General features: G+C 44.4%; 1 protein-coding gene across 1 annotated transcript; it reads left to right on the forward strand.

Moving 5' to 3' along the window:
• Positions 1–33,771: 33,771 nt before the first annotated feature.
• Positions 33,772–35,094, forward strand: LOC138671608 (KRAB-A domain-containing protein 2-like). The gene has a single exon (XM_069759784.1). The coding sequence runs from the start codon at positions 33,772–33,774 to the stop codon at positions 35,092–35,094; it is 1,323 nt and encodes a 440-aa protein (XP_069615885.1).
• Positions 35,095–72,089: the final 36,995 nt, after the last annotated feature.

The following is a 72,089-nucleotide window of genomic DNA, read 5'->3' on the forward strand; positions in this document are numbered from 1 at the left end:
AGTTCCATCAGCTGGTTCTTGGCATTTTCTCAGCCTTCTTGTACCTTCTGCTACATTTCCAAGTTGAAGACCCTAACGTCGACAACCCGGAAGACCACCCCGATGACGACGACCCGGAAGACCACCCCGATGACGACGACGACGACGGCGGAGACGACGACGGCGGAGACGACGACGGCTGAGACGACGACGGCGGAGATGACGACACTGGAGACGACGACCCTGGAGACGACAACATGGAAGACCGAGAAGCAGAAGAACAAGAGGCTGCAGAACAAAGAGCAGAAGAACATTAAGCATAAGACTTAATATCAGAGCAAAAGATATTATCTAAATTATATGCAGAAGAAGACTAAGCAGTGTATGGGGGTGAGTCCGTTCCTCCTCGTGGTGCCCCTGGATAAAGCCTGATGCTGCAGGCCAAACTGAACGCGGACAAATGTAACTTTTGTGACTGGCAGAACGGAAGGTGTAATCTTCCAACTTTTATAGATAACAACTACGGGAATGCCTGTCACAAATGAGAATATGATGAAGAAGTAGAATAGGAAGAATAATAACAGTGGAATAAAAAGAATATGTAGAATAGGAAGAATAATAATAGTTGAAGAAAATGAATATGAAGAATGTAATAAAAAAAAAAAAATAGGTAGAAGATGAAGAAGAAGATGAATAAGGTGAAGAAGTTGATGTCAAAGATGCTGATGATGATGAAGATGAAAGTGTGGGAAAAGAAAAAAAAAAAAGAAAAAAAAGAAGGGGAAGGGCGTGGAATAGTGAAACATCAATATCTGACAAAATAAAAAAAATTTACATAGTCAATATCTTTTTCAATCCGAACGTCTTTAAAAAAAAAAAAAAACATGCTATTCTATTTGATTGGACTAATCCTCATTGCCTTTAATGTCTCCGCCACCTCCCCCATACATCCTACATTATTCTTAGTTGTTTTCCTTCATGTAGAATGAACCTACAAGGAAAGAAAGGGTTTATTTTAATTCCGATATTTTGGTCCCATTGACTTGCATTGGGATCGGGTATCGGTATCGGCGATATCCGATATTTTTTGAATATCGGCCGATCCAAACCGATACCGATACTTTCCGATATCGGAAGGTATCGCTCAACACTAGTGGTCATGTAAGACTGTGTTCAGGGACCCGGCTGAAATAAGCCCCTAGAATGCTGGCACCTCCGGTGAGGAGACTATGTTTGTAAGTATTCAGGGACCAGGCTGAAATAAGCCCCTAGAATGCTGGCACCTCCAGCGAGGAGTTTTTGTGTGCGTGCATGACCACTGACTGCTCTCAGTTGGGTAGTTAGCCTGTGCCTCTGTGATAGTTTAACAGGGCGCAGTGCTTTGCTTTCATGGCTACTCTGTGAAGTAACAGAGCTAGTTCATACCGCCATATAGTGCTGCCGTTTGCTAGCAGCAGGTTCTCCTGCACAGTGGACCCCGGGCTGCGAACGCATCAACTACAGTAAAACATCTATATTTATTCGGTGTGTTCTGCTAGCCCTAACAGTATGTATGTAGTATGTTGTATGCATGTTGTATGTATGTATGTAGTATGTATGTAGTATGTTGTATGCATGTTGTATGTATGTATGTATGTAGTATGTATGTAGTATGTTGTATGTATGTAGTACGTATGTAGTATGCTGTATGCATGTGGTATGCATGTAGTATGTTGTATGTAGTATGTTTGTTTTTTGTTTTTTTTTACATTCAACACATTAACCGGATGATGGGACTACTACTGTCCCATCATTGGCTAATGTGTCAGTCACTGCCATTGTAGCAGTCATAGCCCGATGGGACTTGTAGTCCCATCGGACAATGCCTGCACACAAACAAAGGCCAATGCAGACCCCTGGCAGGCCGCACAGACCCCCGGCAGGCCGCACAGACCCCAGAAAGGCCCGTACAGACCCCCGGCAGGCCGCACTGACCCCAGAGAGGCCCGTACAGACCCCTGGCAGGCCACACCGACCCCCGACAGGCAGCACAGGCCCTCCAAGAGGCCCGCACAGACCCCCGGCAGGCCACACAGACCCCCAAGAGGCCCATACAGACCCCCGGCAGGCCGCACAGACCCCGGCCGGTGGCATAGACCCCCTGGGAGGCCCGCACAGACCCCTGGCAGGCCACACAGACCCCCGGCAGGCCGCACAGACCCCGGCCGGTGGCATAGACCCCCCGGGAGGCCCGTACAGATCCCCGGTAGGCTGCACAGACCCCCGAGAGGCCCGTACAGACCCCTGCAGGCCCGCCCAGACCCCACACAGTCACGCAGTCTCTGCCCACACACCGCCCACACTCTTACCCCCTCCGGAAAAGGATGTACAAGGACAGAAAGGGCTTATTTTAATTCCGATATTTGTGTCCCATTGCATTGGTATTGGGTATCGGTATCGGCGATATCCGATATTTTTTTGATATTGGCCGATACAATCCGATACCGATATTTTCAAATATCGGAAGGTATCACTCACCACTAGTCAAAAGTAAAAACAGATACCAATAAAAGTAAAATTAATCGAGACATCACTAGGTTAAGTGTTTTTGAATATCCATATTAAATCAGGAGCCCCATATAATGCTCCATAAAGTTTATGATGGTCCCTTAAGATGCTCCATATTAAAATATGCCCCATATAATCCTGCATAAAGGTTAATAATGGCCCCATAAGATGCTCCATAGACACATTTGCCCAATATAATGCTGCACAAATGTTGACTATGGCCCCATAATATGCTCCATAAAGATATTTTCCCCATATAGTACTGCACAAACGTTGATTATGGTCCCATAAGATGCTCCATACAGACACTTGCCCCATATAGTGCTGCACAAACGTTATGTCCCCATAAGATGCTCCATACAGACACTTGCCCCATATAGTGCTGCACAAACGTTGATTATGGCCCCATAAGGTGCTCCATACAGACACTTGCCCCATATAGTGCTGCACAAACTTTGATTATGGCCCCATAAGATGCTCCATACAGACACTTGCCTCATATAGTGCTGCACAAATGTTGATTATGGCCCCATACAGACACTTGCCCCATATAGTGCTGCACAAACCTTGATTATGGCCCCATACAGACACTTGCCCCATATAGGGCTGCACAAACATTGATTATGGCCCCATACAGACACTTGCCCCATATAGTGCTGCACAAATGTTGATTATGGCCCCATACAGACACTTGCCCCATTTGCTGTTGCTGCGATTAAAAAAAATCACATACTCACCTCTCCGTCGCTCAGGCCCCCAGCACTTTCAATATTCACCTCTCCTCTTCACTGACGTTCAGGCAGAGGGAGCGCACTAACCACGTCATCACGCCCTCTGACCTGAGCGTCACTGCAGAAGACGCTGAAGACGGAGCGACGCCCGGAACAGGGAGCAGGTGAATATTGCGCAGCGCTCCCCCTCCCCATTATACTCACCTGCTCCCCGGTGCTGCAGCTTCTTCCTGTACTGAGCGGTCACCGTTACTGCTCATTACAGTAATGAATTTGCGGCTCCACCCTTATGGGAGGTGGAGCAGCATATTACTGTAATGAGCGGTACCATGTGACCGCTCAGTACAGTTAGACAGCCCCTGCTCCCTTTCCCCTGCCTACCCCTGGGTACGACTCGAGTTTAAGTTGAGAGGGGGACTTTCAGCCCCCCAAAAATGGGCTGAAAATAGCGGCTTATACTCGAGTATATACGATATATGTGTAAAAAAAAAAAATCCTAAATAAAGAAAAAATATATTGTTCCAATAAATAAATTTCTTTATCTAAATAAAAAAACAATAAAAATACACATATTTAGTATCGCCACGTCTGTAACGATCCGACCTATAAAACTGTCATAGTAACATAGTTAGTAAGGCCGAAAAAAGACATTTGTCCATCCAATTCAGCCTATATTCCATCATAATAAATCCCCAGATCTACGTCCTTCTACAGAACCTAATAATTGTATGATACAATATTGTTCTGCTCCAGGAAGACATCCAGGCCTCTCTTGAACCCCTCTTATGAGTTTGCCATCACCACCTCCTCAGGCAAGCAATTCCAGATTCTCACCGCCTTAACAGTAAAGAATCCTCTTCTATGTTGGTGGAAAAACCTTCTATCCTCCAGACGCAAAGAATGCCCCCTTGTGCCCGTCACCTTCCTTGGTATAAACAGATCCTCAGCGAGATATTTGTATTGTCCCCTTATATACTTTTACATGGTTATTAGATCGCCCCTCAGTCGTCTTTTTTCTAGACTAAATAATCCTAATTTCACTAATCTATCTGGGTCCCCTAGTTAACTCCTTCAATGATCAACGTAAAAAAAAAGAGGCAAAAAACGACGCTTTATTATCATACGGCCAAACAAAAAGTGGAATAACACGTGATCAAAAAGACGATATAAATAACCATGGTACCGCTGAAAATATCATCTTGTCCTGCAATAAACGAGCCACAACACTGCGTCATCAATGAAAAAATAAAAAAGTTATAGCCCTCAGAATAAAATGATGAAAAAATAATTATTTTATATATAAAATTGTTTTTATCGTATAAAAGCGCCAAAACATAAAAAAAAATATATAAATGAGGTATCGCTGTAATCGTACTGACCCGAAGAATAAAACTGCTTTATCAATTTTACCAAACATGGAACGGTATAAGCGCTCCCCCCCAAAAAAAAGAAATTCACGAATAGCTGTTTTTTGTTCATTCTATCTCACAAAAATCGGAATAAAAAGCGTTAAAAAAATGGCATGTGCCTGAAAATGGTACCAATAAAAACGTCAACTCGTCCCGCAAAAAACAAGACATTATATGATTCTGTGGACCAAAATTTGGAAAAATTATAGCTCTAAAATATGGAGATGCAAAAACTATTTTTTGCAATAAAAAGCGTCTTTTAGTGTGTGATGGCTACCAATCATAAAAATCCGCCCAAAAAAATGCTATAAAAGAAAATGAAACCCCTCTTCATCACCCCCTTAGTTAGGGAAAAATAATAAAATTTTAAAAAATGAATTTATTTCCATTTTCCCATCAGGGTTAGGTATAGGGTTGGGGCTAAAGTTAGGGTTAGGGTTGGGGCTAAAGTTAGAGTTAGGGTTGGGGCTAAATTTAGGGTTAGGGTTGGGGTTGAGGTCATGGTTAGAGTTGGGGTTTGGGTTGGGGCTAAAGTTAGGGTTAGGGATGGGGCTAAAGTTAGGGTTAGGGTTGGGGGTAAAGTAAGGGTTAAGGCTAGGGTTAGGGTTGGGGCTAAAGTTAGGGATAGGGTTGGGGCTAAAGTTAGGTTTTGGATTACATTTACGGTTTGGATTAGGGTTAGGGGTGTGGTTAGGGGTATGGTTGGGATTAGGGTTAGAGGTGTGTTTGGGTTAGGGTTTCAGTTAGAATTGGGGGGTTTCAACTGTTTAGGCACATCAGGGGCTCTCCAAACACGACATGGCGTCCGATCTCAATTCCAGCCAATTCTGCGTTAAAAAAGTAAAACAGTGCTCCTTCCGTTCCGAGCTCTCCCGTGCACTCAAACAGGGATTTACCCCAACATATGGTGTATCAGCATTCTCAGTTCAAATTGAACAACAACTTTTGGGGTCCAATTTCTCCTGTTACCCTTGGGAAAATACAAAACTGGGGGCTAAAAAATAATTTTTGTGGAAAAAAATAATTTTTATTTTCACGGCTCTGTGTTATAAACTGTAGTGAAACACTTGGGGGTTCAAAGTTCTCACAACACATCTAGATAAGTTCCTTTGGGGTCTAGTTTCCAATATGGGGTCACTTGTGGGGGGTTTCTACCTACTGTTTAGGTACATTAGGTGCTCTGCATATGCAACGTGACGCCTGCAGACCAATCCATCTACAGTAAGGCTGCATTCCAAATGGCGCGCCGTCCCTTCCGAGCTCTGCCATGCGCCCAAACGGTGGTTTCCCCCCACATATGGGGTATCAGCGTACTCAGGACAAATTGGACAACAACGATTTTGGTCCAATTTCTCCTGTTACCCTTGGGAAAATACAAAACTGGGGGCTAAATATATTTTTTGTTGAAAGAAAAATAATTTTTTTATTTTCACGGCTCTGCGGTATAAACTGTAGTGAAACACTTGGAGGTTCAAATTTTCACAACACATCTAGATAAGTTCCTTAGGGGGTCTCCTTTCCAAAATGGTGTCACTTGTGGGGGTTTCAATGTTTAGGCACATCAGGGGCTCTCCAAACGCGACATGGCATCCCATCTCAATTCCAATCAATTTTGCATTGAAAAGTCAAATGGTGCTCCTTCCCTTCCTAGCTCTGCCATGCGCCCAAACAGTAGTTTACCCCCACATATGTGGTATCAACGTACTCAGGACAAATTGCTCATCAACTTTTGTTGTCCAGTTTCTTCTGTTACTGTTGGGAAAATTAAAAAATGGGGGCGAAAAAATCATTTTTGTGAAAAAATATGATTTTTTTATTTTTACGGCTCTGCATTATAAACTTCTGTGAAGCACTTGGGGGTCAAAGTGCTCACCACACATCTAGATATGTTCCTTAGGGGGTCTACTTTCCAAAATAGTGCCACTTGTGGGGGTTTCAATGTTTAGGCACATCAGGGGCTCTGCAAACGTGACATGGCGTCCCATCTCAATTCCAGTCAATTTTTCATTGAAAAGTCAAATGGCGCTCCTTCCCTTCCGAGCTCTGCCATGCGCCCAAACAGTGGTTTACCCCCACATATGGGATATCAGCATACTCAGGACAAATTGGACAACAACTTTTGTGGTCCAATTTCTCCTATTACCCTTGGTAAAATAAAACAAATTGGAGCTGAAGTAAATTTTATGTGAAAAAAGTGAATTTTTTTTAAAACATTCCAAAAATTCCTGTGAAACACCTGAAGGGTTAATAAACTTCTTGAATGTTGTTTTGAGCACCTTGAGGGGTGCAGTTTTTAGAATGGTGTCAAGCTTGGGTATTTTGTATCATATAGACCCCTCAAAGTGACTTCAAATGTGATGTGGTCCCTAAAAAAAAATGGTGTTGTAAAAATGAGAAATTGCTGGTCAATTTTACCCCTTATAACTCCCTAACAAAAAAATGTTGGTTCCAAAATTGTACTAATGTAAAGTAGACATGTGGGAAATGTTACTTGTTAAGTATTTTGTGTGACATATCTCTGTGATTTAAGGGCATAAAAATTCAAAGTTGGAAAATTGCAAAATTTTCCAAATTTTTGCCAAATTTCCATTTTTTTCACAAATAAACGCAGGTAATATCAATTAAATTTTACCACTATCATGAAATACAATATGTCCTGAGAAAACATTGTCAGAATCATCAGGATCCATTGAAGCGTTCCAGAGTTATAACCTCATAAAGGGACAGTGGTCAGAATTGTAAAAATTGGCCCGGTCATTAACGTGCATACCACCCTTGGGGGTAAAGGGGGTTCAACTGTATAGTTGACTTCTTTTGAGCATTATATGAGTTTTCTAAACTACCTTAATGTAACAAGAATTGTGTTAATTGTGGATGAATAATTGAATCCATAAAAATGTTTGGAAGGTTTTTATTTAGTTTTATATACCACCATAATGTAACAATAACCATGTTAAACCCTATGGATGAATAACTGAATCCATAAAAGATTTTTGATTTTTTTTCTTTTATATACCAACGTAATGTATCAATAACCGTGCTAAACTCTATGGATAAGTAATTGGATCCCAAAATTTTTTTCAACATCCTTTGGAGTGTTATGTATCACCAAAATGTACTACAGAGCACATAACGCTGTATGGTTGAGTAATTGAATTAAGGAAAATATTTCAACTTTTTTTGGAGTGTTGTATAACATATACATTTACCAAAATGCACATAATACATTATAGTCATGTCAGCCTTTTGTGGCTGATCCAATGTTCTGCAATGCGTAAAAAGTCAGAGGGCATATTTTGGGTAATTCACGTGAATTGCGTTGAATGCTGGTCAAATTCACCAGGCCTGAGTTTGCATCAAATCAATTTGCTCATCTTTACCTCAATTACAACAGAACAAGTAATTGAGAATAGATTTCATATTAAGGTTTACTGCATCCTGTCTTAATAATGGATTGGATGTCAAGTTCAGGTTTGCTATTTACCTGCTGTAAACAGCACATATATAAAACAATTTTTCATCTTTAAAACTAGGCCTCAAAGAGCTTAGTCAATGAAAAATAGATGGAACAGATGAAAAATCAAATTAAAGGAGTCTATATCACAACAATGATCATATTTTCATGCCAAGAAAGTAACACATTCTGGATAATCTTTGAGGTTTATCATACTTTGATATGTTTTCCACTACCATGACAATCCTTCATAATTTATTTATCCCCTTTCTAAAAAAAAAATAACATATATTCACTTCCCACATCCGTGTTGTCTCTGCAATGCTGGGCTGGTCTCCCGAAGCTTGTTTATGCCACACGAGCACTGCAGCCAACCAGCGACTACTTTTTGGCTGCTTAATTTTCACTCCCTTTGGATGAACCTTGGACAAGCAGAACAAGTGAAAGCACAGTGACCTAATAGCTGCTGCTGATTAGTGGCAGTGCTCAAGTGTCATAGCAATGTTACACAAGCTTTGAGAAACCCGCCTAATATTGCTGGAATGGTGCTGGGGCAAGAGATGACTGTATGCTATTTAATTTTAGAAAGGGGATAAGTTCATTTAAAAAAGGGGTTTTCCAGGTGGTGGACATCCCCTTTAGGCCTTCACCTCAAATTAAAGTCTCCAGCAATTTTTTGTACCTATAATCATTTTTTTCACTGAGGGCTAAATTCTGTGATGTTGCTTTAAATTTCCGCAAACATTTTCATAATGAACATTCTTATTCATTTACAATCCAGGCCATAAATAAAAATGCTATGTGAGTGAAGAACATTAGGGAATAATTAAAAGCTTTTAAAGTCTACAAAATAAGTAGCACACCATCTGATCTGAGAATCATTTCCATACTATCCCACCGAGAACAGAGACTCACACAACAATTAATGGCAAGTATCGGAATGGGGAAAAAGATTATGAAGAGGATTAAACAATTTGCATTAACTGGAGGCATTCTGAGAACCAGTGTAGGAAACCTTAAGGTCAGACCTACCGTATTTAATTTCAAAACATTAAATTAACATTATATGCTATTTGGATGAGAATCCAGCTGGGACTATTCTGGTTCTTTAAAGTTTCCTTAGTCTTAAAAAAATAATCGAGAAACATTAGACTCCTTCAAGTAATAGTAGCTAAAGATCCAAAATTCCAATTTGATCTGGGTACATTGTTTAAAAAATAATTATAATATCAGCAATATATAATAATAATAATAATAATAATAATAAATTAGAAAATGAATTCAATAACAATTTTTCAAAAGATTTTGAACTTGCTTTACCATTTTATTGCCATTACATTTAAGGCAAATTTATAAAACTGTCGCACGATATATGTTAAATTTGAAAAAGTGACAAGAAAAAGCAAAGCTCAGAAAACCCTGTAGAACCAACAAAAGAGGAGACAAAACATCAAGGGGCCAATGCACTAAAACTACTATGTTGTACACCAGTCTTAATGAAGTGTGCACAATTGTGATATACAGCAAATGCAGAAAGATTTCAGCTGTTGTGCATCAGCTTGAGATAAATACATTCCTGTCATAATTTATGCCACTTAACTGGTGTGAATAATAATTATATTTTTTTGTCTTTGCTTGGTCATGCCCCTTCCTTGTCAATCTACACTCAATTTCAAAAAGTTGGCTGAATTGAAGTTAAAAATGCCAAGCACTACTAATTTAATGTGCAGAAAAACTTTGCAAAATGTTAAACAGTTTTGCTACAGATTCCAGGTTTGTGAAAGCTTGTTCTATTTCAGGTAAAGGGAAACATCAATTTACAGTGAGCTTCTAACACATCTCAAAAATTGCCTATTGATAGCTAATGCATACACAGCATACCAGTGTTATGGTCTTAATCCCTTAACGACTAGAGGTAATTTTGTTTCTGCATTTCGTTTTTTGCTCCCCTTCTTCACAGAGCCATAACTTTTTTTACTTTTCGGTTAAAATTATCATGTGAAGGCTTGTTTTTTGCAGGACAAGTTGTACTTTTGAACAACACCATTTGTTTTAACATATTGTGTACTTGAAAACAGGAAATAATTCCAAGTGCTGTGAAATTGCAAAAAAATGCAATTCACAGTTGTTGTTTTAATTATCATGTTCTCCAAATGCTAAAACTGACCTGCCATTATGATTCTCCAGGTCATTACAAGGTTATAGACACCAATCATGTCTAGGTTTTTTATTTAAGTAGTGAAAAAAAATCCAAAACTTAGCTTAAAAAAAGGTGCCATTTTTAGAGACCTGTAGCATCTCCAATTTGCGTGATTTTGGACTTGGTGAATGCTTTTTTGTGTGCCGAGTAGTGTTGAGCCAACACCCTAGCGTTCAGGTTCGATCCGGTTTGTCGAACAGGGAGGTGTTCGACGAATGTTCGTCGAATGATCGACGAACACTGTCGAACCCCATTGAAACCAATGGCAGGCAAACACAAACACATACAAACACATGGAAAACACATAGAAAACACCTTAAAAGGTGTTCACAAGCTGACAAACTGCTCAGAAGACACAACAAACACATGGAAAAGTCACAACTACATATAGTCATGCGAAAAAGAAAAGAGGTGGAGGAGTAAAAGGAGGAGGAGACACAGATATAGGCATGTCATGCCCTTCTAAAATCAGGAAAGGCTGGAGTAAAAATCTAAAATCACTCTACCAACACCCAGACGTCTTGACAAAAAAAAATAAAAAAATAAATATCTTTAGGTAGAATGGCGGCGGGTCCATTCAGAACACTTTCCTTAGAAGACATAGTGGTACCCCCGTTGGGAGTTGTGCCAAAAAATGAACCCAATATATTCAGCCTAATCCACCATTTGCCATATTCAAGGGGCAGGTCAACGTCAAAATCGACGTGGAACCAAGTACAGTACTATGTACTGTACCTCCTTTGACGAGGCAATCAGTCGGGTCAAGAAGTTGGTAAGGGGCACCCTAATGGCCAAAACAGACATTGAGGGGGTGTTCCGGTTACTACCTGTGCCTCCAAATAGTGTCCTCCATTGGGCTGCTTCTGTGAAGGAGCATACTACATAGATCGCTGTTTGCCCATGGGGTGCTCCATATCCTGCTCACTATTTGAGGCGTTTAGTTGCTTCCTCGAATGTGCCATCATGGACGTTTGTAAGGCGGCACATATTATCCATTACCTCGACGACTTATGCCTGGGCCAAAAAGATTTGCCACAGTGTGAAATCATGCGGTAGTCCACCTGTGAGAAGGAGAGAGCTGGAGGGAGAGTGGACACCCCAGAGCCGAGGGGTTCGATTGAGAAAGAAAGAAGGCGGTGTTGCTTGCTTCATGGGTGGAGTACTCTGCTGAGTAGCAGAAATTGCTACTAGGCCCAAAAGGATTTCTTGGGCCAGATGCCGTTAAAAAATAGTACTTAGGTAAACAGGCGGTGTAGCTTGCTTCATGGGTGGGGTACGCTGCTGAGTAGAACTAAATTCTACTAGGCCCAAAAGGATTTCCTGGGCTAGATGCCGTTAGAAAATAGTAGTGAGGTAAACAGGCGGTGTAGCTTGCTTCATGGGTGAAGTATGCTGCTGAGTAGCACCAAATTCTACTAGGCCCAAAAGGATTTCCTGGGCTAGATGCCGTTACAAAATAGTAGTGAGGTAAACAGGCGGTGTAGCTTGCTTCATGGGTGAAGTATGCTGCTGAGTAGCACCAAATTCTACTAGGCCCAAAAGGATTTCCTGGGCTAGATGCCGTTACAAAATAGTAGTTAGTAAAACAGGTGGTGTAGCTTGCTTTATGGGTGAAGTACGCTGCTGAGTAGCGCCAAATTCTACTAGGCCCAAAAGGATTTCCAGGGCTAGATGCCGTTACAAAATAGTAGTTAGGTAAACAGGCGGTGTAGCTTGCTTCATGGGTGAAGTACGCTGCTGAATAGCACCAAATTCTACTAGGCCCAAAAGGATTTCCTGGGGTAGATGCCATTAGAAAATAGTAGTTAGTAGGGTTGAGCGACTTTTACTTTTTTAGGGTCGAGTCGGGTTTCGCGAAACCCAACTATCTCAATAGTCGAGTCGAGTGAAATCTGCCGATTATGATGAAAAGTCGGGGATTGACCGAAACACGAAACCCAATGCAAGTCAATGGGGAAGCATAGTCGGAAGTGAGTGGAGGCCAGGAAAACACCTACAGTGCCCATTTTAATGGCAAAAACATCCATTCTTGTTAATGAAGCTTGACAATCTTAATTTACCTTATAATAATAGTTAGGCATTGGAAATTGGGGTTCATTTGGCTAAAGTTGTGGGGGGTAGGGTTGGTTCAAGTATTTAGTGGGCCCAGGAAACGTGGACCACGTCACGACAGTGGAGCAGGGAGAGGTAAGTATTTCAACTTTGCAAGTGCTGTGATCCTGAGCAAGCAGGGGGGGCCCACTCGTTCGCATTGGCACTGGCACAGGGCCCCTCAAAGTACAGCGGTGTGTTTGCATGGCGGGGGTGCCTCCCACCGGCAGTGACACTTTTGCGTACTATGATGGGCCCTGTGCCAGTGACGTCGCCAACGAGTATTCTCCCCCCCACCTGATGAAGGAACCTGCACTTTCATCTGCACTTTCCTCTTTGTCCCCGTGTAAGGTGGTATATTATGCGGGAAGGGGAACCTGACTTTCAGCTGGGTCACATTTTGGCTGTGTAGCGTGCACGGGGAATGTAGCGGTCTGGGTCAATGTACCAGCAGACTCATCTAGCACTGGGTGGGCAATGGGCAGGATGAGAAGGAAACACAGATATAGACCCAAATAATAAAGTGGGCTAAATTCAAATCAGAATTGGTAACAGGACTAACCAGGCGGCATTGCTTTGTTCAGTGGAGGGCAACTGTAATGAGAGGCTGACACAGAGAGCAGGCCCTAATCAGTAAGTAGGCTAAATGCAGTTCAAAATTGGTAACAGTAGTAAACAGGCGGCACTGCTTTGTTCAGTGGAGAACAGCAAGGAGCGGCAGACACCGTTAGTAGGACCAACAAAACAAGTAGGCCAAATGCAGTGTTATATTAAAAACAATTTAACAAGAGCCTGAAGATTGAAGCTCAGGAAAGGCAACCAGGAGAACACCTTGGAGCGGCAGACACTGTTAGTAGGCCCCAACCAAACTAGTAGCCCCCCTGCAGTTGTTCCATTAAAAAACTATTTAATGAGAGCCTGAAGATCGAAGCTCAGGAAAGGCAACCAGGAGAACACCTTGGAGAGTCAGATATTGTTAGTAGGCCCCAAACAAACTAGTAGCCCCACTGCAGTTGTTCCATTAAAAAACTATTTAACGAGAGCCTGAAGATCGAAGCTCAGGAAAGGCAACCAGGAGAACACCTTGGAGTGGCAAACACTGTTAGTAGGCCCCAAACAAACTAGTAGCCTCACTGCAGTTGTTCCATTAAAAAACTATTTAACGAGAGCCTGAAGATCGAAGCTCAGGAAAGGCAACCAGGAGGACACCTTGGAGCGGCAGACACTGTTAGTAGGCCCCAACCAAACTAATAGCCCCCCTGCAGTTGTTCCATTAAAAAACTATTTAATGAGAGCCTGAAGATCGAAGCTCAGGAAAGGCAACCAGGAGAACACCTTGGAGAGTCAGACATTGTTAGTAGGCCCCAACCAAACTAGTAGCCCCACTGCAGTTGTTCCATTAAAAAATTGTTTAACGAGAGCCTGAAGATCGAAGCTCAGGAAAGGCAACCAGGAGAACACCTTGGAGCGGCAAACACTGTTAGTAGGCCCCAACCAAACTAGTAGCCCCACTGCAGTTGTTCCATTAAAAAACTATTTAACGAGAGCTTGAAGATCAAAGCTCAGGAATGGCAACCTGGAGAACACCTTGGAGTGGCAGACACTGTTAGTAGGCCCCAAACAAACAAGTAGCCCCATTGCAGTTATTCGATTAAAAAACTATTTAATGCGAGCCTGAAGATAGAAGCTCAGGAAAGGCAACCTGGAGAACACCTTGGAGAGTCAGACACTGTTAGTAGGGCCCAACCAAACTAGTAGCCCCACTGCAGTTGTTCCATTAATAAACTATTTAACGAGAGCCTGAAGATCGATGCTCAGGAAAGGCAACCTGGAGAACACCTTGGAGCGGCAGACACTGATAGTATGCCCCAAACAAACTAGTAGCCCCACTGCAGTTGTTCGATTAAAAAACTATTTAACGAGAGCCTGAAGATCGAAGCTCAGGAAAGGCAACCTGGAGAACACCTTGGAGCAGCAGACACTGTTAGTATGCCCCAAACAAACTAGTAGCAGCAATGCATTTGTTCCATTAAAAAACTATTTAACGAGAGCCTGAAAATCGAAGCTCAGGAATGGCAACCTGGAGAACACCTTGGAGCGGCAGACACTGTTAGTAGGCCCCAACCAAACTAGTAGCCCCACTGCAGTTGTTCCATTAAAAAACTATTTAACGAGAGCCTGAAGATCGAAGCTCAGGAAAGGCAACCTGGAGAACACCTTGGAGCGGCAGACACTGTTAGTAGGCCCCAAACAAACTAGTAGCCCCACTGCAGTTGTTCGATTAAAAAACTATTTAACGAGAGCCTGAAGATTGAAGCTCAGGAAAGTCAACCAGGAGAACACCTTGGAGCGACAGACAATGTTAGTAGGCCCCAAATAAACTCTTAGCCCCACTGCAGTTGCTCCATTAAAAAACTATTTAACAAGAGCCTGAAGATCGATGCTCAGGAAAGGCAACCTAGAGAACACCTTGGAGCGGCAGACACTGTTAGTAGGCCCCAACCAAACAAGTAGCCCCTATGCAGTTGTTCCATTAAAAAATTATTTAACGAGAGCCTGAAGATCGAAGCTCAGGAAAGGCAAACTGGAGAACACCTTGGAGCGGCAGACACTGTTAGTAGGCCCCAACCAAACTAGTAGCCCCACTGCAGTTGTTCCATTAAAAAACTATTTAACGAGAGCTTGAAGTTCAAAGCTCAGGAATGGCAACCTGGAGAACACCTTGGAGTGGCAGACACTGTTAGTAGGCCCCAAACAAAGAAGTAGCCCCACTGCAGTTGTTCGATTAAAAAACTATTTAATGAGAGCCTGAAGATAGAAGCTCAGGAAAGGCAACCAGGAGAACACCTTGGAGAGTCAGACACTGTTAGTAGGCCCCAATTAAACTAGTAGCCCCACTGCAGTTGTTCCATTAAAAAACTATTTAACGAGAGCCTGAAGATCAAAGCTCAGGAAAGTCAACCTCGAGAACACCTTGGAGCGGCAGACAATGTTAGTAGGCCCCAAACAAACTCTTAGCCCCACTGCAGTTGTTCCATTAAAAAACTATTTAACGAGAGCCTGAAGATCGATGCTCAGGAAAGGCAACCTAGAGAACACCTTGGAGCGGCAGACACTGTTAGTAGGCCCCAACCAAACAAGTAGCCCCAATGCAGTTGTTCCATTAAAAAATTATTTAACGAGAGCCTGAAGACTGAAGCTCAGGAAAGGCAACCTGGAGAACACCTTGGAGCGGCAGACACTGTTAGTAGGCCCCAACCAAACTAGTAGCCCCACTGCAGTTGTTCCATTAAAAAACTATTTAACGAGAGCTTGAAGATCAAAGCTCAGGAATGGCAACCTGGAGAACACCTTGGAGTGGCAGACACTGTTAGTAGGCCCCAAACAAAGAAGTAGCCCCACTGCAGTTGTTCGATTAAAAAACTATTTAATGAGAGCCTGAAGATAGAAGCTCAGGAAAGGCAACCAGGAGAACACCTTGGAGAGTCAGACACTGTTAGTAGGCCCCAATTAAACTAGTAGCCCCACTGCAGTTGTTCTATTAAAAAACTATTTAACGAGAGCCTGAAGATCAAAGCTCAGGAAAGTCAACCTCGAGAACACCTTGGAGCGGCAGACAATGTTAGTAGGCCCCAAACAAACTCTTAGCCCCACTGCAGTTGTTCCATTAAAAAACTATTTAACGAGAGCCTGAAGATCGATGCTCAGGAAAGGCAACCTAGAGAACACCTTGGAGCGGCAGACACTGTTAGTAGGCCCCAACCAAACAAGTAGCCCCAATGCAGTTGTTCCATTAAAAAATTATTTAACGAGAGCCTGAAGACTGAAGCTCAGGAAAGGCAACCTGGAGAACACCTTGGAGCGGCAGACACTGTTAGTAGGCCCCAACCAAACTAGTAGCCCCACTGCAGTTGTTCCATTAAAAAACTATTTAACGAGAGCTTGAAGATCAAAGCTCAGGAATGGCAACCTGGAGAACACCTTGGAGTGGCAGACACTGTTAGTAGGCCCCAAACAAAGAAGTAGCCCCACTGCAGTTGTTCGATTAAAAAACTATTTAATGAGAGCCTGAAGATAGAAGCTCAGGAAAGGCAACCAGGAGAACACCTTGGAGAGTCAGACACTGTTAGTAGGCCCCAATTAAACTAGTAGCCCCACTGCAGTTGTTCCATTAAAAAACTATTTAACGAGAGCCTGAAGATCAAAGCTCAGGAAAGTCAACCTCGAGAACACCTTGGAGCGGCAGACAATGTTAGTAGGCCCCAAACAAACTCTTAGCCCCACTGCAGTTGTTCCATTAAAAAACTATTTAACGAGAGCCTGAAGATCGATGCTCAGGAAAGGCAACCTAGAGAACACCTTGGAGCGGCAGACACTGTTAGTAGGCCCCAACCAAACAAGTAGCCCCAATGCAGTTGTTCCATTAAAAAATTATTTAACGAGAGCCTGAAGACTGAAGCTCAGGAAAGGCAACCTGGAGAACACCTTGGAGCGGCAGACACTGTTAGTAGGCCCCAACCAAACTAGTAGCCCCACTGCAGTTGTTCCATTAAAAAACTATTTAACGAGAGCTTGAAGATCAAAGCTCAGGAATGGCAACCTGGAGAACACCTTGGAGTGGCAGACACTGTTAGTAGGCCCCAAACAAAGAAGTAGCCCCACTGCAGTTGTTCGATTAAAAAACTATTTAATGAGAGCCTGAAGATAGAAGCTCAGGAAAGGCAACCAGGAGAACACCTTGGAGAGTCAGACACTGTTAGTAGGCCCCAATTAAACTAGTAGCCCCACTGCAGTTGTTCCATTAAAAAACTATTTAACGAGAGCCTGAAGATTGAAGCTCAGGAAAGGCAACCTGGAGAACACCTTGGAGCGGCAGACACTGTTAGTAGGCCCCAACCAAACTAGTAGCCCCACTGCAGTTGTTCCATTAAAAAACTATTTAACGAGAGCTTGAAGATCAAAGCTCAGGAATGGCAACCTGGAGAACACCTTGGAGTGGCAGACACTGTTAGTAGGCCCCAAACAAACAAGTAGCCCCACGGCAGTTATTCGATTAAAAAACTATTTAATGAGAGCCTGAAGATAGAAGCTCAGGAAAGGCAACCTGGAGAACACCTTGGAGAGTCAGACATTGTTAGTAGGGCCCAACCAAACTAGTAGCCCCACTGCAGTTGTTCCATTAATAAACTATTTAACGAGAGCCTGAAAATCGATGCTCAGGAAAGGCAACCTGGAGAACACCTTGGAGCGGCAGACACTGTTAGTATGCCTCAAACAAACTAGTAGCCCCACTGCAGTTGTTCCATTAAAAAACTATTTAATGAGAGCCTGAAGATCGAAGCTCAGGAAAGGCAACCTGGAGAACACCTTGGAGCAGCAGACACTGTTAGTATGCCCCAACCAAACTAGTAGCCCCACTGCATTTGTTCCATTAAAAAACTATTTAACGAGAGCCTGAAGATCGAAGCTCAGGAATGGCAACCTGGAGAACACCCTGGAGCGGCAGACACTGTTAGTAGGCCCCAACCAAACTAGTAGCCCCACTGCAGTTGTTCCATTAAAAAACTATTTATCGAGAGCATTAAGATAGAAGCTCAGGAAAGGCAGCCTGGAGAACACCTTGGAGTGAAAGACACTGTTAGTAGGCCCCAAACAAAGAAGTAGCCCCACTGCAGTTGTTCGATTAAAAAACTATTTAATGAGAGCCTGAAGATAGAAGCTCAGGAAAGGCAACCAGGAGAACACCTTGGAGCGGCAGACACTGTTAGTAGGCCCCAATTAAACTAGTAGCCCCACTGCAGTTGTTCCATTAAAAAACTATTTAACGAGAGCCTGAAGATTGAAGCTCAGGAAAGGCAACCTGGAGAACACCTTGGAGCAGCAGACACTGTTAGTAGGCCCCAACCAAACTAGTAGCCCCACTGCAGTTATTCCATTAAAAAACTATTTAACGAGAGCTTGAAGATCAAATCTCAGGAATGGCAACCTGGAGAACACCTTGGAGTGGCAGACACTGTTAGTAGGCCCCAAACAAACAAATAGCCCCACGGCAGTTAATCGATTAAAAAACTATTTAATGAGAGCCTGAAGATAGAAGCTCAGGAAAGGCAACCTGGAGAACACCTTGGAGAGTCAGACACTGTTAGTAGGGCCCAACCAAACTAGTAGCCCCACTGCAGTTGTTCCATTAATAAACTATTTAACGAGAGCCTGAAGATCGATGCTCAGGAAAGGCAACCTGGAGAACACCTTGGAGCGGCAGACACTGTTAGTATGCCCCAAACAAACTAGTAGCCCCACTGCAGTTGTTCGATTAAAAAACTATTTAATGAGAGCCTGAAGATCGAAGCTCAGGAAAGGCAACCTGGAGAAAACCTTGGAGCAGCAGACACTGTTAGTATGCCCCAAACAAACTAGTAGCAGCAATGCATTTGTTTCATTAAAAAACTATTTAACGAAAGTCTGAAGATCGAAGCTCAGGAATGGCAACCTGGAGAACACCTTCGAGCGGCAGACACTGTTAGTAGGCCCCAACCAAACTAGTAGCCCCACTGCAGTTGTTCCATTAAAAAACTATTTAACGAGAGCCTGAAGATCGAAGCTCAGGAAAGGCAAACTGGAGAACACCTTGGAGCGGCAGGCACTGTTAGTAGGCCCCAAACAAACTAGTAGCCCCACTGCAGTTGTTCCATTAAAAAACTATTTAACGAGAGCCTGAAGATAGAAGCTCAGGAAAGGCAGCCTGGAGAACACCTTGGAGTGGCAGACACTGTTAGTAGGCCCCAACCAAACAAGTAGCCCCACTGCAGTTGTTCGATTAAAAAACTATTTAACGAGAGCCTGAAGATCGAAGCTCAGGAAAGGCAACCTGGAGAACACCTTGGAGCAGCAGACACTGTTAGTATGCCCCAAACAAACTTGTAGCAGCAATGCATTTGTTCCATTAAAACACTATTTAACGAGAGCCTGAAAATCGAAGCTCAGGAAAGGCAACCTGGAGAACACCTTGGAGCGGCAGACACTGTTAGTAGGCCCCAACCAAACTAGTAGCCCCACTGCAGTTGTTCCATTAAAAAACTATTTAACGAGAGCCTGAAGATCGAAGCTCAGGAAAGGCAACCTGGAGAACACCTTGGAGCGGCAGACACTGTTAGTAGGCCCCAAACAAACTAGTAGCCCCACTGCAGTTGTTCCATTAAAAAACTATTTAACGAGAGCCTGAAGATAGAAGCTCAGGAAAGGCAGCCTGGAGAACACCTTGGAGTGGCAGACACTGTTAGTAGGCCCCAACCAAACAAGTAGCCCCACTGCAGTTGTTCGATTAAAAAACTATTTAACGAGAGCCTGAAGATCGAAGCTCAGGAAAGTCAACCAGGAGAACACCTTGGAGCGACAGACAATGTTAGTAGGCCCCAAATAAACTCTTAGCCCCACTGCAGTTGCTCCATTAAAAAACTATTTAACGAGAGCCTGAAGATCGAAGCTCAGGAAAGGCAAACTGGAGAACACCTTGGAGCGGCAGACACTGTTAGTAGGCCCCAACCAAACTAGTAGCCCCACTGCAGTTGTTCCATTAAAAAACTATTTAACGAGAGCTTGAAGTTCAAAGCTCAGGAATGGCAACCTGGAGAACACCTTGGAGTGGCAGACACTGTTAGTAGGCCCCAAACAAAGAAGTAGCCCCACTGCAGTTGTTCGATTAAAAAACTATTTAATGAGAGCCTGAAGATAGAAGCTCAGGAAAGGCAACCAGGAGAACACCTTGGAGAGTCAGACACTGTTAGTAGGCCCCAATTAAACTAGTAGCCCCACTGCAGTTGTTCCATTAAAAAACTATTTAACGAGAGCCTGAAGATCAAAGCTCAGGAAAGTCAACCTCGAGAACACCTTGGAACGGCAGACAATGTTAGTATGCCCCAAACAAACTCTTAGCCCCACTGCAGTTGTTCCATTAAAAAACTATTTAACGAGAGCCTGAAGATCGATGCTCAGGAAAGGCAACCTAGAGAACACCTTGGAGCGGCAGACACTGTTAGTAGGCCCCAACCAAACAAGTAGCCCCAATGCAGTTGTTCCATTAAAAAATTATTTAACGAGAGCCTGAAGATTGAAGCTCAGGAAAGGCAACCTGGAGAACACCTTGGAGCGGCAGACACTGTTAGTAGGCCCCAACCAAACTAGTAGCCCCACTGCAGTTGTTCCATTAAAAAACTATTTAACGAGAGCTTGAAGATCAAAGCTCAGGAATGGCAACCTGGAGAACACCTTGGAGTGGCAGACACTGTTAGTAGGCCCCAAACAAAGAAGTAGCCCCACTGCAGTTGTTCGATTAAAAAACTATTTAATGAGAGCCTGAAGATAGAAGCTCAGGAAAGGCAACCAGGAGAACACCTTGGAGAGTCAGACACTGTTAGTAGGCCCCAATTAAACTAGTAGCCCCACTGCAGTTGTTCCATTAAAAAACTATTTAACGAGAGCCTGAAGATTGAAGCTCAGGAAAGGCAACCTGGAGAACACCTTGGAGCGGCAGACACTGTTAGTAGGCCCCAACCAAACTAGTAGCCCCACTGCAGTTGTTCCATTAAAAAACTATTTAACGAGAGCTTGAAGATCAAAGCTCAGGAGTGGCAACCTGGAGAACACCTTGGAGTGGCAGACACTGTTAGTAGGCCCCAAACAAACAAGTATCCCCACGGCAGTTATTCGATTAAAAAACTATTTAATGAGAGCCTGAAGATAGAAGCTCAGGAAAGGCAACCTGGAAAACACCTTGGAGAGTCAGACATTGTCAGTAGGGCCCAACCAAACTAGTAGCCCCACTGCAGTTGTTCCATTAATAAACTATTTAACGAGAGCCTGAAAATCGATGCTCAGGAAAGGCAACCTGGAGAACACTTTGGAGCGGCAGACACTGTTAGTATGCCTCAAACAAACTAGTAGCCCCACTGCAGTTGTTCCATTAAAAAACTATTTAATGAGAGCCTGAAGATCGAAGCTCAGGAAAGGCAACCTGGAGAACACCTTGGAGCAGCAGACACTGTTAGTATGCCCCAACCAAACTAGTAGCCCCACTGCATTTGTTCCATTAAAAACTATTTAACGAGAGCCTGAAGATCGAAGCTCAGGAATGGCAACCTGGAGAACACCTTGGAGCGGCAGACACTGTTAGTAGGCCCCAACCAAACTAGTAGCCCCACTGCAGTTGTTCCATTAAAAAAACTATTTAACGAGAGCTCGAAGATCGAAGCTCAGGAAAGGCAACCTGGAGAACACCTTGGAGCGGCAGACACTGTTAGTAGGCCCCAAACAAACTAGTAGCCCCACTGCAGTTGTTCCATTAAAAAACTATTTAACGAGAGCATTAAGATAGAAGCTCATGAAAGGCAGCCTGGAGAACACCTTGGAGTGGCAGACACTGTTAGTAGGCCCCAAACAAAGAAGTAGCCCCACTGCAGTTGTTCGATTAAAAAACTATTTAATGAGAGCCTGAAGATAGAAGCTCAGGAAAGGCAACCAGGAGAACACCTTGGAGTGTCAGACACTGTTAGTAGGCCCCAATTAAACTAGTAGCCCCACTGCAGTTGTTCCATTAAAAAACTATTTAACGAGAGCCTGAAGATTGAAGCTCAGGAAAGGCAACCTGAAGAACACCTTGGAGCAGCAGACACTGTTAGTAGGCCCCAACCAAACTAGTAGCCCCACTGCAGTTATTCCATTAAAAAACTATTTAACGAGAGCTTGAAGATCAAAGCTCAGGAATGGCAACCTGGAGAACACCTTGGAGTGGCAGACACTGTTAGTAGGCCCCAAACAAACAAGTATCCCCACGGCAGTTATTCGATTAAAAAACTATTTAATGAGAGCCTGAAGATAGAAGCTCAGGAAAGGCAACCTGGAGAAAACCTTGGAGAGTCAGACACTGTTAGTAGGGCCCAACCAAACTAGTAGCCCCACTGCAGTTGTTCCATTAATAAACTATTTAACGAGAGCCTGAAGATCGATGCTCAGGAAAGGCAACCTGGAGAACACCTTGGAGCGGCAGACACTGTTAGTATGCCCCAAACAAACTAGTAGCCCCACTGCAGTTGTTCGATTAAAAACCTATTTAATGAGAGCCTGAAGATCGAAGCTCAGGAAAGGCAACCTGGAGAAAACCTTGGAGCAGCAGACACTGTTAGTATGCCCCAAACAAACTAGTAGCAGCAATGCATTTGTTCCATTAAAAAACTATTTAACGAGAGTCTGAAGATCGAAGCTCAGGAATGGCAACCTGGAGAACACCTTCGAGCGGCAGACACTGTTAGTAGGCCCCAACCAAACTAGTAGCCCCACTGCAGTTGTTCCATTAAAAAACTATTTAACGAGAGCCTGAAGATCGAAGCTCAGGAAAGGCAACCTGGAGAACACCTTGGAGCGGCAGGCACTGTTAGTAGGCCCCAAACAAACTAGTAGCCCCACTGCAGTTGTTCCATTAAAAAACTATTTAACGAGAGCCTGAAGATAGAAGCTCAGGAAAGGCAGCCTGGAGAACACCTTGGAGTGGCAGACACTGTTAGTAGGCCCCAACCAAACAAGTAGCCCCACTGCAGTTGTTCGATTAAAAAACTATTTAACGAGAGCCTGAAGATCGAAGCTCAGGAAAGTCAACCAGGAGAACACCTTGGAGCGACAGACATTGTTAGTAGGCCCCAAATACACTAGTAGCCCCACTGCAGTTGTTCCATTAAAACTATTTAACGAGAGCCTGAAGATCAAAGCTCAGGAAACCCAACCTCGAGAACACCTTGGAGCGGCAGACACTGTTAGTAGGCCCCAAGCAAACTCTTAGCCCCACTGCAGTTGTTCCATTAAAAAGCTATTTAACGAGAGCCTGAAGATCGAAGCTCAGGAAAGGCAACCTAGAGAACACCTTGGAGCGGCAGACACTGTTAGTAGGCCCCAAACAAACTCTTAGCCCCACTGCAGTTGTTCCATTAAAAAATTATTTAACGAGAGTCTGAAGATTGATGCTCAGGAAAGGCAACCTAGAGAACACCTAGGAGCGGCAGACACTGTTAGTAGGCCCCAACCAAACTAGTAGCCCCACTGCAGTTGTTCCATTAAAAAACTATTTAACGAGAGCTTGAAGATCAAAGCTCAGGAATGGCAACCTGGAGAACACCTTGGAGTGGCAGACACTGTTAGTAGGCCCCAAACAAAGAAGTAGCCCCACTGCAGTTGTTCGATTAAAAAACTATTTAATGAGAGCCTGAAGATAGAAGCTCAGGAAAGGCAACCAGGAGAACACCTTGGAGAGTCAGACACTGTTAGTAGGCCCCAATTAAACTAGTAGCCCCACTGCAGTTGTTCCATTAAAAAACTATTTAACGAGAGCCTGAAGATCGAAGCTCAGGAAAGGCAACCTGGAGAACACCTTGGAGCGGCAGGCACTGTTAGTAGGCCCCAAACAAACTAGTAGCCCCACTGCAGTTGTTCCATTAAAAAACTATTTAACGAGAGCCTGAAGATAGAAGCTCAGGAAAGGCAGCCTGGAGAACACCTAGGAGCGGCAGACACTGTTAGTAGGCCCCAACCAAACTAGTAGCCCCACTGCATTTGTTCCATTAAAAAACTATTTAACGAGAGCTTGAAGATCAAAGCTCAGGAATGGCAACCTGGAGAACACCTTGGAGTGGCAGACACTGTTAGTAGGCCCCAAACAAAGAAGTAGCCCCACTGCAGTTGTTCGATTAAAAAACTATTTAATGAGAGCCTGAAGATAGAAGCTCAGGAAAGGCAACCTGGAGAACACCTTGGAGAGTCAGACACTGTTAGTAGGCCCCAATTAAACTAGTAGCCCCACTGCAGTTGTTCCATTAAAAAACTATTTAACGAGAGCCTGAAGATCGAAGCTCAGGAAAGGCAACCTGGAGAACACCTTGGAGCAGCACTGTTAGTATGCCCCAAACAAACTAGTAGCAGCAATGCATTTGTTCCATTAAAAAACTATTTAACGAGAGCCTGAAGATCAAAGCTCAGGAAAGGCAACCTGTAGAACACCTTGGAGCAGCAGACACTGTTAGTAGGCCCCAAACAAACTAGTAGCCCCACTGCAGTTGTTCCATTAAAAAACTGTTTAACGAGAGCCTGAAGATCGAAGTTCAGGAAAGGCAACCTGGAGAACACCTTGGAGCGGCAGACACTGTAAGTAGGCCCCAACCAAACTAGTAGCCCCACTGCAGTTGTTCCATTAAAAAACTATTTAACGAGAGCCTGAAGATCGAAGCTCAGGAAAGGCAACCTAGAGAACACCTTGGAGCGGCAGACACTGTTAGTAGGCCCCAACCAAACAAGTAGCCCCAATGCAGTTTTAATTATCTTGCAGGGGTACACAGGCAGCATTGGTGTGGTCAGCGGAGGACAATTGGAAGGAGTGTCTGATAAAGTTAGTACTCCAAAATAATACACAGATGTTAATGTCTCGCAAAAAAACAAAACAAAAAAAAAGGTGGCATACTTAGGTACAGGGGTGGGCTCCTCTGCTGATTTTCAGACATTGTTATTTGGTGCAAAGTATTTACTGGTGTAAATGTCGGACAGGGCCCCTGAATATTTTAACTAGCATCATACATGTCAACAAATTGGTATTGTCAGTGCCAGGCATTAAAGTATTTCACAGCATTGACTAAACAGTGGTGGAGCAGTGAGAGATAGTTTTGCAAGTGGTAGAGCACTGTTTGAGCTAAGGTGGGGGGGTGGGGACACTCTCTCGTGGCCGGCAGTACTGGCCCAGTGCTCCTCATGTTACAATGGTGTGTCTGACGTTGGGTCTGCGCCACCACCGCCAGAGACAAATCATTGTACTATGAGGGATCCAGTGCCAGTGCCGTCGACCAAAAGTGGGCACACCCACCTCTTCAGACAAACGGCACTCTCACGGGTGCTTGCGCCAAGTGGCGAGACCACGGCCCCTTGGGGGGAGTCAGCCCATTTAGGGAGGTGTAAACATGTCGTATGCTGGACATACAGCAGCTGCAAATTAAGAGATTGGAACAGTCACAGTCCAAAAGCAAGACCTTCTTACATGAAAGCTAGGTGTCAGCCGGGAAAGGTGGGGCAAAATAATTCGAAATCCATGAGTGGTTCATTTTAATGAAGGTTAGATCATCAACATTTTGGGTAGCCAGACGAGTACTTTTTTCGGTCAGTATTGAACCAGCAGCACTGAATACTCTTTCTGATAGCTCACTAGCTGCTGGGCAAGCAAGCTCCTGCAATGCATATTCGGCCAATTCAGGCTAGGTGTCTATTTTGGATGCCCAGTAATCAAATGAGAATGACGGTTGAGGGAGAACATCGATAAGGGAGGAAAAATAGTTAGTAACCATACTGGACAAATGTCTCCTGTCACTTTGAATTGATGCTGCAGTACCTGTCCTGTCTGCGGTCATTGCAAAATCACTCCACAACCTGGTCAGAAAACCCCTCTGTCCAATGCCACTTCTGATTTGTACACCTCTAACACCTCTGCCCTGTTGCCCCCTGCAGCTCGTGTGAGAACCGTCACCGGCGCTGTTTGCTGGGAATGCCTGAATCAAACAGTCTACAAGAGTTGCTTGTTTGGTTGCCAATATTTGTTCAAGGTTCTCATGTGGCATGATATTTTGCAGTTTTCCCTTATAGCGTGGATCCAGGAGGCAGGCCAACCAGTAATTGTCATCGGTCATCATTTTTATAATGCCGGGGTCCCTTTTTAGGATACGCAAGGCATAATCCGCCACGTGGGCCAATGTTCCAGTTGTCAATTCAATGCTTGTGCTGGGTTGAGGAGCACTTTCGGGCAAATCAACGTCACTTGTCTCCCTCAAAAACCCTGATCCTGGCCTTGCAACGCCACCAGTTTCTATTGCCCCCTGAGAAGCTTCCTTATCCAAAAAATACTCATCCCCATCATCCTCCTCATCCTGCTTCTCTTCGCCCGCCACCTCGTCCAGTTGACTTCCCTGACCAGACAATGGCTGACTGTCATCAAGGCATCCCTCGTCCTCAGCTGCAGACGCCTGCTCCTTTATGTGCGTCAAACTTTGCATCAGCAGACGCATTACGGGGATGCTCATGCTTATTATGGCATTGTCTACACTAACCAGCCATGTTCATTCCTCAAAACACTGAAGGACTTGACACAGGTCTTGTAGCTTCGACCACTGCACACCTGACAACTCCATGTCTGCCATCCAACTGCCTGCCCGTGTATGTGTATCCTCCCACAAATACATAACAGCACGCCTCTGTTCGCACAGTCTCTGAAGCATGTGCAGTGTGGAGTTCCACCTTGTTGCAACGTCGATGATTAGGCGATGCTGGGGAAGGTTCAAAGATCACTGATGGTTCTGCATACGGCTGGAGTGTACGGGCGAACGGCGGATGTGCGAGCAAAGTCTGCGCACCTTCAGGAGCAGGTCGGGTAACCCCGGATAACTTTTCAGGAAGCACTGCACCACCAGGTTTAAGGTGTGAGCCATGCAAGGAATGTGTTTCAGTTGTGTAGTTCACTCACTACCTTGCCTGCCTCAAGATGTACACTGCCTAGCCATGACTGAGTTTCTTGCTGCAAGAACTCGGACAGAACTTCCGCGGTGTGTCTGTTGTCACCCAAACACTTCATTGCCAATACAGCCTGCTGACGCTTGCCACTAGCTGTTCCATAATGGGACACCTCGTGTGCAACAGTGGCAGCTGCGGATGGAGTGGTCTTGTGACTGCAGTCTGTGGATGAGCTCTCGCTTCTGCTGGAGGATGAGGAGGAGAAGGAGGGGGGGCGAACGCCTTCAGCCAACTGTTTCCTAGACCGTGGGCTAGGCAGAACTGTCCCAATATTGCTGTCCCCTGTGGACCCTGCATCCACCACATTAACCCAGTGTGCCGTGATGGACACTTAACGCCCCTGGCCATGCATACTGGTCCATGCATCTGTTATCAGGTGCACCTTTCTACTCACAGATTGAGTGCATGGACAATGTGGTCTTTTACATGCTGGTGGAGGGCTGGGATGGCTTTTCTCGAAAAGAAGTGTTGACTGGGTAGCTCGTAGCATGGTACAGCGTAGTCCATCAGGGCTTTGAAAGCTTTGCTGTTAACTAACCGGTAGGGCATCATCTCTAACGAGATAAGTCTAGCAATGTGGGCGTTCAAACCCTGTGTACGTGGATGAGAGGATGAGAACTTCCTTTTCCTAAGTAAAGTCTCTTGTAGGGTGAGCTGGACTGGAGAGCTGCATATGGTGGAACTAGCGGGGGTGCCAGTGGACATGACAGACTGAGAGAGGGTTTGTGATGGTAATCTTGCTGTTGGCCTACATACAGGGTTTCCTACCAAGAACCTGGTGATTTCCTGACTGCTTTGGCCTTGCGACGAAACCTCCACATTTGCTGCAGGTGGTGTGGTAAACGGTGAGCTTTGTTATGATGCGGTGGTCTAGGAGCAACATGGAACGAGCTCTGAAGGAAGTGGTAACTGTACTGACCGCAGTCCCTAAGCTCAACACAACACTAGAAGTAGCCGTGGAATGCTCCTAAGTCTCCCTAGGCATCTCGTCACAGCCTAAGAGCTAACTACCCCTAAAGACAGAAGCAGGAAAACTATCTTGCCTCAGAGAAAATCCCCAAAGGATTGATTAGCCCCCCACAAATAATGACTGTGAGTGGAGAGGAAAAAGACATACACAGAATGAAACCAGGATGAGCACAGGAGTCCAGTCTAGCTTGATAGATAGGACAGGATGGAATACTGTGCGGTCAGTATAAAACACTACAAAAATCCACGCAGAGTTTACAAAAAAATTTCCACACCTGACTAAAGGTGTGGAGGGTAAATCTGCTTCCCAGAGCTTCCAGCAAGACAGAATTAATTCATACTGATAACGCTGGACAAACATAGAAAGCATTGAACGGATAAGTCCACAATCTGTGAACAGAAAAGCGCAAGCAAAAACTTAGCTTTGCTGAACTGGTCACGATAACAGGGAAACCCAAAGAGATGTGAATCCAACCAGGAACCATTTACAAGTGGCACTGGCTGAAGGAACAGCCAGGCCTAAATAGCCGAGCAGAAGAGACGATAAGTGGAGGCAGCTGAAGACAGCTAACTCCAAGGAGCAGCCATACCACTTGAAACCACAAGAGGGAGCCCAAGAGCAGAACTCACAAAAGTGCCACTTACAACCCCCGGATGAAGCCCAAGAGTGAAATTCACAACAGAGCTTACAGTGAGGGAAGGGATGTAGCATTGCTGACTAGCTTCATTGTGAGAGGGTGCAGCAACGTTAAGGGACGTTTGGTAGTTAGTCCAGGCTTGCAAGTGCATGGTGGTTAAATGTCTACTCATGCAACTTGTATTTAGATTTTTAACATTCTGACCTCTGCTGAAGGTCCTTGAGCATTTCTTACAGATAACTTTGCCCTGATCCTTTGGATCTTGGTTAAAAAAATGCCAGACTGCATTCTTCCTACTATCGGATACCTTTTCAGGCATTGCACACTGAGCTACTTTAACCGGATGGCCACGCTGTCCTACAACTGGTTTTGGTTTTGCCAAACGTTTTTGGCCAGATAAGAGCCTGCCAGATGGAACCTGATGCGATGTTGATGCCTGCTGCGGCTCCTCCTCCGCTTCAGAGCTACTGCCGGCTGCACCCTGTTCCCCCAATGGCTGCCAATCGGGGTCAACAACTGGGTCATCTATGACCTCCTCTTCTATGTCCTGTGCACCTTCCTCTGTGTCACCGTGTAAGCCGGTGCTATAGCGTTCGTGACGGGGCACCATAGTCTCATCTGGGTCAGATTCTGGATCAGTATACTGCGAGGGCAATGTTGTGATCTGGGTCAAAGGAACAGCAAAATAATCTGGCTGTGGCTGTTCATCTGTGCACTCCATGCCCGATTCATCTTGTAATGGGCATGGCCTGTTAACAATTTCCCTTTCTATCCCAGGAACGGTATGTGTAAAGAGCTCCATGGAGTAACCCGTTGTGTCGCCTGACGCATTCTTCTCTGTTGTTCTGGGTGAAGAACGCAAGGAAGCGACTTGTCCCTGACTGGGAACATCCACTGACGAAGCGCTGCTTTTACATTTTGCACTTTCTGAAGAGGAGGCAAAAGAGCTAGAGGCAGAGTCAGCAAGGAAAGCCAAAACTTGTTCCTGCTGCACCGGCTTTAAAAGCGGATTTCCTACTCCCCGAAAAGGGAGTGTTCGAGGCCTTGTGTAGCCAGATGATGATGGTGGCTGAACAACTCGAGACTTAGGTGCTATATTGCTTTTCCCACGACCACCTGATGCTCCAACACCACTACCATCATTACCAGCTGGCAATGACCGCCCACGGCCACGACCTCTTCCACCAGACTTCCTCATTCTTGGAAAAATGTAACCAAACTAGCAAACGGTATTTGGTACTGTAAAACCAGTTACAAGGTGGACGCAAAATTGTTGTGAATTTAAATCTACCTTTATAGGTGTGTGAGACTGCAGGGAAAATCAGGCCCACTGTATTACAGTACACAGTTTCAGTGGCAGACAGTGGCTGACAGATATGCCACTAACAGGACTGACACAGAAAATGACAGACAGATATCACAGACTGGACTGGCACAGATGCACAGATTTGCCAATATTAATCTCCCCTTTTTGTTTTTATATGGAAGACTAATGAATAAATCTGGCCCACTGTTTTACAGTATTGTTTCTGTGGCAGAAAATGACAGACAGATACCACAGACTTGACTAGCACAGATTTGCCAATATTAATCTCCCCTTCTTTTTTTTTTTTGATGGGAGACTAGTGAATAAATCTGGCCCACTGTTTTACAGTATTGTTTCTGTGGCAGAAAATGACAGACAGATACCACAGACTGGACTGGCACAGATGCACAGATTTGCCAATATTAATTTCCCCTTCTTTTTTTTTTTTGATGGGAGACTAGTGAATAAATCTGGCCCACTGTTTTACAGTATTGTTTCTGTGGCAGAAAGTGACAGACAGATACCACAGACTGGACTGGCACAGATGCACAAATTTACCAATATTAATCTCCCCTTTTTGTTTTTATATGGAAGAATAGTGAATAAATCTGGCCCACTGTTTTACAGTATTGTTTCTGTGGCAGAAAATGATTGACAGACAGATACCACAGACTTGACTAGCACAGATTTGCCAATATTAATCTCCCCTTCTTTTTTTTTTTGATGGGAGACTAGTGAATAAATCTGGCCCACTGTTTTACAGTATTGTTTCTGTGGCAGAAAATGACAGACAGATACCACAGACTGGACTGGCACAGATGCACAGATTTGCCAATATTAATTTCCCCTTCTTTTTTTTGATGGGAGACTAGTGAATAAATCTGGCCCACTGTTTTACAGTATTGTTTCTGTGGCAGAAAGTGACAGACAGATACCACAGACTGGACTGGCACAGATGCACAAATTTACCAATATTAATCTCCCCTTTTTGTTTTTATATGGAAGACTAGTGAATAAATCTGGCCCACTGTTTTACAGTATTGTTTCTGTGGCAGAAAATGACAGACAGATACCACAGACTAGACTGGCACAGATGCAGAAATTTGCCAATATTAATCTCCCCTTTTTGTTTTTATATGGAAGACTAGTGAATAAATCTGGCCCACTGTTTTACAGTATTGTTTCTGTGGCAGAAAATGACAGACAGATACAACAGACTGGACTGGCACAGATGCACAAATTTGCCAATATTAATCTCCCCTTTTTGTTTTCATATGGAAGACTAGTGAATAAATCTGGCCCACTGTTTTACAGTATTGTTTATGTGGCAGAAAATGACAGACAGATACCACAGACTGTACTGGCACAGATGCACAAATTTCCCAATATTAATCTCCCCTTTTTGTTTTTATATGGAAGACTAGTGAATAAATCTGGCCCACTGTTTTACAGTATTGTTTCTGTGGCAGAAAATGACAGACAGATACCACAGACTGGACTGGCACAGATGTACAGATTTGCCAATATTAATCTCCCCTTTGTGTTTTTTGATGGGAGACTAGTGAATAAATCTGGCCCACTGTTTTACAGTATTGTTTCTGTGGCAGAAAATGACAGACAGATACCACAGACTGGACTGCGACAGATGCACTGATTGGCAATATAAATCTCCCTTTTTAGGTGTGGGACAGTGCAGAAAAATACAGGCCCACTGTTTCACACTACACAGTTTCAGGTGCAGAAAGTGGCTTGAAGATGTATATATATAAAAAAGGGACTGTACTACAATTACTATCTCCCTATAGTAACCTCAGAAAAGTATGGCAGGCAGCAATAAAAAGGACTGCTACACACAAAAGTTTGGATAAACAAACAAGACAGCTGTGCAGAAAGGAAGGAGCAACAGGATTTGTGCTTTGAAAAAAGCAGTTGGTTTGCACAGCGGCGTACAAACAGCAATGCAGCTATCAGGGAGCCTTATAAGGCAGCCTTATAAGCTACAGAGCTGATGTACAGTAATCTAGCCTCCACTGTCCCTGCAAGGAAAAGGTGGTGTTGGACAGTGGAAATCGCTACAGCACAAGTGGTTTGGGGATTTATATTCCCTGCCTAACGCTATCCTTGCTTCTGACAAAGTGGCAGCAACCTCTTCCTATGCTCAGATCAGCAGCAGTAAGATGGCGGTCGGCGTGCATCCCCCTTTATAGCCCCTGTGACGCCGCAGAAAGCAAGCCAATCACTGCCATGCCCTTCTCTAAGATGTTGGGGACCGAGAACTATGTCATCACGCTGCCCACACTCTGCGTCCTCCTTCATTGGCTGAGAAATGGCGCTGAACGCGTAATATGAAACGCGACTTTGGCGTGAAGGTCGCCGACCACGTGGCCTATCCCACACAGGGATCGGGTCAGGTTTCATGAAACCCAACTTTGCCAAAAGTCGGTGACTTATGAAAATGAGCGATCTGTTTCGCTCAACCCTAGTGATAAGCGAGCACTAAAATGCTCGGGTGCTCATTGCTCGGGTACTCGGACAGAATAACGAACCCAACGTAAGTCTATGGGAGACACAAGCATTTTTACCGAGCAGTGGAAATGTTACTGTAAAAGTCAGAAGGACGGTAAAACCTAGGATTTACCGGTCAATCTGGACATTCACCGAGGCCTTTGGTAAAAGCTCAAAATGAAAAGTAAAATTGGACTTTTACCGGTGAAGTTTTGGTAAATATTAACATTTCTCAACAGCGTTGTTAAAAGTCAGAAATATCTGTTGTGAAGATGGAACATCTGACTTTAACCAAGCGCTGTTGGTAAATGTGCACATTTACCACGGCTTCTTGGTAAATGTAGCTGAGAAGGGTGTAATAAAAAGTGTAAGCCACCGCGGGCATGGAGGACACAGTGTTCAAAGTTTTTATAAATGTAATAAGAGTAAATGGGAAAAATATGGTAATAACAATGAACAAAATCTGCTACCCTGAAAGGTATCTACTACCCTGTAACGTATGTACGTTCTATATATACAGATGTCAGTCCTGACTATCCTATGATTATTTTTCCGATCATACAAAAAGTGCCCACTTCCCACTAACATACAACCACTAACCCCACACTAAAATATGCAAAAGAGAACGTCCTATGAATCTTAGGGTATCAGTGTTCCGCAGCACCCTCTCACAAAAAGTTACAAGAAGTACACACGCTGCCTGTGTAGTAGTGTATAAATTGCCCTGTACTTAGCTTCCTGTAGAGCGCAGAGTCCAAAGTCTTTCCAAGGGCCCCTTGCAAGGTGGACGCTAACACCGCTCACACGATTTACCGTTGCCGCGCCAATGTGGTAGAACCAGAAGATATGCAGATAAGCTCTGAGCCGGAGTTGCTGGGTGCCATGAACGGTCTGTTCCACCTGAGCACCATAGTCTCTGATCAGGGGAATCGGAAGACAGCGCATTCCGAGATAAGGATGGAAGGTAACAGCGCAGCAGCCCTGTCTGGGCTCAGTCTAGTCAGCACAGCACCAGTCCTCTCACTCTCCCTAAAATAGCTCCTGCCTTAAGTCCTAGTTTCCTGGGGTTCTCTTCTTAGATTGCTGCCCAATCACTGCCTGAAGAAAATCACTAACTCATCAATGGCAGTGTTAGACCAGTAGATGGTGCTGTTGTACAGTCTTTCACACAATGCTGAGTAACCCTATTACAAAAGAACATGGGATTCTTGCCAAGCAGTGTGGGTAAATGGGCGTACTTCCTGTTTGTGTCCTCATGCTGGATGACTGCCTGAGTGTTTTGCAGGCTGTACATACTACTCAAAGCTGCATAGCTGACTGCCTGTCAAAGCTGCACAGGCACTAGCTAATTGTCAGATCATGAGTGAGGAAATGAAAGATCGTTTTTCAGAGCTCTTGAATGAAGTGGTGGAGAAAAAGCGAGATAATAATTTTTATCTCACTGACGATAAATACGAGAATATATTGAAAGAAGTGAAGGAGGCTAAGGTGGTGGTACTTAAACAGAGTATTCACTACAGGCGTTTGAAGAGGTACGACATCATGACCATCGGAAATGTTGAAAAGTTAATTGAACCAATTTCATGTGAAAAAGAGAACTTGTTGCATTACGTTTGGTGTGCAGAACTCTTTAGTGTCATTCATAATGCGCACATCAGCACCGGCCATGGAGGGCGGACCAGGATCCTAAAGGAGATGAACCGTAAGTTCAAATATGTCACAACCGAGTCAATAGTTATTTATCTGCGACTCTGCCAGCCATGTCAGAAAAAACAGAAGATTACCAAAAAAGGCCTTGTTGTGAAACCCATCCTACACAGTGAAATGAATTCTCGTGCTCAAGTCGATCTCATTGACATGCAATCCAATTGTGATAATGATTTCAAGTTCATATTTGTCTATCAAGACCACGTCACTAAATTTGTTCTTCTACATGCTTTATGCACTAAAACAGCAGAAGAGGTTGCGTACCACCTCCTTGACATTTTTTCCACTTTTGGTGCCCCGTGTATTCTGCATTCTGATAATGGGAGGGAATTTTGTAACAAGGTCATACAGAATTTGTGTGCGATGTGGCCTGATATGAAAATAGTGCATGGTAAACCAAGACACAGCCAGTCCCAAGGCTCCGTGGAAAGAGCAAATCAAGACATTGAAAACATGTTGTCAATGTGGATGGAAACAAATAAGTCACCCAAGTGGTCTGAGTGCCTTCACTTTGTACAAACAATGAAAAATAGAGCATACCATGAGGGAATAAAATGCTCGCCCTTTGAAGCTATGTTCGAAGTACCAATGCAGATGGGTGTAGCTACCTCCAAAATTCCTAGTGATGGGATCACAAATCTGTCTTCAGAAGAAGATCTTGAAAAAATGTTTGTTGGTTTGCAAGAGGAACCTAGTGATCCGACATCACCAACAGAAGCCAAAGGGTCAGATGATTCTAACTTTCATCACACGTCAGCACCGACAGCAGTAGAAGCTTCGGATGAATCCAACTGTCATCAGCTGTTCACAATGGAAGGAGAAGGTTTGGACTTATCCAACTGTCCGCACACCTTAACAGCATATGAAACTCCACCAATTTTGCCATCCAAGAATAATGAAGCCCTAAAAGAAAAAAGTGTCGAGTCAAAGCCTTCTAAGAAAGATGGAGAACTTCATGATGATCCAGCAACCTGACGGTTTGATTTCGCATACAATTAATAGAAGAATTGGTGCGGTCAGAAGAGTTCAAAAAGCTGCAAGAGAAGGTCTTGAAACACAGGCCAAGAAAATGTTGAAATATTCCAGTCAAAAATTACCCGAACCTAACATTGGACAGCATATCAGAATTTCAGACGTTGACCGTTCAAAAATGGACCCCAAGTCGATCATTGCGAATATTATAAAAAAAAAAGATGACTTCTACCAAGTGGGGACTACCGCTGGGATCCTAAATGCATTATATTATCGCAATCAGTTCACCATCTGTCAGGAAAATTTCATAGGATTGCAGGATGTGAAAAAAGTTCAGATCAGCCTTCGCACGGCGGTTTCCCAGCAATCGTTGGTGGGAGGTCAGGGATTGAAAAAATGCAACTGTTTAAAGAAGTGCCTAAACAAGAAATGTGTTTGTAGGCTGGCAAAAATGAAGTGCCATTCAAAGTGTCACAATTCCCAACCGTGTTGCAACAAATAGTTCCTCTTTTGTGTTTGTTGTATGTCTTTTTCATTGAGACGAAAAATTAAGTGCAATTTAACGGGTCACAATTAGCGTTGAGTAGATAGCTGGATATCTGTCTATCCGTACGGATAAGACCGAGATCTGAGTGGATGCAGATTCTATCCGTGTCCCATATAAGTCTATGGGACAACTATCCATGTGCAGGGACATCCCTCCTGCATCACCAGTGATGCAGGGGAGACTCCCTGCATGCCGGTGGGCATCCCTGCCGTCACCTGTGATGCTGGGGACTCGGCCGGGGCATACCTGAGCGAGGAGATCCTCGCTGCATCACGGCAGTAGGAACTCCCCGCCCACTAGGGTCATCCTGCACTCTGGCCGGACCCCCCTTCTCCGCCACTTAAAGAGCACTACTTACCGGAGGCTACCAGAGGCTTCCCAGGTCTCGTCGGCCGGCCGCATCCTCCTTCCTCTGGGTCACATGACTGCATACGTCACCACGAAAGTGACAGGTACATAAGTCATGTGACATGAGTTGTGTCACATGAGTTAGGCATGCGTCACTTGCGTTGTGACGTATGCAGTCATGTGACCCGGAAGGAGAACGTGGACGACGCAACCTGGGAAACCTCCAGTAAGTTGCAATTTAGCTTTATACCTGTCTGCCCTGCACACTTGCAACATCCATGCCTTCCGATGATGCATGAAACATGCATTATCGGAAGGCATGGATATATCCGACAGATATCGGGATTATCCGTATCTGTACAGCCTGTTATCCGCTTGGATAACGGGTCTGGACGGATCTATCCGCTTATTCCTAGTCACAATTACAGAATTACATAGTTTTGAAGTTGTGTTATTCTTGTATTTGCGTTAATTTGTCATTTTTGAGAAGTATTTTCCTACAATTACAGAATTACATAGTTTTGAAGTTGCGTTATTCTTGTATTTGCGTTAATTTAGCATTTTTGAGAAGTATTTTGCAACATAAATGTTTTCTATTTGCATTTTCCTATTTGTCTTTGTTCATTTGCATTTTGAAGAATAAAAATATTTCTAACGATTAAGGCCTTTATCAGAGTTGGAAATTGCGTTTAGTTAACTTTTACCACCATCATCTGCTGGTCAGAGTCAGAATTCTGTGACTCAAAGTTACTTTTACCAACACATGCTGGAAAATGTAAAGATTTACCAATTTGCCCAGGTAAAAGTCCAAAATCGTTCGTTTATATGGAATACATCTGACTTTTACCAACGCTGTTGAGAAATGTTAACATTTACCAAGACTTCACCGGTAAAAGTCCAATTTTACTTTTCATTTTGAGCTTTTACCGACGGCCTCGGTGAATGTCCAGATTGACCGGTAAATCCTAGGTTTAACCGTCCTTCTGACTTTTATAGTAACACATATATATATCTTTGGTGTCATGTCCAAGCATTCCTACATGAACAGTTTCCTGGAAAGTGGATTGGTCATCGTGGGCCAGTTGAATGGCCAACAATGTCTCCTGATCTGACCTCTTTAGACTTTTATCTTTGGGATCATTTGTCTATGCTGTGAAGATATGAGATGTGCAGCACCTGAAACAATGGATACTGGAAGCCTTTGCTAGCATTTCTTCTGCGGTGTTGGTATCAGTGTGTCAAGAATGGGAGAAGAGGGTTGCATTGACAATCTAACACAATGTGCAGCAATTTGAACACATTTTATAAGTGGTCATAAACTCGTAAATAACTCATGAAAGAATAAAGTTACGTTAAAACCAGGCCCACCATTGTTTTTCTTGTGAAGTTCTCAATAAGTTTGATATGTTACATGACTCTCTTCCCTTTGGAAAAAATAAAGTTGGATCCAAAATGGCCAACTTCAAAATGGTCGCCATGATCATCACCCATCTTGAAAAGTTTTCCCCTTTTCATATACTAATGTGTCACAAACATGAAGTTGATATCACCAACCATTCCCATTTTATTTAAGTGTATCCATATAAATGGCCCACCCTGTATATACAGTGGGGCAAAAAAGTATTTAGTCAGTCAGCAATAGTGCAAGTTCCACCACTTAAAAAGATGAGAGGCGTCTGTAATTTACATCATAGGTAGACCTCAACTATGGGAGACAAACTGAGAAAAAAAAATCCAGAAAATCACATTGTCTGTTTTTTTACCATTTTATTTGCATATTATGGTGGAAAATAAGTATTTGGTCAGAAACAAAATTTCATCTCAATACTTTGTAATATATCCTTTGTTGGCAATGACAGAGGTCAAACGTTTTCTGTAAGTCTTCACAAGGTTGCCACACACTGTTGTTGGTATGTTGGCCCATTCCTCCATGCAGATCTCCTCTAGAGCAGTGATGTTTTTGGCTTTTCGCTTGGCAACACGGACTTTCAACTCCCTCCAAAGGTTTTCTATAGGGTTGAGATCTGGAGACTGGCTAGGCCACTCCAGGACCTTGAAATGCTTCTTACGAAGCCACTCCTTCGTTGCCCTGGCGGTGTGCTTTGGATCATTGTCATGTTGAAAGACCCAGCCACGTTTCATCTTCAATGCCCTTGCTGATGGAAAGAGGTTTGCACTCAAAATCTCACGATACATGGTCCCATTCATTCTTTCATGTACCCGGATCAGTCGTCCTGGCCCCTTTGCAGAGAAACAGCCTCAAAGCATGATGTTTCAACCACCATGCTTTACAGTAGGTATGGTGTTTGATGGATGCAACTCAGTATTCTTTTTCCTCCAAACATGACAAGTTGTGTTTCTACCAAACAGTTCCAGTTTGGTTTCATCAGACCATAGGACATTCTCCCAAAACTCCTCTGGATCATCCAAATGCTCTCCAGCAAACTTCAGACGGGCCCGGACATGTACTGGCTTAAGCAGTGGGACACGTCTGGCACTGCAGGATCTGAGTCCATAGTGGCGTAGTGTGTTACTTATGGTAGGCCTTGTTACATTGGTCCCAGTTCTCTGCAGTTCATTCACTAGGTCCCCCCGCGTGGTTCTGGGATTTTTGCTCACCGTTCCTGTGATCATTCTGACCCCACGGGGTGGGATTTTGCGTGGAGCCCCAGATCGAGGGAGATTATCAGTGGTCTTGTATGTCTTCCATTTTCTAATTATTGCTCCCACTGTTGATTTCTTCACTCCAAGCTGGTTGGCTATTGCAGATTCAGTCTTCCCAGCCTGGTGCAGGGCTACAATTTTGTTTCTGGTGTCCTTTGACAGCTCTTTTGTCTTCACCATAGTGGAGTTTGGGATCAGACTGTTTGAGGGTGTGCACAGGTGTCTTTTTATACTGATAACAAGTTTAAACAGGTGCCATTACTACAGGTAATGAGTGGAGGAAAGAGGAGACTCTTAAAGAAGAAGTTACAAATCTGTGAGAGCCAGAAATCTTGATTGTTTGTTTCTGACCAAATACTTATTTTCCACCATAATATGCAAATAAAATGTTAAAAAAAACAGACAATGTGATTTTCTGGATTTTTTTTTCTCAGTTTGTCTCCCATAGTTGAGGTCTACCTATGATGTAAATTACAGACGCCTCTCATCTTTTTAAGTGGTGGAACTTGCACTATTGCTGACTGACTAAATACTTTTTTGCCCCACTGTATATATATATATATATATATATATATATATACACACATATATATACATACATATATATATATATATATATATATATATATTACAGTACAGACCAAAAGTTTGGACACACCTTCTCATTTAAAGAGCGGCAAAAGATTGTCAAGAGTGTGCAAAGCAGTCATCAAAGCAAAAGGTGGCTACTTTGAAGAACCTAGAGTATAAGACATATTTTCAGTTGTTTCACTCTTTTTTGATAAGTACTGTATATAATTCCACATGTGTTAATTCATAGTTTTGATGCCTTCAGTGTGAACTTACTATTTTCATAGTCATGGAAATACAGAAAAATCTTTAAATGGATGTTGTGTCCAAACTTTTGGTCTGTACGGTGTATATATATATATATATATATATATATATATATATATATATATATAGTGCCTTGCGAAAATATTCAGATCCCTGGAACTTTTCAATCTTTTCCTACATATCATGCTTCAAACAGAAAGATACCAAATGTAAATTTTTGCTGAAGAATCAACAACGAGTGGACCACAATTGTGGAGTTGAATGAAATTTACTGGTTATTTTAAATTTTTGTGGAAATTCAAAAACTGAAAAGTTGGGCGTGCAATATTATTCGGCCCCTTTACTTTCAGTGCAGCAAACTCACTCCAGAAGTTCATTGTGGATCTCTGAATGATCCAATGTTGTCCTAAATGCCTAATGATAATAAATATAATCCACCTGTGTGTAATCAAGTATCCGTATAAATGCACCTGCTCTGTGATAGTCTCAGGGTTCTGTTTAAAGCACAGAGTGCATCATGAAGACCAAGGAACACAACGGGCAGGTCCGTGATACTGCTGTGGAGAAGTTTAAAGGTGGATTTGGATGCAAAATGATTTCCAAAACTTTAAATATCCCATGGAACACTGTGCCAGCGATCATATTGAAATGGAAGGAGTATCATACCACTGCAAATCTAAGAAGACCCGGCAGTCCCTCTAAACTTTTATTTCAAACAAGGAGAAGACTGATCAGAGATGCAGCCAAGAGGCCCATGATCAATCTGGAAGAACAGCAGAGATCTACAGCTGAGGTGGGACAGTCTGTCCATAGGACAACAATCAGTTGTACACTGCACAAATCTGGCCCCTATGGAAGAGTGGCAAGAAGAAAGCCATTTCACAAAGATATCCATAAAAGTGTTGTTTAAAGTTTGCAACAAGCCACCTGGAAGACACACCAAACATGTGGAAGAAAGTGCTCTGGTCAGATGAAACCAAAATTGAACTTTTTGGCAACTTTCCAAACGATATATTTGGCGTAAAGGCAACACAGCTCAATCACCCTGAACACACCATCCCCATTGTCAAACATGGTGGAGGCAGCATCATGGTTTGGGCCTGCTTTTCTTCAGCAGAGACAGTGAAGATGATTAAAATTGATGGGAAGATGGATGGAGCCAAATACAGAACCATTCTTGAAGAAAAGCTGTTGAAGTCTGCAAAAGACCTGAGACTGGGATGGAGATTTGTCTTCCAACAAGACAATGATCCCAAACATAAAGCAAAATCTACAATGGAATAGTTCACAAATAAACGTATCCAGGTGTTAGAATGTCCAAGTCAAAGTCCAGACCTCAATCCAATCGAGAATTTGTGGAAAGAGCTGAAAACTGCTGTTCACACACTATCTCCATCAAACCTCACTGAGCTCGAGCTGTTTGCCAAGGAAGAATGGGCAAGAATTTCAGTCTCTCGATGTACAAAACTGATAGAGACATACCCCAAGCGTCTTGCAAAAGGTGGTGCAACAAAGTATTAAGTTAAAGGGGCCGAATATTATTGCACACCCCACTTTTCAGTTTTTGAATTTCCACAAAAATTTAAAATAGCCAATAAATTTCGTTCAACTTCACAATTGTGTTCCACTTGCTGATGATTCTTCACCATAAAGTTACATTTGGCATCATTATCTTTGAAGCATGATATGTGGGAAAAGGTTGAAAAGTTCCAGGGAGCCGAATACTTTCGCAAGGCACTGTATATACTGTATATATAATATTAGAAATGAAGGCAGCACTTCAAATTCCTTGCGGTGAACAAAGTGGTAGACTTTAAGATGTAGATGTAATATATATCCTGTAATAATTTGTGTAGGCCTGAAAGAACAATACTTTGGACAATATGATTGTTGTTAATTATGGCTTCTCCTATGTAAACACATTGTGATTCCTTTCCAAAAGCGATGGAAATTTAGAACGGTCACATCGACTTGTTCATCTATCACTGTTTACAGACTAATTAAACCATTGAAATGTTTCTCCACCTTTCATTGTTCTAATGATTACAAGCTGACCCCCATTGATTGCTCAACACAATTTTTCCTCCCAATAGATGCATAACTTAGGAGGCAGGAGCGCGGAACTTATGCAATAAAACCTATGCTTTCTATTGACTCTGCCATGCCATAAGTGCATGTTCAGCATGGAACTGTGTACTTCTGCGTTGCTGTCAACTGAACTGCACACCTCTTGGGTTTTTCTTTTTTGTATTATTGGTTTGGATCCCAATACCTGTTCCCCAACCTATCTTCTTGTAGTCAATGGGACAATGAAATGTGATAAAAAAACAAACATTTTAAAGGTTTATTTAGCTCTAAAATTCCCATAAAGATTCCTATTTTTTCCCAAAAAAAGTTGAGCACCATATTTTCCGGCGTATAAGACGACTGGGCGTATAAGATGACCCCCCAACTTTTCCAGTTAAAATATAAAATCTTCTTAAAAGTTGGGGGTCTTCTCATACGCCGTATGTCGTATTAGAGGGCCGGTGACTAATGTGCCTTTTGGGGGGGGAGTGGTCCCGATGACAAAAAGGGGGCATCTCACAGTAAAGTGTGAGTGAAGTATCCCCCATTACCTCATTGCCGCTGCAGCGTGGGGTCTCTGTGCTGAAGAGCGGCGGCGGCTGCTCCTCTTTGTGCCACGTGGGTGCTGTGCTGTGGGGCGGTGTCTCCTCTTCGTGCTGCATCGGGGCACGAAGAGGAGACGAGATCTCGGGATGAGATCTGAATCTCAGCTTGCGCTGCCCCCAGCGGCCATTTTCCCAGAGGCCACCGCATTGCAGCAATGGAGCTGCCGGGGCCGCCGGGCTTTGACGAAATGACGGAGGAGCCCCGACTAACTCTGCACTAAGATACGCCGCCGCCGCCCCACAGCCCAAAGCCCTGACGCTGCACGAAGAGGAACCACTGCCCCACAGCACCCACGCAGCAAAAAGAGGAGCAGCCGCCTCCGCTCCCCAGCACAGAGACCCCACAATGCAGCTACAATGAGGTAATGGGGGATACTCCACTCACACTTTCCTGTGAGACGCCCCCTCTTCGTCATCGGGACCACTCCCCCCCACCCACCATATACACATTGGTGTCTGCACCCGGCATACAAGACGACACCCGGCGTATAAGACGACCCCAGACTTTTAACCCCTTAGTGACAGAGCCAATTTGGTACTTAATGACCGAGCCAATTTTTGCAATTCTGACCACTGTCACTTTATGAGGTTATAACTCTGGAATGCTTCAACGGATCCCGCTGATTCTGAGACTGTTTTTTCATGACATATTGTACTTCATGTTAGGCCGGCTTCACACTCAGCGTATGAAAATACGGTCCGTATATTACGGCCGTAATACGCTGAAATGTCCCGAAAATAGTGGTCCGTAGCTCCTCCGTAGGCAGGGTGTGTCAGCGTTTTTTGCGCATGGCATCCTCCGTATGTAATCCGTATGGCATCCGTACTGCGTGGTTTTCTCGCAGGCTTGCAAAACCAACATACCGCTATAGAAATGATCCATGTGTCCCAAAAAGAAAAAAATATATATATATACTGTCTATATATATATATATATATATATATGTATATATATATATATATATATATATGTCATTAGACACATATATGTATATATATTAATATTTATTCCAGCGCTATACAGCTTGAAAGCTGGTAATTCAATTACCGGCTTTTTCTTTCTCCTTCTTAAAACCCGACATGATTTGAGACATGGTTTACATACAGTAAACCATGTCTTCTCTCCATTTTTTTTGCAGATTCCACACTACTAATGTCAGTAGTGTGTATCTGCAAAATTTGGCCGTTCTAGCTCTTAAAATAAAGGGTTAAATGGCGGAAAAAATTGGCTTGGGCTCCCGCGCAATTTTCTCCGCCAGAGTAGTAAAGCCAGTGACTGAGCGCAGATATTAATAGCCTGGAGAGGGTCCACGGTTATTGGCCCCCCCCTGGCTAAAAATATCTGCACCCAGCCACCCCAGAAAAGGCACATCTGGAAGATGCGCCTATTCTGGCACTTGGCCACTCTCTTCCCATTCCCGTGTAGCGGTGGGATATGGGGTAATGAAGGGTTAATGCCACCTTGCTATTGTAAGGTGACATTAAGCCTAATTAATAATGGAGAGGCGTCAATTATGACACCTATCCATTATTAATCCAATTGAATGAAAGGGTTAAATAAAACACAAACACATTATTTAAAATAATTTTAATGAAATAAAAACAATGGTTGTTGGAGTATTTTATTCTACGCCCAATCCAATCACTGAAGACCCTCGTTCTGTGAAAGAAAAAACATAATAAACCAACAATATACTTACCCTCCGCAGATCTGTAACGTCCAACGATGTAAATCCTTCTGAAGGGGTTAAAACATTTTGCAGCAAGGAGCTTTGCTAATGCAGGCTGCTCCTCGCTGCAAAACCCCGGGGAATGAGTCTAAATATAGATCAATGAGCTATATTTAGCTTCATTTGCGGTGAGGCGCCCTCTGCTGGCTGTTTATAGATCGTGGGAACTTGCCTAGAAAGCCTGGGAGCCTCTCCATTATTAATTAGGCTTAATGTCACCTTACAATAGCAAGGTGGCATTAACCCTTCATTACCCCATATCCCACCGCTACACGGGAATGGGAAGAGAGTGGCCAAGTGCCAGAATAGGCGCATCTTCCAGATGTGCCTTTTCTGGGGTGGCTGGGGGCAGATATTTTTAGCCAGGGGGGGCCAATAACCATGGACCCTCTCCAGGCTATTAATATCTGCCCTCAGTCACTGGCTTTACTACTCTGGCGGAGAAAATTGCGCGGGAGCCCACGCCAATTTTTTCCGCCATTTAACCCTTTATTTTAAGAGCTAGAACGGCCAAATTTTGCAGATACACTCTACTGACATTAGTAGTATGGAATATGCAAAAAAAATGGAGAGAAGACATGGTTTACTGTATGTAAACCATGTCTCAAATCATGTCGGGTTTTAGGAAGGAGAAAGAAAAAGCCGGTAATTGAATTACCGGCTTTCAAGCTGTATAGCGCTGGAATAAATATTAATATATATACATATATGTGTCTCACTGACATATATATATATATATATACCTATTCTATGTGTACACTAGGGTTGAGCGAAACGGGTCGAACATTTTCAAAAGTCGCCGACTTTTGGCGAAGTCGAGTTTCATGAAACCCGATCCGACCCCTGTGCGTGGTCGGCCATGCGGTACGCGACTTTCGCGCCAAAGTCGCGTTTCAATGACGCGAAAAGCGCCATTTCTCAGCCAATGAAGGTAAACGCAGAGTGTGGGCAGCGTGATGACATAGGTCCTGGTCCCCACCATCTTAGAGAAGGGCATTGCAGTGATTGGCTTGCTGTCTGCGGCGTCACAGGGGCTATAAAGGGGAGTTCCCGCCGACCGCCATGTTACTGCTGCTGATCTGAGCTTAGGGAGAGGTTGCTGCCGCTTCGTCAGAAGCAGGGATAGCGTTAGGCAGGGTCCATTAACCACAAAACCGCTTGTGCTGTAGCGATTTCCACTGCCCAACACCACCTTCGGTGTGCAGGGACAGTGGAAGCTCCTTTTTTTTTTTTTTTCCTCAGCGCTGTAGCTCATTGGGCTGCCCTAGAAGGCTCCCTGATAGCTGCATTGCTGTGTGTACGCCGCTGTGCAAACCAACTGCTTTTTTCAAAGCACAAATCCTCTTGTTCCTTCCTTTCTGCACAGCTATCTTGTTTGTTTGTCCACACTTTTTATTTAATTTGTGCATCAGTCCACTCCTTATTGCTACCTGCCATACCTGGCTGAGATTACTGCAGGGAGATAGTAATTGAAGGACAGTTCCTTTTTTTTTTTTTTTTTTTTTTTTGTGGGAGATTAAGATTGACATTTCTGCTCGAGTGCCATCTCTGTCTGTGTCATCTCTCACTCAGTGGGCCATAGAAAGCCTATTTATTTTTTTTGCTTGATTTGGGTTCCAAAATCTACCAGAAAAAATCACAACATCAATCAGTGGGAGAAAAATATTGGCCTCAGGGCTTGTGTGCCACTCCTTACTCCTGTGTGTGCCATCTCTCACTCAGTGGGCCATAGAAAGCCTATTAATTTTTTTGCTTGATTTGGGTTCTAAATTCTACCTGAAAAAATCAATAAATCAATCAGTGGGAGATTAACCCCTTCCCGACCTTTGACGCCACGTAGGCGTCATGAAAGTCGGTGCCATTCCGACCCATGACGCCTATGCGGCGTCATGGAAAGATCGCATCCCTGCAGATCGGGTGAAAGGGTTAACTCCCATTTCACCCGATCTGCAGGGACAGGAGGAGTGGTAGTTTAGCCCAGGGGGGTGGCTTCACCACCTCGTGGCTACGATCGCTCTGATTGGCTGTTGAAAGTGAAACTGCCAATCAGAGCGATTTGTAATATTTCACCCATTATAACGGGTGAAATATTACAATCCAGCCATGGCCGATGCTGAAATATCATCGGCCATGGCTGGAAATACTAATGTGCCCCCACCCCACCCCTCCGATCGCCCCCCCACCCCCCCGATCTGGCCGGTACACTGCTCCGGCTCCCCTCCGTCCTGTGCTCCGCTCCCCCCCGTGCTCGTGTCCGCTCCCCCCGTGCTCCAATCACCCCCCCGTGCTCCAATCACCCCCCCTGCACTCCGATCCACCCCCCCGTGCTCCGTTCCACCCCCCCGTGCTCCATTCCAGCCCCCCCGTGCTCCGTTCCACGCCCCCCGCGCTCCGTTCCACCCCTCCCGCGCTCCGATTCCCCCCCCCCGTGCTCCGATCCCCCCCCCGTGGTCCCCCCCACCCTATCATACTTACCGATCCAGCCGTGGTCCCGTCCGTCTTCTCCCGGGCGCCGCCATCTTCCAAAATGGCGGGCGCATGCGCAGTGCGCCCGCCGAATCTGCCGGCCGGCAGATTCGTTCCAAAGTGCATTTTGATCACTGAGATATAATCTATCTCAGTGATCAAAATAAAAAAATAATAAATGACCCCCCCCCCCCCTTTGTCACCCACATAGGTAGGGACAATAAAAAAATAAAGAAATTTTTTTTTTCCACTAATGTTAGAATAGGGTTAGGGTTAGGGGTAGGGTTAGGGCTAGGGTTAGGGTTAGGGTTAGGGGTAGGGGTAGGGTTAGGGCTAGGGGTAGGGGTAGGGTTAGGGGTAGGGGTAGGGTTAGGGTTAGGGTTAGGGGTAGGGGTAGGGTTAGGGCTAGGGTTAGGGTTTCGGTATGTGCACACGTATTCTGGTCCTCTGCAGATTTTTCTGCTGCGGATTTGATAAATCCGCAGTGCTAAACCGCTGCGGATTTATGGCGGATTTACCGCGGTTTTTCTGCGCATTTCACTGCGGTTTTACAACTGCGATTTTCTATTTGAGCAGTTGTAAAACCGCTGCGGAATCCGCACAAAGAAGTGACATGCTGCGGAATGTAAACCGCTGCGTTTCCGTGCAGTTTTTCCGCAGCATGGGCACAGCGATTTTTGTTTCCCGTAGGTTTACATTGAACTGTAAACTCATGGGAAACTGCTGCGGATCCGCAGCGTTTTCCGCAGCGTGTGCACATACCTTTAGAATTAGGCTATGTGCACACGGTGCGGATTTGGCTGCGGATTCGCAGCAGTGTTCCATCAGGTTTACAGTACCATGTAAACATATGGAAAACCAAATCCGCTGTGCCCATGGTGCGGAAAATACCACGCGGAAACGCTGCGTTGTATTTTCCGCAGCATGTCAATTCTTTGTGCGGATTCCGCAGCGTTTTACACCTGTTCCTCAATAGGAATCCGCAGGTGAAATCCGCACAAAAAACACTGGAAATCCGCGGAAAATCCGCAGGTAAAACGCAGTGCCTTTTACCCGCGGATTTTTCAAAAATGGTGCGAAAATATCTCACACGAATCCGCAACGTGGGCACATAGCCTTAGGGTTAGGGTTGGAATTAGGGTTGTGGTTATGGTTAGGGGTGTGTTGGGGTTAGGGTTGTGGTTAGGGGTGTGTTGCGGTTAGGGTTGTGTTTAGGGTTATGGCTACAGTTGGGATTAGGGTTAGGGGCGTGTTGGGGTTAGTGTTGGAGGTAGAATTGAGGGGTTACCACTGTTTAGGCACATCAGGGGTCTCCAAACGCAACATGGCGCCACCATTGATTCCAGCCAATCTCGTATTCAAAAAGTCAAATGGTGCTCCCTCACTTCCGAGCCCTGACGTGTGCCCAAACAGTGGTTTACCCCCACATATGGGGTACCAGCATACTCAGGACAAACTGCGCAACAATTACTGGGGTCCAATTTCTCCTGTTACCCTTGTGAATCAAAAAAAATGCTTGCTAAAACATAATTTTTGAGGAAAGAAAAATGATTTTTTATTTTCACGGCTCTGCGTTGTAAACGTCTGTGAAGCACTAGGGGGTTCAAAGTGCTCACCACACATCTAGATAAGTTCCTTTGGGGGTCTAGTTTCCAAAATGGGGTCACTTGTGGGGGGTTTCTACTGTTAAGCCACATCAGGGGCTCTGCAAACGCAACGTGACGCCCACAGAGCATTCCATCAAAGTCTGCATTTCAAAAGTCACTACTTCCCTTCTGAGCCCCGACGTGTGCCCAAACAGTGGTTTACCCCCACTCATGGGGTATCAGCGTACTCAGGAGAAACTGGACAACAACTTTTGGGGTCCAATTTCTCCTGTAACCCTTGGGAAAATAAAAAATTCTGGGCTAAATAATTATTTTTGAGGAAAGAAAACTTATTTATTATTTTCACGGCTCTGCATTATAAACTTCTATGAAGCACTTGGGGGTTCAAAGTGCTCACCACACATCTAGATAAGTTCCTTTCGGGGTCTAGTTTCCAAAATGGGGTCACTTGTTGGGGGTTTCTACTGTTTAGGCACATCAGGGGCTCTGCAAACGCAACGTGACGCCCGCAGAGCATTCCATCAAAGTCTGCATTTCAAAACGTCACTACTTCAATTCCAAGCCCCGGCATGTGCCCAAACAGTAGTTTACCCCCACATATGGGGTATCACCATACTCAGGAGAAACTGGACAACAAATATTGGGGTCAAATTTCTCCTGTTACCCTTGGGAAAATAAAAAATTCTGGGCTAAATAATTATTTTTGAGGAAAGAAAACGTATTTATTATTTTCACGGCTCTGCATTATAAACTTCTATGAAGCGCTTGGGGGTTCAAAGTGCTCACCACACATCTAGATAAGTTCCTTTCGGGGTCTAGTTTCCAAAATGCGGTCACTTGTGGGGGGTTTCTACTGGTAAGCCACATCAGGGGCTCTGCAAACGCAACGTGACGCCCACAGAGCATTCCATCAAAGTCTGCATTTCAAAACGTCACTACTTCACTTCCGAGCCTCGGCATGTGCCCAAACAGTGGTTTACCCCCACATATGGGGTATCAGCGTACTCAGGAGAAACTGGACAACAACTTTTGGGGTCCAGTTTCTTCTGTAACCCTTGGGAAAATAAAAAATTCTGGGCTAAATAATTATTTTTGAGGAAAGAAAATGTATTTATTATTTTCACGGCTCTGCATTATAAACTTCTATGAAGCACTTGGGGGTTCAAAGTGCTCACCACACATCTAGATAAGTTCCTTTGGGGGTCTAGTTTCCAAAATGGGGTCACTTGTGGGGGGTTTCTACTGTTAAGCCACATCAGGGGCTCTGCAAACGCAACGTGACGCCCACAGAGCATTCCATCAAAGTCTGCATTTCAAAACGTCACTACTTCACTTCCGAGCCCCGGCATGTGCCCAAACAGTGATTTACCCCCACATATGGGGTATCAGCGTACTCAGGAGAAACTGGACAACAACTTTTGGGGTCAAATTTCTCCTGTTACCCTTGGGAAAATAAAAAATTGCAGGCTAAAAGATCATTTTTGAGAAAATAATTTTTTTTTTTTTTTCATGGCTCTGCGTTATAAACTTCTGTGAAGCACTTGGGGGTTCAAAGTCCTCACCACACATCTAGATTAGTTCCTTTGGGGGTCTAGTTTCCAAAATGGTGTCATTTCTGGGGGATCTCCAATGTTTAGGCACACAGGGGCTCTCCAAACGTGACATGGTGTCCGCTAATGATTGGAGCTAATTTTCCATTTAAAAAGCCAAATGGCGTGCCATCCCTTCCGAGCCCTGCCGTGCGCCCAAACAGTGGTTTACCCCCACATATTGGGTATCTGCGTACTCAGGACAAACAGGACAACAATATTTGGGGTCCAATTTCTCCTATTATCCTTGGCAAAATAGGAAATTCCAGGCTAAAAAATCATTTTTGAGGAAAGAAAAATTATTTTTTATTTTCATGGCTCTGCGTTATAAACTTCTGTGAAGCACCTGGGGGTTTAAAGTGCTCAATATGCATCTAGATAAGTTCCTTGGGGGGTCTAGTTTCCAAAATGGGGTCACTTGTGGGGGAGCTCCAATGTTTAGGCACACAGGGGCTCTCCAAACGCGACATGGTGTCCGCTAACGATGGAAATAATTTTTCATTCAAAAAGTCAAATGGCGCTCCTTCTCTTCCGAGCCTTACCATGTGCCCAAACAGTGGTTTACCCCCACATGTGAGGTATTGGTGTACTCAGGAGAAATTGCCCAACACATTTTAGGATCCATTTTATCCTGTTGCCCATGTGAAAATGAAAAAATTGAGGCTAAAAGAATTTTTTTGTGAAAAAAAAGTACTTTTTCATTTTTACGGATTAATTTGTGAAGCACCTGGGGGTTCAAAGTGCTCACTATGCATCTAGATAAGTTCCTTGGGGCGTCTAGTTTCCAAAATGGGGTCAATTGTGGGGGAGCTCCAATTTTTAGGCACACGGGGGCTCTCCAAACGTGACATGGTGTCCGCTAAAGAGTGGAGCCAATTTTTGATTCAAAAAGTCAAATGGCGCTCCTTCCCTTCCAAGCCCTGCCGTGCGCCCAAACAGTGGTTTACCCCCACATATGAGGTATCAGCGTACTCAGGACAAATTGGACAACAACTTTCGTGGTTCATTTTCTCCTTTTACCATTGGGAAAATAAAAAAATTGTTGCTAAAAGATAATTTTTGTGACTAAAAAGTTAAATGTTCATTTTTTCCTTCCATGTTTCTTCTGCTGCTGTGAAGCACCTGAAGGGTTAATAAACTTCTTGAATGTGGTTTTGAGTACCTTGAGGGGTGCAGTTTTTAGAATGGTGTCACTTTTGGGTATTTTCAGCCATATAGACCCCTCAAACTGACTTCAAATGTGAGGTGGTCCCTAAAAAAAATGGTTTTGTAAATTTCGTTGTAAAAATGACAAATCGCTGGTCAAATTTTAACCCTTATAACTTCCTAACAAAAAAAAATTTTGTTTCCAAAATTGTGCTGATGTAAAGTAAACATGTGGGAAATGTTATTTATTAACTATTTTGTGTCACATATCTCTCTGGTTTAACAGAATAAAAATTCAAAATGTGAAAATTGCGAAATTTTCAAAATTTTCGCCAAATTTCCGTTTTTATCACAAATAAACGCAGAGTTTATTGACCTAAATTTACCACTAACATGAAGCCCAATATGTCACGAAAAAACAATCTCAGAACCGCTAGGATCCGTTGAAGCGTTCCTGAGTTATTACCTCATAAAGGGACACTGGTCAGAATTGCAAAAAACGGCAAGGTCTTTAAGGTCAAAATAGGCTGGGTCATGAAGGGGTTAATATTGGCCTTTGGGCTTGTGTGCCAGTCCTAAGCGTGCCATCTCTCTCTCTCTCAGATAGTGGGCCATAGAAAGCCTATTTTTTTATTATTTTATTGGGTTTATAAATTTTCCCTGGAAAAAAAAAAAAAGTGGGAGATTAATATTGGCCTCTGGGCTTGTGTGCCAGTCCTGAGCGTGCCATCTCTCTCACAAATAGTGGGCCATAGAAAGCCTATTTATTTTTTTGGTTGATTTGGGTTCATAATTCTACCTGAAAAAATCAATCAATCAATCAGTGGGAGATTAATATTGGCCTTTGGGCTTGTGTGCCAGTCCTAAGCGTGCCATCTCTCTCTCTCAGATAGTGGGCCATAGAAAGCCTATTTATTATTATTTTTTTTTATGGGTTTATAAATTTTCCCTGGAAAAAAAAAAAAATGGGAGATTAATATTGGCCTCTGGGCTTGTGTGCCAGTCCTGAGCGTGCCATCTCTCTCACAAATAGTGGGCCATAGAAAGCCTATTTATTTTTTTGGTTGATTTGGGTTCCTAATTCTACCTGAAAAAATCAATCAATCAATCAGTGGGAGAAAAATATTGGCCTCAGGGCTTGTGTGCCACTCCTTACTCCTGTGTGTGCCATCTCTCACTCAGTGGGCCATAGAAAGCCTATTAATTTTTTTGCTTGATTTGGGTTCTAAATTCTACCTGAAAAAATCATTAAATCAATCAGTGGGAGATTAATATTGGCCTATGGGCTTGTGTGCCAGTCCTAAGCGTGCCATCTCTCTCTCTCTCAGATAGTGGGCCATAGAAAGCCAATTTTTTTATTATTTTATTGGGTTTATAAATTTTCCCTGGAAAAAAAAAAAAGTGGGAGATTAATATTGGCCTCTGGGCTTGTGTGCCAGTCCTGAGCGTGCCATCTCTCTCACAAATAGTAAATACCACAACCTCAGTGACATAATAACTATGCCACACCTATACGGCTCAATTGAGCCAGGCTCACAAAACAGAAACCCTGCTCAGATAAACATATTGTACATCAGGAGGAAAAAGAGCAATCAGGTACCAATTAAAACTCAACAAAATTTATTAATACCATTAAAATACAACATCAAGTAATACACAAAATAGCAGGAGGAAGCACCATAAGGGAACACAGGGCTCCACACTAAATGCCTAGCCGAAAAATGCAACGCAGGTTACATATATAGCGTTAAGGTGCAAGTGCAATGTCCATGCTGCATATAGGCAGCATCCCCATACACCCCAAGAGTAATCACAATATTAATGTATCAAAAAGAAGCCATTGGGGGTGGAATGCTTACCAAGGGCCAGGGTGTGGAGGTACTGGACCGGGTGTGCGTGCCCCGACGCGCGTTTCGCGGGTAGAACAACCCGCTTTATCAAGGGGAACAAATAGTGGGCCATAGAAAGCCTATTTATTTTTTTGGTTGATTTGGGTTCATAATTCTACCTGAAAAAATCAATCAATCAATCAGTGGGAGATTAATATTGGGCTTTGGGCTTGTGTGCCAGTCCTAAGCGTGCCATCTCTCTCTCTCAGATAGTGGGCCATAGAAAGCCTATTTATTATTATTTTTTTTATTGGGTTTATAAATTTTCCCTGGAAAAAAAAAAAAATGGGAGATTAATATTGGCCTCTGGGCTTGTGTGCCAGTCCTGAGCGTGCCATCTCTCTCACAAATAGTGGGCCATAGAAAGCCTATTTATTTTTTTGCTTGATTTGGGTTCCAAAATCTACCAAAAAAAATCACTAAATCAATCAGTGGGAGATTAATATTGGCCTCTGAACTTGTGTGCCACTCCTGACTCCTGTGTGCGTCATCTGTCACTCAGTGGGCCCTAGAAAGCCTATTTTTTGTTTTATTTGTTTTCTAAATTCTCCCCGAAACAATCTTTTTATTTTCTTTGGTTTCTAAATTATTCCTGAAAAAAATCATTTTTTTTTTATTTTTTTTTCTCTCAAGTCTCCCTGAAAAAAAAAAAAAAAAAAAAATCTGTGGGAGATTCACATTGCCCCTTGCTTGTGTGCCAGTCTTGACTCCTGGGTGTGCCATCTCTCTCTCTCTCCCCAATTGTGGGCCATAGAAAGCCTATTAATTTTTTTGCTTGATTTGGGTTCCAAAATCTACCCAAAAAAATCACTAAATCAATCAGTGGGAGATTAATATTGGCCTCTGGGCTTGTGTGCCACTCCTGACTCCTGTGTGCGTCATCTGTCACTCAGTGGGCCCTAGAAAGCCTATTTTTTGTTTTATTTGTTTTCTAAATTCTCCCTGAAACAATCATTTTATTTTCTTTGGTTTCTAAATTATTCCTGAAAAAAATCATTTTTTTTGTATTTTTTTTTCTCTCAAGTCTCCCTGAAAAAAAAAAAAAAAAAAAAAATCTGTGGGAGATTCATATTGCCCCTTCTGCTTGTGTGCCAGTCTTGACTCCTGGGTGTGCCATCTCTCTCTCTCTCCCCAATTGTGGGCCATAGAAAGCCTATTAATTTTTTTGCTTGATTTGGGTTCCAAAATCTACCAAAAAAAATCACTAAATCAATCAGTGGGAGATTAATATTGGCCTCTGGGCTTGTGTGCCACTCCTGACTCCTGTGTGCGTCATCTGTCACTCAGTGGGCCCTAGAAAGCCTATTTTTTGTTTTATTTGTTTTCTAAATTCTCCCTGAAACAATCTTTTTATTTTCTTTGGTTTCTAAATTATTCCTGAAAAAAATCATTTTTTTTGTATTTTTTTTCTCTCTCAAGTCTCCCTGAAAAAAAAAAAAAAAAATATCTGTGGGAGATTCATATTGCCCCTTCTGCTTGTGTGCCAGTCTTGACTCCTGGGTGTGCCATCTCTCTCTCCCCAATTGTGGGCCATAGAAAGCCTATTAATTTTTTTGCTTGATTTGGGTTCCAAAATCTACCAAAAAAAATCACTAAATCAATCAGTGGGAGATTAATATTGGCCTCTGGGCTTGTGTGCCACTCCTGACTCCTGTGTGCGTCATCTGTCACTCAGTGGGCCCTAGAAAGCCTATTTTTTGTTTTATTTGTTTTCTAAATTCTCCCTGAAACAATCATTTTATTTTCTTTGGTTTCTAAATTATTCCTGAAAAAAATCATTTTTTTTGTATTTTTTTTTCTCTCAAGTCTCCCTGAAAAAAACAAAAAAACAAAAAATCTGTGGGAGATTCATATTGCCCCTTCTGCTTGTGTGCCAGTCTTGACTCCTGGGTGTGCCATCTCTCTCTCCCCAATTGTGGGCCATAGAAAGCCTATTAATTTTTTTGCTTGATTTGGGTTCCAAAATCTACCAAAAAAAATAACTAAATCAATCGGTGGGAGATTAATATTGGCCTCTGGGCTTGTGTGCCACTCCTGACTCCTGTGTGCGTCCTCTCTCACTCAGTGGGCCCTACAAAGCCTTTTTTTTTTTTTTTTTCCTAAATTCTCCCTGAAACAATCATTTCATTTTATTTGTTTTATAAATTCTTCTGTAAAAAATAATTTTTTTTTAATTTTTTTTTTTTCTGAAGTCTCCCTTTTAAAAAAAAAAACACAAATCAGTGGGAGATAAATATTTACATTTGCGCTTCAGTGACAGTCCTGCGTGTGTGCCATCTCATTTGTTGCCAACAACAACAGAGTGTGTAACATTGTGGCTGATTTTCGTTGTGGTATCACCCACCTGTAAAGGGGTAGCTAAATCATACTGAAGTTATAGCTCACCGTGTAAGTTGTGTGACAGCAACAAATACCGTTCGTTTGGTAACGTTTTTAAAACAATAAGGAAGTCTGGTGGAAGAGGTCGTGGCCGGGGGCGTTCATTGTCAGCTGGTAATGAGGGTAGTGGTAGTGGTGGAGCATCAGCTGGTCATGGGAAAAAAAATATTGCACCTAAGTCTGGAGCTGTGGAGCCAGGTTCGTCGTCTGGCTACACAAGGCCTCGAACGCTCCCTTTTCTGGGAGTAGGAAAACCGCTTTTAAAGCCGAGGCAGCAAGAGCAAGTTTTGGCTTATCTTGCTGACTCAGCCTCTAGCTCTTTTGCCTCCTCTCGTGAAACTGGTAAATGTCAAAGCAGCGCGTCGTTAGTGGATGTTCACGGTCAGGGACAAGTCGCTTCCTTGTCCTCTTCAGCAAAAACAACAACAGAGAAGAATGCAGCAGGCGACACAACGGGTTACTCCATGGAGCTCTTTACACATACCGTCCCTGGCTTAGAAAGTGAAGCCGTTAACAGTCCATGCCCATTACAAGTTGAATCTGACATGGAGTGCACTGATGCACAGCCACAGCCAGACTACTATCCTGGTCCTTTGACTCAGACCACAACATTGCCCTCGCAGGGTGCTGATCAAGAATCAGACCCTGATGAGACTATGTTGCCCCATCACGAACGCTATACCACCGACCGACACGGTGACACAGACGAAGTTGCACACGAGCTACAAGAAGAGGTAATAGATGACCCAGTTCTTGACCCCGATTGGCAGCCATTGGGGGAACAGGGTGCAGGCGGCAGCAGTTCTGAAGCGGAGGAGGAGGGGCCGCAGCAGACATCAACATCACAACAGGTTCCATCTGCCGGGCCCGTATCTTGCCCAAAACGCGTGGCAAAGCTAAAACCTGTTGGAGAACAGCGTGGCCATCCGGTTAAAGCTCAGTCTGCAATGCCTGAAAAGGTATCCGATGCTAGAAAGAGTGCAGTCTGGCATTTTTTTAAACAACATCCAATTGATCAGCGCAAAGTCATCTGTCAAAAATGTTCAACTACCTTAAGCAGAGGACAGAATCTGAAAAGTCTCAATACAAGTTGCATGCATAGACATTTAACCACCATGCATTTGCAAGCCTGGACTAACTACCAAACGTCCCTTAAGGTTGTAGCACCCTCGGCCAATGAAGCTAGTCAGCAACGCAACATCCCTTCCGGCAGTGTAGGGCCACCATTTTCCGCACCACCTGCAGTATCTGTGCAGGTTTCTTTGCCAGGCCAAAGCCGTCAGAGTCAGGGAATCACCAGTTTCGTAGTAGGAAACACTGCATCTAGGGCACCGGTGGCAACAATACCATCTCCCACCGTCTCTCAGTCTGCCATGTCCACCGGCACCCCCGCTAGTTCCACGATCTCCAGCTCTCCAGTCCAGCTCACCCTACATGAGACTATGGTTAGAAAAAGGAAGTACTTAGCCTCGCATCCGCGTACACAGGGTTTGAACGCACACATAGCTAGACTAATCTCGTTAGATGATGCCCTACCGGTTAGTTGAAAGCGAAGCTTTCAAAGCCCTGATGGACTACACTGTACCACGCTACGAGCTACCCAGTTGACACTTTTTTTCCAGAAAAGCCATCCCAGCCCTCCACCAGCATGTTAAAGAGCGCATCGTCCATGCACTCAGGCAATCTGTGAGCACAAAGGTGCACCTGACAACAGATGCATGGACCAGTAGGCATGGCCAGGGACGTTACGTGTCCATCACGGCACACTGGGTAAATGTGGTGGATGCAGGGTCCACAGGGGACAGCAAGTTTGGGACAGTTCTGCCTAGCCCACGGTCTAGGAAACAATTGACTGTAGCCGTTCGCACCCCCTCCTCCTCCTCTTCGTCCTCCTGCAGAAGCGAGAGCTCGTCCACAGACCGCAGTCGCACAACCACTCCATCCGCAGCTGCCACTGTTGCACACCAGGTCTCCCATTATGGGGCAGCTACTGGCAAACGTCAGCAGGCTGTATTGGCTATGAAGTGTTTGGGCGACAACAGACACACCGCGGACGTTCTGTCCGAGTTCTTGCAGAAAGAAACGCAGTCGTGGCTGGGCACTGTAGATCTTGAGGCAGGCAAGGTAGTGAGTGATAACGGAAGGAATTTCGTGGCTGCCATCTCCCTTTCCCAACTGAAACACATTCCTTGCCTGGCTCACACCTTAAACCTGGTGGTGCAGTGCTTCCTGAAAAGTTATCCGGGGTTATCCGACCTGCTCCTCAAAGTGCGTGGACTTTGCTCACATATCCGCCGTTCGCCCGTACACTCCAGCCGTATGCAGACCTATCAGCGTTCTTTGAACCTTCCCCAGCATCGCCTAATCATAGACGTTGCAACAAGGTGGAACTCAACACTGCACATGCTTCAGAGACTGTGTGAACAGAGGCGGGCTGTTATGTTTTTGTGGGAGGATACACATACACGGGCAGGCAGTAGGATGGCAGACATGGAGTTGTCAGGTGTGCAGTGGTCGAAGATTCAAGACATGTGTCAAGTCCTTCAGTGTTTTGAGGAATGCACACGGCTGGTTAGTGCAGACAACGCCATAATAAGCATGAGCATCCCCCTAATGCGTCTGCTGATGCAAAGTTTGACGCACATAAAGGATCAGGCGTCTGCAGCTGAGGAAGAGGAAGCCTTGATGACAGTCAGCCATTGTCTGGCCAGGGCAGTGTACAGGACGAGGTAGCGGGCGAAGAGGAGGAGGAGGACGAGGAGGATGATGGGGATGATTATATTTTTAATGAGGAAGCTTTTCCGGGGCCACTGGAAATTGGTGGCGCGGCAAGGCCGGGTTCTGGTTTTTTAAGGGACACAAGTGACGTTGATTTGCCTGAAACTGCCCCTCCACCAAGCACAACCGCAGATTTGAGAACTGGAACTTTGGCCCACATGGCGGATTATGCCTTACGTATCCTCAAAAGGGACACACGCATAACTAAAATGATGAATGATGACGATTACTGGTTGGCCTGCCTCCTTGATCCTCGCTATAAAGGCAAATTGCAAAATATAATGCCACATGAGAACTTGGAACTAATATTAGCAACCAAACAATCAACTCTTGTTGACCGTTTGCTTCTGGCATTCCCTGCACACAGCGCCCGTGATCGTTCTCACACGAGCTGCAGGGGCCAGCAGACCAGAGGAGTTAGAGGGGCAGAAATCAGAAGTGGCGTTGGCCAGAGGGGTTTTCTGACCAGGTTGTGGAGTGATTTTGCTATGACCGCAGACAGGACAGGTACTGCAGCATCAATTCAAAGTGACAGGAGACAACATTTGTCCAGTATGGTTACAAACTATTTTTCATCCCTTATCGATGTTCTCCCTCAACCGTCATTCCCATTTGATTACTGGGCATCAAAATTAGACACCTGGCCAGAATTGGCAGAATATGCATTGCAGGAGCTTGCTTGCCCGGCAGCTAGTGTCCTATCAGAAAGAGTATTCAGTGCTGCAGGTTCAATACTAACAGAAAAAAGGACTCGTCTGGCTACCCAAAATGTAGATGATCTAACCTTCATTAAAATGAACCACAACTGGATTTTGAAATCTTTTGCCCCACCTTGCCCGGCTGACACCTAGCTTTCCTATGAAAAGGTCTTGCCTGTGGACTATTCTGAATGCCTTTTCCAATCTCGTAATTTTCTGCACCTGATTGTCCATGTTTACACCTCACTAAATGGCCAAACTCCCCACACGGGGCCGTGGTATCGACACTTGGCGACAGCACCCGTGAGAGTGCAGTTTGTCTGAAGAGGTGGGTGAGCCCGCTTTTGGTCGACGGCACTGCCACTGGGTCCCTCCTAGTACAATAAAGTGTCTCTGGCGGTGGTGGTGCGCACCCAACGTCAGACACACCGTTGTAATATGAGGGGCCCTGGGCCTGTACCGCCGGCCACAAGACAGTTTCCCCCCACCCCAGCTCAAACAGTGCTCTACCACTTGCAAAATTATCTCACAGCTCCACCAATGTTTAGTCTATGCGCTGACATCCTTCAATGCCTGCCACTAACAATACCATTGTATTGACATTTTTGTTATGTTAGGCCTTCGATGCCTGTCTGTGGTCACTCCTTCCACTAGGCCTCCACTGACCACACCACTGCTGCCCGTGTACCCCTGGAACCAATTTAAAATTGCCTACAGCCATGTGTTATTATTTTAGGCCTTCGATGCCTGTCTGCGGTCACTCCTTCCACTAGGCCTCTACTGACCACACCACTGCTGCCAGTGTACCCCTGGAACCAATTTAAAATTGCCTACAGCCAGCCCAATTTTTTTATTTTAGGCCTTCGATGCCTGTCTGCGGTCCATTCTTTCAACTACTACTACACTGACCAGGGCACTGCTGCCCGTGTACCCCTGGAACCAATTTAAAATTGCCTACAGCCATGTCTTATTATTTTAGGCCTTCGATGCCTGTCTGCGGTCACTCCTTCCACTAGGCCTCCACTGACCACACCACTGCTGCCCGTGTACCCCTGGAACCAATTTAAAATTGCCTACAGCCATGTGTTATTATTTTAGGCCTTCGATGCCTGTCTGCGGTCACTCCTTCCACTAGGCCTCCACTGACCACACCACTGCTGCCCGTGTACCCCTGGAACCAACATCAGAAAATATAAAAATAAGTATTTTGCTTATAAAAAAGAAAATACTGGAGAGATATCAAATGCAGACATTTTAACATTAAAAACAAACACATACAACAAAAATCTGGTACAGTACTAAAAATGGCCACCAGCTACAATTACTTTCTCCTGCAAGTAGTTAACTGAAAGGTTTTTCAAATTGAAAACACAGATATGGCATCCACCGAGTGTTGTCCTGTCGCGTCTTCTTTATATTATTGCCGAGAAGATGCAAAACAATGAAAATAATAAAATCATTAATTACCAAAATAATAGAGAAAGTCAACACCACATTGCAAATAAACATTCATTCCAAATAAAGAAGCAGGGCGCGTCCGAGGGTGAGTATATACCTAATAAGAATATAATCACCCTCGGACGCGCAATGCTTATTTCCAACAGCCTTCCTTCCTAAGAATCAGCCCTTCCGTGGTGTAGAGAGACGTTGTGTTACACTCCAAGGTGTTCCCCAGGTTGCCTTTCCTGAGCTTCGATCTTCCGGCTCTCGTTTAGTAGTTGTTGGAAACTACGCTGCATTAGGCCTTCAAATTGGGTATGGGGTGTAGAGAGATGGTGTGTTCCACTCCAAGGTGTTCCCCAGGTTGCCTTTCCTGAGCTTCGATCTTCCGGCTCTCGTTTAGTAGTTCTTGGAAACTACACTGCATTAGGCCTTCAAATTGGGTATGGGGTGTAGAGTGTCATGATCCCAATGGCAGGGGATCACTAAAGGACAAGCACAGATACAAACAAGCTCTAGGGCGATGGAACCTGAGCTGACCGCGACCCTGAACCTAACACACAAATAAAAGTAGCCGGGGAACGTGCCTACGATGATCCTAGACGTCTCGCTCCAGCCGAAGATCTAACTTCCCCTATCAGAAGAAACACAGACCTCTCTTGCCTCCAGAGAAATCCCCCACAGAAATAGCAGCCCCCCACATATAATGACGGTGAAATGAGAGGAAAGCACATACGCAGTATGAAAACAGTTTCAGCAAAATGAGGCCCGCTAAAGCTAGATAGCAGAGGATACAAAAGTGAACTGCGCGGTCAGCGAAAAACCCTTCAAAAAACCATCCTGAAATTACTTGAACTCATGTGCCAACTCATGGTACATGAGGAGCAATTTCAGCCCACTAGAGCAACCAGCAGCAAGAATCACATATCTGCAGGCTGGACTAAAAACCAAATAAAGCAAAACACCAAAACAGGAAAATCCAAACTTAGCTTGACCAGAAGGTTCTAGGAGCAGGGAGCAGAGGTAACAAGACACACTGGATACATTGATAACCGGCGAGGAAATGCCAGCAAAGCCAGGTTAAATAGGAAACTCCCATATCCTGATGGAACAGGTGGAACCCAGAGACCCAGGAAAGACAAGTAACCCAGTACCATCAGTAACCACCAGAGGGAGCCCAAAAACAGAACTCACAACAGTACCCCCCCCTTGAGGAGGGGTCACCGAACCCTCACGAGAACCACCAGGGCGACCAGGATGAGCCCTATGAAAAGCGCGAACCAAATCATCAGCATGAACATCCGAGGCAACCACCCAAGAATTATCCTCCTGACCATAACCCTTCCACTTGACCAAATACTGGAGTTTCCGTCTGGAAACACGAGAATCCAAGATCTTCTCCACAACATACTCCAATTCTCCCTCCACCAGCACTGGAGCAGGAGGCTCAAGCGAAGGAACAACAGGTACCTCATACTTCCGCAACAACGACCGATGGAACACATTATGAATAGCAAACGATGCCGGGAGATCCAAACGAAACGACACAGGGTTAAGAATTTCCAAGATCCTATAGGGACCGATGAACCGAGGCTTGAACTTAGGAGAAGAGACCTTCATAGGAACAAAACGAGAAGACAACCACACCAAGTCCCCAACAAGAAGTCGAGGACCCACGCGGCGACGGCGATTAGCAAACTGCTGAGCCTTCTCCTGGGACAACTTCAAATTGTCCACCACATGACTCCAAATCCGATGCAACCTATCCACCACCATGTCCACTCCAGGACAATCAGAAGGTTCCACCTGACCAGAGGAAAAACGAGGATGAAACCCCGAATTACAAAAGAAAGGAGAAACCAAGGTAGCAGAACTAGCCCGATTATTAAGGGCAAACTCGGCCAGCGGCAAAAAGGTAACCCAGTCATCCTGATCAGCAGAAACAAAACACCTTAAATAAGTTTCCAAGGTCTGATTAGTTCGTTCAGTCTGGCCATTCGTCTGAGGATGGAATGCAGACGAAAAGGACAAATCAATGCCCATCTTAGCACAGAACGTCCGCCAAAATCTAGACACAAACTGGGATCCCCTGTCAGAAACGATGTTCTCAGGAATCCCATGCAAACGAACCACATTCTGAAAAAACAGAGGGACCAACTCAGAGGAGGAAGGCAACTTAGGCAAGGGTACCAGATGAACCATTTTAGAAAAGCGATCACACACAACCCAGATGACGGACATTTTTTGAGAGACAGGGAGATCCGAAATAAAGTCCATGGAAATGTGCGTCCAAGGCCTCTTCGGGATAGGCAAAGGTGACAACAATCCACTGGCCCGAGAACAGCAAGGCTTAGCCCGAGCACAAACCTCACAAGACTGCACAAAAGAACGCACATCCCTCGACAAGGAAGGCCACCAAAAAGACCTGGCCACCAAGTTTCTAGTACCAAATATTCCAGGATGACCTGCCAACGCAGAAGAATGGACCTCGGAGATGACTCTACTGGTCCAATTATCCGGAACAAACAGTCTCTCAGGCGGACAACGATCAGGTTTACCCGCCTGAAACTCCTGCAAAGCACGTCGCAAGTCTGGGGAGACAGCAGACAAAATCACCCCATCCCTAAGGATACCAGAGGGCTCAGAATTTCCAAGGGAGTCAGGCACAAAACTCCTAGAAAGAGCATCCGCCTTCACATTCTTTGAACCTGGCAGGTATGAAACCACAAAATTGAAACGAGAGAAAAACAGTGACCAACGAGCCTGTCTAGGATTCAGACACCTGGCAGACTCAAGGTAAATCAAATTTTTGTGATCAGTCAAGACCACCACACGATGTCTAGCACCCTCTAGCCAATGACGCCACTCCTCAAATGCCCACTTCATGGCCAAAAGTTCCCGATTACCAACATCATAATTCCGCTCAGCCGGCGAAAACTTTCTAGAAAAAAACGCGCATGGCTTCATCACTGAGCCATCGGAGCTTCTCTGTGACAAAACCACCCCCGCTCCAATCTCGGAAGCATCAACCTCAACCTGAAAAGGGAGCGAAACATCTGGCTGACGCAACACAGGAGCAGAAGAAAACCGGCGCTTAAGTTCCTGAAAGGCCTCCACAGCCGCAGGAGACCAATTAGCAACATCAGCACCCTTCTTAGTCAAATCCGTCAAAGGCTTAACAACACTAGAAAAATTAGTTATAAAACGACGATAGAAATTAGCAAAGCCCAAGAACTTCTGTAGACTCTTAAGAGATGTAGGCTGCGTCCAGTCACAAATAGCCTGAACCTTGACGGGATCCATCTCAATAGTAGAAGGGGAAAAAATATACCCCAAAAAAGAAATCTTCTGGACTCCAAAGAGACACTTTGAGCCTTTTACAAACAAGGAATTGGCCCGCAGGACCTGAAACACCTTCCTGACCTGCTGAACATGAGACTCCCAGTCATAAGAAAAAAACAAAATATCATCCAAATGCACAATCATAAATTTATCCAGATATTCACGGAAAATATCGTGCATAAAGGACTGGAAGACTGAAGGAGCATTAGAAAGTCCAAAAGGCATTACCAAATACTCAAAATGGCCCTCAGGCGTATTAAATGCGGTTTTCCACTCATCACCTTGCTTTATTCGTATAAGATTATACGCACCCCGAAGATCAATCTTAGTGAACCATTTAGCCCCCTTAATGCGAGCAAACAAATCAGTCAACAATGGCAAAGGATACTGATATTTTACGGTAATCTTATTCAAAAGACGATAATCTATACAAGGCCTCAAGGAACCATCTTTTTTGGCCACGAAAAAAAAACCTGCTCCCAAAGGGGACAAAGATGGACGGATATGTCCCTTTTCCAAAGACTCCTTAACATAATCCCGCATAGCAGTATGCTCTGGCACTGACAGATTGAACAAACGACCTTTAGGAAATTTACTGCCTGGAATTAAATGTATAGCACAATCGCAATCCCTGTGAGGAGGAAGCGAACTGAGCTTAGGCTCCTCAAAAACATCCCGATAGTCAGACAAAAACACAGGAATCTCAGAAGGAGTAGATGAAGCGATAGAAATCGGAGGTGCATCATCATGAACCCCCTGACAACCCCAGCTTAACACAGACATTGATTTCCAGTCAAGGACTGGATTATGAGTTTGTAACCATGGCAGACCAAGTACTAGAACATCATGCAAATTATACAGTACCAGGAAGCGAATCACCTCCTGATGAACGGGAGTCATACGCATGGTCACTTGTGTCCAGTACTGAGGTTTATTCATAGCCAAAGGTGTAGAGTCAATTCCCTTCAAAGGAATAGGGACTTCCAGAGGCTCCAGACTAAACCCACAGCGATTGGCAAATGACCAATCCAGAAGACTCAGGGCAGCGCCTGAATCCACATAGGCATCGACGGAAATGGATGATAATGAACAAATCAGAGTCACAGACAGAATGAACTTAGACTGTAAAGTACTAATGGCAACAGACTTATCAACCTTTTTTGTGCGTTTAGAGCATGCTGATATAACATGAGCTGAATCACCACAATAAAAGCACAACCCTTTTTTCCGCCTATACTCTTGCCGTTCACTTCTGGACTGAATTCTATCACATTGCATTATCTCAGGTGACGGTTCAGACGACACCGCCAAATGATGCACAGGTTTGCGCTCCCGTAAACGCCGATCAATCTGAACAGCCATAGTCATAGACTCATTCAGACCAGCAGGCGCAGGGAACCCCACCATAACATCTTTAATGGCCTCAGAAAGGCCATCTCTGAACTTTGCAGCCAGAGCGCACTCATTCCACTGAGTAAGCACCGACCACTTCCGAAATTTTTGACAATAAATTTCTGCTTCATCTTGCCCCTGAGAGAGGGCCAACAAAGCTTTTTCAGCCTGAATCTCTTGGTTAGGTTCCTCATAGAGCAAACCCAATGCCAGAAAAAACGCATCCGCATTAAGCAACGCAGGGTCCCCTGGTGCCAATGCAAATGCCCAATCCTGAGGGTCACCCCGCAGGAAAGATATAATTATCTTGACTTGCTGAGCAGGGTCTCCAGAGGAGCGAGATTTCAAAGAAAGAAACAACTTGCAATTGTTCCTAAAATTCAGAAAACGAGATCTATCTCCAGAAAAAAACTCTGGGACAGGAATTCTATGTTCAGACATAGGAGCATGTACAACAAAATCCTGTATATTTTGAACCTTAGTGGCAAGATTATTCAGGCTGGAAGCCAAACTCTGGACGTCCATGATAAACAGCTGGGATCAGAGCCATTCAAAGATTAAGAGGAGGAGGAAGTAGCCAGGCTGCAATAAGGCTAAGCAGCAAACTCTGAGGGAAAGAGAAAGAAAAAAAAAAAAAACTTCCTCAGACTACTTATCCTCCTACTTCAGCCAATACAATTAACACTTTGTAGGCCGGTTATACTGTCATGATCCCAATGGCAGGGGATCACTAAAGGACAAGCACAGATACAAACAAGCTCTAGGGCGATGGAACCTGAGCTGACCGCGACCCTGAACCTAACACACAAATAAAAGTAGCCGGGGAACGTGCCTACGATGATCCTAGACGTCTCGCTCCAGCCGAAGATCTAACTTCCCCTATCAGAAGAAACACAGACCTCTCTTGCCTCCAGAGAAATCCCCCACAGAAATAGCAGCCCCCCACATATAATGACGGTGAAATGAGAGGAAAGCACATACGCAGTATGAAAACAGTTTCAGCAAAATGAGGCCCGCTAAAGCTAGATAGCAGAGGATACAAAAGTGAACTGCGCGGTCAGCGAAAAACCCTTCAAAAAACCATCCTGAAATTACTTGAACTCATGTGCCAACTCATGGTACATGAGGAGCAATTTCAGCCCACTAGAGCAACCAGCAGCAAGAATCACATATCTGCAGGCTGGACTAAAAACCAAATAAAGCAAAACACCAAAACAGGAAAATCCAAACTTAGCTTGACCAGAAGGTTCTAGGAGCAGGGAGCAGAGGTAACAAGACACACTGGATACATTGATAACCGGCGAGGAAATGCCAGCAAAGCCAGGTTAAATAGGAAACTCCCATATCCTGATGGAACAGGTGGAACCCAGAGACCCAGGAAAGACAAGTCACCCAGTACCATCAGTAACCACCAGAGGGAGCCCAAAAACAGAACTCACAACAGTAGAGAGAGGGTGTGTTACACTCCAAGGTGTTCCCCAGGTTGCCTTTCCTGAGCTTCGATCTTCCGGCTCTCGTTTAGTAGTTCTTGGAAACTACACTGCATTAGGCCTACAAATTGGGTATGGGGTGGAGAGAGATGGTGTGTTACACTCCAAGGTGTTCCCCAGGTTTCCTTGCCATTGCTTCGGTCTTCCGACTCTCGTTTAGTAGTTGTAGAAAAGTACACTGCATTAGGCCTACAAAATGGGTATGGGGTGGAGAGAGATGGTGTGTTACACTCCAAGGTGTTCCCCAGGTTGCCTTTCCTGAGCTTCTATCTTCAGGCTCTCATTAAATTGTGGTTAAATGGAACAACTGCATTTGGCGTACTAGTTGGTTTGGGGCCTACTATCGGTGTCTGCCACTCCTTGCTGTTCTCCTGGTTTCCTGTCCTGAAATTCCATTTTCAGGCTCTCGTTAAGTAGTTGTTAATGTTAGACTGCATTTGGCCTACTAGTTGGGTTGGGGCCTACTATCGGTGTCTGCCACTCCTTGCTGTTCTCCTCCACTGAACAAAGCTGTGCCGCCTGTTTACTACGGTTGCCAATTTTGAACTGCATTTCGACTACTTACTGATTTGGCCCTACTCTCTGTGTCAGCCTCTCATTCCAGTTGTCCTCCACTGCAATGCCCCCTGGTTATTCCTGTGTTACCAATTTTGAACTGCATTTAGCCCCACTTTATTCTTTGGGCCTATATCTGTGTTTCCACTTCATCGTGCCCATTACCCAGCCAGTGATAGATGAGTCTGCTGGTACATTGACCCATAACGCAACATTCCCCGTGCATGCTACACAACAACATTGTGACCCTGCTGAAAGTCAGGTTGCTCTTCCCGCATACCATACCACCTTACACGGGGACAAAGAGGAAGGTGCAGATGAAAGTGCAGGTTCCTTCATCAGGTGGGGGGAGGAATACTAGTTGGCAACGTCACTGGCACAGGGCCTCTCATAGTACGCAAAAGTGTTGCTGCCGGTGGGAGGCGCCCCCGCCGTGCAAACACACCGCTGTACTTTGAGGGGCCCTGTGCCAGTGCCAATGCCAACAAGTGGGCCCCCCCTGCTTGCTCAGGATCACAGCACTTGCAAAGTTGAAATACTTACCTCTCCCTGCTCCACTGCCGTGACGTGGTCCAGATTTCCTGGGCCCACTAATTACTTGAACCAGCCCTACCCCACACAACTTTAGCCAAATGACCCCCAATTTCAAATGCCTTCCAATTATTATAAGGTAAATTACGCTTGACAAGCTTCATTAAGAAGAATGGATGGTTTTGACATTAAAATGGGCACTCTAGGTGTTTTCCTGGCCCCCACTGACTGCCGACTATGCTGCCCCATTGACTTGCATTGGGTTTCGTGTTTCGGTCGATCCCGACTTTACGTCATAATCGGCCGATTTCACTCGACCCGACTTTTGAGATAGTCGGGTTTCGCGAAACCCGGCTCGACTCTAAAAAGGTCAAGGTCGCTCAACTCTAGTGTACACATTTATTCTACCTATTCTACTGTAAGCTGTCAGTGTGATTTTACTGTACACCGCACTGAATTGCCGGCTTTTCTCTCTAACAGCGCTGCGTATTTCTCGCAAGTCACACTGCTTGTCCGTGTGTAATCCGTATTTTTCACGCTTCCATAGACTTTCATTGGCGTATTTCTTGCGCAGTACGGTGACAAACGTAGCATGCTGCGATTTTGTACGGCCGTAGAAAGCCGTATAATACTGATCAGTAAAATACGGCAGATAGGAGCAGAGGCATAGAGAATAATTGTGCCGTATTTTTTGCGAGTTTTACGGACGTAGATTCTGCGCTCTTACGTACGTAAAACTCGCAAGTGTGAAGCCGGCCTTAGTGGTAACATTTCTTCGATATTACTTGCGATTATTTATGAAAAAAACGGAAATATGGCGAAAATTTTTAAAATTTTGCAATTTTCAAACTTTGTATTTTTATGCCCTTAAATCAGAGAGATATGTCACGGAAAATAGTTAATAAATAACATTTCCCACATGTCTACTTTACATCAGCACAATTTTGGAAACAAAAATTTTTTTGTTAGGGAGTTATAAGGGTTAAAAGTTGACCAGCAATTTCTCATTTTTACAACACCATTTTTTTTTAGGGACCACATCACATTTGAAGTCATTTTGAGGGGTCTATATGATAGAAAATACCCAAGTGTGACACCATTCTAAAAACTACATCCCTCAAGGTTCTCAAAACCACATTCAAGAAGTTTATTAACCCTTTACATGCTTCACAGGAACTGAAACAATGTGGAAGGAAAAAATGAACATTTAACTTTTTTTTGCAAACATTTTAATTCAGAACCATTTTTTTTATTTTCACAAGTGTAAAAACAGAAATCTAACCATAAATTTTGTTATGCAATTTCTCCTGAATACGCCAATACCCCATATGTGGGGGTAAACCACTTTTTGGGCGCACCGCAGAACTTAGAAGTGAAGGAGCGCCGTTTGACTTTTTCAATGCAGAATTGGCTGGAATTGAGATCGGACGCCATGTCACGTTTAGAGAGCCCCTGATGTGCCTAAACAGTGGAAACTCCCCACAAGTGACACCATTTTGGAAACTAGACCCCTTAAGGAACTTATCTAGATGTGTGGTGAGCACTTTGAACCCCCAAGTGCTTCACAGAAGTTTATAACGTAGAGCCGTGAAAATAAAAAATCGCTTTTGTTTACACAAAAATGATCTTTTCGCCCACAAATTCTTATTTTCACAAGGGTAACAGGAGAAATTAGACCACAAAAGTTGTTGTGCAATTTCTCCTGAATATGTCGATACCCCATATGTGAGGGTAAACCACTGTTTGGGCGCACCGCAGAGCTTGGAAGTGAAGGAGCGCCGTTTTACTTTTTCAATGTAGAATTGGCAGGAATTGAGATTGGACGCCATGTCGCGTTTGGAGAGCCTCTGATGTGCCTAAACAGTGGAAACCCCCCACAAGTGACCCCATTTTGGAAACTAGACCCCTTAAGGAACATATCTAGATGTGTGGTGAGCACTTTGAACCCCCATGTGCTTCACAGAAGTTTATAATGTAGAGCCGTGAAAAAAAAAAATCACATTTTTTCTACAAAAATGATTTTGGACCACAAATTTTTATTTTCACAAGGGTAACAGGAGAAATTAGACCACAAACGTTGTTGTGCAATTTCTCCTGAGTACGTCGATACCCAATATGTGGGGGTAAACCACTGTTTGGGCACCCCGCAGAGCTTGGAAGAGAAAGAGTGTCGTTTTACTTTTTCAATGTAGAATTGGCTGGAATTGAGATCGGACGCCATGTCGCGTTTGGAGAGCCCCTGATGTGCCTAAACAGTAGAAATCCCCCACAAGTGACCCCATTTTGGAAACTAGACCCCCCATGGAACTTATCTAGATGTGTGGTGAGAACCTTGAATGCCCAAGTGCTTCACAGAAGTTTCTAATGCAGAGCCGTGAAAATAAAAAATATTTTTTTTTTTCACAAAAAAGATTTTTTAGCCCCCAAGTTTTTATTTTCACAAGGGTAACAAGAGAAATTGGACCCCAAAAGTTGTTGTCAATCTGTCCTGAGTATGTTGGTACCCCATATGTGGGGGTAAACCACTGTTTGGGCGCACGGCAGAGCTCGGAAGGGAAGGAGCGCCTTTTTGGAATGCAGACTTTGATAGAATGGTCTGCGGGTATTATGTTGCGATTGCAGAGCCCCTGATGTACCTAAACTGTAGTAACCCCCCACAAGTGACCCCATTTTGAAAACTAGACCCCCCAAGGAACTTATCTAGATGTGTGGTGAGAACTTTGAATGCCCAAGTGCTTCACAGAAGTTTAGAATGCAGAGTCGTGAAAATAAAAAATATTTTTTTTTTCCACAAAAAAGATATTGTAGCCCCCAAGTTTTTATTTTCACAAGGGTAACAGGAGAAATTGGACTGCAATAATTGTTGTCCAATTTATCCCGAGTATGCTGATGCACCATATGTGGGGGTAAACCACTGTTTGGGCGCACGGCAGAGCTCGGAAGGGAAGGAGCGCCTTTTTGGAATGCAGACTTTGATAGAATGGTCTGTGGGCATTATGTTGCGATTGCAGAGCCCCTGATGTACCTAAACTGTAGTAACCCCCCACAAGTGACCCCATTTTGGAAACTAGACCCCCCAAGGAACTTATCTAGATGTGTGGTGAGAACTTTGAATGCCCAAGTGCTTCACAGAAGTTTAGAATGCAGAGTCGTGAAAATAAAAAATATTTTTTTTTTTCACAAAAAAGATATTGTAGCCCCCAAGTTTTTATTTTCACAAGGGTAACAAGAGAAATTGGACCCCTGAAGTTGTTGTCCAATTTATCCCGAGTACGCTGATGCCCCATATGTGGGGGTAACCCACTGTTTGGGCGCACGGCAGAGCTCAGAAGGGAGGGAGCACCATTTGACTTTTTGAGCGCAAAATTGGCTGTCGTGTTTGGAGACCCCCTGATGTACCTAAACAGTGGAAACCCCCCCAATTCTAGCTCCAACCCTAACCCCAACACACCCCTAACCCTAATCCCAACCTGATCCATAATCCTAATCACTAACCCTAACCGTAATCACAACCCTTACCCCAAAACAACCCTAATGTCAACCCTAACCATAACCCTAATCAAAACCCTAAATCCAACACACCCCTAATCCTAATCTCAACCCTAACCTCAAACCTAACCCTAATCCCAATACACCCCTAATCACAACCCTAACCTTAACCCTAATCCCAAACCTAACCCTAATCCCAAGCGTAACCCTAATCCAAACCCTAACCCTAATCCCAGCTCTAACCCTAACTTTAGCCCCAACCCTAGCCCTAACTTTAGCCCCAACCCTAACCCTAGCCCTAAGGCTACTTTCACACTTGCGTCGTTTGGCATTCCGTCGCAATCCATCATTTTGGACAAGAAACGGATCCTGCAAATGTGCCCGCAGGATGCGTTTTTTGCCCATAGACTTGTATTGCCGCCGGATCGTGACGGATGGCCACACGTCGCGTCCGTCGTGCACTGGATCAGTTGTGTTTTGGCGGACCGTCGGCACAAAAAAACTTTCAATGAAACGTTTTTTTGTACGTCGCATCCGCCATTTCTGACCGCGCATGCGTGGCCGTAACTCCGCCCCCTCCTCCCCAGGACATAGATTGGGCAGCGGATGCGTTGAAAAACTACAGCTGCTGCCCACGTTGTGCACAATTTTCACAACGTGCGTCGGTATGTCGGGCCGACGCATTGCGACGGCCCCGTACCGACATAAGTGTGAAAGAAGCCTAACCCTAAATTTAGCCCCAACCCTAACCCTAAATTTAGCCCCAACCCTAGCCGTAACCCTAGCCCTAACCCTAGCCCTAACCCTACCCCTAACCCTACCCCTAACCCTACCCCTAACCCTACCCTTACCCCTAACCCTAACCTAACCCAACCCCTAACCCTACCCCTAACCCTACCCCTAACCCTAACCTAACCCTACCCCTACCCCTACCCCTACCCCTACCCCTAACCCTACCCCTAACCCTACCCCTACCCCTACCCCTAACCCTAATTTTAGCCCCAACTGCTGTTCTCCTGCCGGCCGGCAGATGGAGACAGATGGCGGGCGCACTGGGCATGCGTCCGCCATGTTCTTCTGCCGGCGGCCAGGAGGAGCAGCAAGAGGATCCAGGGACACAGGTGAGTATTGTAGGGTCCCCGAATCCCCCTATTTCTCTGTCCTCTGATGTGCGATCACATCAGAGGACAGAGAATTACACTTTACTTTTTTTTTTTTTTTTGCGGTCGCCGGTAAACAGTTAATTATCGGCGATCGCAAAACAAGGGTCGGTAAAACCGACCCCGATCATGCTCTTTGGGGTCTCGGCTACCCCCGGCAGCCGAGACCCCAAAGATTCTCCCGGTGCCGGCCGGCGGGCGCACTGCGCATGCGCCCGCCATTTTGAAGATGGCGGCGCCCACCGGGAG

The sequence above is a fragment of the Ranitomeya imitator genome, chromosome 3 (genome assembly GCF_032444005.1).
Source record: "Ranitomeya imitator isolate aRanImi1 chromosome 3, aRanImi1.pri, whole genome shotgun sequence".
NCBI classification, from domain to species: Eukaryota; Metazoa; Chordata; class Amphibia; order Anura; family Dendrobatidae; genus Ranitomeya; species Ranitomeya imitator.

Excerpts from the sequence above, each read along its gene's own strand:
- LOC138671608 (XM_069759784.1), top strand. The coding sequence starts at position 33,772 with ATGAGTGAGGAAATGAAAGATCGTTTTTCAGAGCTCTTGAATGAAGTG.